At 41.9% G+C, this 72,089-nt stretch overlaps 1 protein-coding gene and 1 pseudogene across 2 annotated transcripts; one reads left to right on the forward strand and one right to left on the reverse strand.

The window, feature by feature from the left end:
* Positions 1–11,078: 11,078 nt before the first annotated feature.
* On the forward strand, positions 11,079–11,748 carry LOC147455582 (uncharacterized; annotated as a pseudogene).
* A 22,426-nt stretch (positions 11,749–34,174) lies between these two features.
* Positions 34,175–38,559, reverse strand: SK2 (shikimate kinase 2). Of its 2 annotated transcripts, none has more exons than XM_086514330.1 (9): positions 38,020–38,559; positions 37,206–37,264; positions 36,995–37,122; positions 35,991–36,078; positions 35,821–35,903; positions 35,587–35,722; positions 35,355–35,433; positions 35,194–35,255; positions 34,175–34,740 (listed from the first exon to the last, which is right to left on the reverse strand). In XM_086514330.1, the coding sequence occupies exons 1-9, from the start codon at positions 38,279–38,281 to the stop codon at positions 34,687–34,689; spliced, it is 951 nt and encodes a 316-aa protein (XP_086370456.1). In that variant the 5' UTR covers positions 38,282–38,559; the 3' UTR covers positions 34,175–34,686. The 2 variants fall into 2 exon arrangements, with proteins under 2 accessions (XP_086370456.1, XP_086370455.1); XM_086514329.1 differs by having other exon boundaries at positions 38,014–38,556.
* Between the last annotated feature and the right edge of the window lie 33,530 nt (positions 38,560–72,089).

Genomic DNA, 72,089 nt, shown 5'->3' on the forward strand with positions numbered 1-72,089 from the left:
TCCCGTGCTCAAGATCTTGCTTTTATGTCTTTTGAACTTTTTTGCATGCTTCCCATGCAATTGTAGGAAGTTGATGTGAGGGGTTTTGACGCATCTTTATCATGTACTCCACAACCCTTCCCATGCCCATAACCTCAATTGGAAGAGATCCCAACACAAGAAGTAGGAGCATATATGGTGTTTGTGTCTTAACTTGTAGAAAGTTTGTAAGAAAACTCTTTTGGACATTCTCAAACTCTTTCCAAGTAGACTTTGAGATGCTCCCACCCCACACTTCAACTCCGTAAAGAAGAACCGGTGTTACCAATGCATCAAAAAGGTACTTCTTGAGAACCCAACACTTGATGCTTTCCGTATTACACATGTTCTCAATTGCATAATATGCTCTCTTTCCTGCTTCCAAATGACGCTCTCAGGAGTTTTTTGGAGCAAGGGATTGCGCATATGTACATACACATGCATGGTACATCAAATAAAGAATTGCCCATTTTCCTTAGCCAGGTGGTTACGTGGGGCCCACATGTGTACAGGTAGGACAGCATGTACATAGCTCATCGATTTTCACTATCACCAGTACCAGTATGTTTTTTCTACAATAATGAGGAGTTGGTAGCGCGTAAAACTTCTCGAGGAAGCTATCCGCGGGCCGACGACGTGAGGTCAGCAGGTGCGTCAGATGGCATCTAGTGGCGTCAGGAGGGCGAACGAGGTCAATATTTGCACGCAGATGAGGACGGACACAACGTGGGTGTTTTCTAGTGAGAGTTATGCAGAAAGTTCATCATTAGGACCACTTTTTGGGGCCACTTCACGTGGTGGCGAGATGCATTAGTGGAAAAAAGCTGAGTGCCAGGTGTGCGTATGGATGCAAAAAGGTGACAACTATGCACTGCGAGGTCAGTTTTTGGCCTGTTCGGGGTCCGTTTGAGGTCATCTAAAAGGCCAAGGGTGCCCAACTAATAAAGCTAAGTGTGGGAACTGAAAAAACAGAGAAAAGACCAGAAAAAACGTGGAGAAGAGAGGAGGAACAGCCGCAGGTGTGTTTTTGCTCATTTTGGAGCCTGTTTTGGCCGTAAACTGCTCATCCGAGGTCGGATTTGAGCACTTTGACATTGTAGACTGGGGTTTTGGGCCGTTCCGGACGCGATGGCGCTGTCCATTTTGCCAAATTCCTCACTCTTTTCCTGCTGTTTTTCTGTGTAAGTTTCTCCTATGAGCGAAGTTTCTGCTCTAGTTTGTGATTGTATCTGGTATCTTTTACCCATATTATGTGAGCTGTTTGCCCCATTGGTGTTGGCCCAAGCTCATTTGTATCTAAACATCAGAAATTCTCCTCTTTTGAGCTGAGTTTTTTGGGTGTGTGTGTGTGTGTGTGTGTGTGTGTGTGTGTGGAGTGGGCAAGTGGATAGTCTTTTTCCTCTCACTCCAGAGGTGTGTTCCCTGTCTCGGCCAGGTGTGTTGTGTAAGCCGAGTGGTGCCCCATAGTGTGTGTGTGTATCTTCCCAAGAGTGTGTGTCGGGTCGTTATAGAGGCGCTGTGTGTGTTTTCATCCCGCTCACATTCTTTTGGCGCCCCCACGGAGGATCTTCTTCGAGTACCTTCTGCTTCGAGCTTCGAGCTTCGGGATTACAGGTTGCAGGTTGCAGGTTGCAGATTACAGATTACTGGTTACAGGTACAGGTACAGGTGATTCACACAGGTACAGGTAGCTGGAGTACAATGATATACTAGCAGTGATGTCACTTGCAGTTGTTGTGGGAATGCATCACTTGGCGCCTATTTGAGCGCATTGTCTGTTGGATTGTACGTTACTTGTGGAAACTGCCATTGTACGCATTTGTGGAGCCATACTTGGTTGTATTTGGCAGTCCCAGCCATTTCTGAGACTTGGTCTGGAAGATAGTCATTTCTGAGACTTGACTATACGCGATTTGCATTAGCCTTCGTGTGAGGGTCGATAGCGTGAGGTTTTTATGGAGCTCGGGGATTCTCAAATGTGGAGATCCTTTCGGTGATACAGGTAGCTGGAGCACCCTTTTTGTGACCTCGCCATAGGCTATGTATTAGTGAGTCCTACTTGATGCTCGGGTTCTATTGTTGACAGTTTATGCATACATAGACAGTCTATATTTTGGGTTCATACTACTCTACTTCTGGGGAAACTCTGTCGAAATTTTCCCAAGTTATGATGGCTGGTTTTTTGGTATTTTGAGCCATTTATGCTGTTATGCTGCTGAAATTTTGGCAAAATCAGAGGTTGAGTCAGGTGTGCCTTCTTGGGAGCTTCATGGTTGGCTTTAATGGATGATCAAAATGGCCCTCAATTCACTCCTTTTCATTTAACTCAAAGAATTCAGATTAATGTTCATGTGTCCAGGAAGATCTTTTTCCAGCAGCGCATAGTCTTTATGTTTGGGCCAAGAAGATTGAGAGAGATCCTGGAATGTCCTTTGCCTGTTGTCATTCCGATGATTAACTATGAAAACTCATTTGATGTGCATGTGTTTGTCCTTATCTAAAGTTGAGCTCCATTGAAGTTTCTGGGGATTGGGTAGTGAAAAGTTTTGGGTTCTTGCACGTGTGTTTGAAGGGGTTCTCTAGCCATGGCTTTCTCTTATCCGGAGTTTCATGGAAGAAGTGATGAAGTTGTGGAGGACTTTCTGGAAAAGATGGAGGTTGCCTGCATTAGCAACCAGATTCATGAACCGGGGCAAATGTTACGTCTTCTCCAAATTTGTTTGAAGAGTGATGCACGAGCTTGGTCCAAAGCATTTGAAGAGGAGTTGCGTATGGCTGATCCACCTATAAGATTGAGTTGGGACAATCTAAGGCATGGATTGGAAGTGGAGTTTGTGAAGATAGAAGACCCTGACAAAGTGTGGCAAGAAGTACAGGCTTTGGTGCAAAAGGAAGGTGAGCCAGTAGATGCGTACATACGTAAGTTTTCATTGGCATGGGAGCGAATGTGCAAGGCTTTAGCACCACAGGTACCCCCGCCTGACATGATGAAGAAGGACAGGTTCTTGGCTGGTCTTTGGGAGAATATACGTTGGAGAGTGGAGCTAAAGAAGCCTAGGACATATGAAGATGCACTAGAGGTGGCAAGGAACAAAGAGTGGAAGTTGAGGAAAATGAGCCAGTTAGGCGTGGAGTCTTTGCCAAAGAGGTCTGAATTTCAGCCTATGGACTCGTTACAAGGTCGCATGTCAGGGGTTCATCATGAACCAGTGGTTCCTGTTACTACTCAGGTTATGCCAGCAGTGGTCACTACAGCAGTGCAAGATGATGGCCTAAGGCAAGACATGAGGCAAGTGGTTGATTTGATGAAGAATCTCAGCCTAAACATGCTAGGTCAAGTGGGAAATAATCGAGGTCGAGGGCGGTTTGCAAATCAGCCAGGAGGTGAAGAAAGGCCTAGGAATGGTGTTGGACAAAGCAATGGTAGGTTTTGGAGGCAGACGCCCACATGTTATAATTGTGGAGAGTTGGGTCACATCAGCCCGGATGTGATAAGCCACCAAGGATGGGGGGAGACATGTATCCATTGCCAAGACAGGTGTTAACTAGGTCAAATGATTATGGCATCGAAATTAAGGGAGACGAAGGAACCAGTGGACTGACCCGGGAGGAAAAGGGAAAGACAAAAGTGCTAAGTGTAGTCACCTTGGAGAAGGCATCAAAGCTAGAGGATACATTAGTGATGCCTATTGGGAAGAGGACCACAGAGGATAAGGAAGGAAGAAGTGCCCCAGGTCCTAGTAAGAAGAAAGGAAAGAGCCATGAAGGCGAGGATGTCAAGGCCAAGAGGAAAAGGAGAGCTCGTCAAAAGTTTCATGTTTCAGATTTTCCACTAGGGGATGGGCAATTAAGCTATGACTTGAAGGAGGATCTGACGAGCAGGAAGGCAGAGGTTACTTTTGGGCAGCTTATAGAGATGGTGCCTAAGCTAAAGCGACAGTGGAAGAGGATGGTTAACCCAATGGAGAAAGAGCCAGAGAGAGGTTCAGTAAAGGTGTTGGCAATGGATGAGCTACCAGACATTTGTCCAATAGTAGATGTGTGGCATAAAAGGAAAAATTTGGGACAAGGTTATGTGGATGGCGGAGCCCAAATATGCGTCATAACACACTCATGCGTTGAGAAGATGGGTCTCACACTGGCTGGGGTGTCAGGTTTTCGGATCAGATTGGCAAACCATCAAAAAGTAAAATGCTTAGGTGTTGTAAAGAGCTTAGAAGTGGAGGCATATGATGCAAAGGCAGTGGTTGATTTTCATGTGATGCCAGCAGGGTTGGGAGCATATCCTATTATACTGGGAAGACCATGGTTACGTGCAGTGGGAGCTGTTCAAGATTGGCGACATGGTACGATTAGCCTCTATGGAAAGACAGGTACCAAGAAGCTTTATAATATGGACACAAGGAAAGGATTAGAGGAGCTTTATGAAGATGAGGATGAGTCTAGGGATGAAGACTCTTCCACGGTGACAGATGAGGACAGTGATAGCACTACCAGCAGTGATGAGGATGCTGATGTTGCATTTCTTTTGATGGACAAAGAAATCCAGGAGATTGGTTTAGTTGCATTTGCGAATGAGGTTGAAGATGAAAGTGAAGGGCCTTATGAAGTGATTGAAGGGCTGATGCAAATCAAGGTTGAGTTGTCAAAGAAGCAGGAATTGATGACACAAATGATCAGTGGAGACCTCTCAGCTATGGAGAAGGGAATATATTTGCACATGCCGGTCTATGCCAAAGTATTTGATGCTTTTCTTGATGCAAGATTGATATATGGAATCTCTACACGTTTTCCTTGGGAATCAGGTGGAACCTTGATTATGCTTTTCATGCAGGGAATGCAAAGTGTTTCTGTGTGGGATCCAGGTGGAATGAATATCTCTTTTTGTTGCTGCTGAGCATGAATGCTCTAGCAGGCTAGGGGATGGGCAAATTATGTCAGGAGTTTTTTTGAGCAAGGGATTGTGCATATGTACATATACATGCATGGTGCATCAAATAAAGGATTGCCCATTTTCCTTAGCCAGGTGGTTACGTGGGGCCCACATGTGTACAGGTAGGACAACATGTACATAGTGCAGCGATTTTCACTATTACCAGTACCAGTGTGTTTTTTATACAATAATGAGGAGTTGGTAGCGCGTAAAACTTCTCGAGGAAGCTATCCGCGGGCCGACGACGTGAGGTCAGCAGGTGCGTCAGATGGCATCTAGTGGCGTCATGAGGGCGAACGAGGTCAATATTTGCACGCGGATGAGGACGGACACAACGTGGGTGTTTTCTTGTGAGAGTTATGCAGAAAGGTCATCATTAGGACCACTTTTTGGGGCCACTTCACGTGGTGGCGAGATGCATTAGTGGAAAAAAGCTGAGTGCCAGGTGTGCGTATGGATGCAAAAAGGTGACAACTATGCACTGCGAGGTCAATTTTTGGCCTGTTCGGGGTCCGTTTGAGGTCATCTAAAAGGCCAAGGGTGCCCAACTAATAAAGCTAAGTGTGGGAACTGAAAAAACAGAGAAAAGACCAGAAAAAACGTGGAGAAGAGAGGAGGAACAGCCGCAGGTGTGTTTTTGCTCATTTTGGAGCCTGTTTTGGCCGTAAACTGCTCATCCGAGGTCGGATTTGAGCACTTTGACACTGTAGACTGGGGTTTTGGGCCGTTCCGGACGCGATGGCGCTGTCCATTTTGCCAAATTCCTCACTCTTTTCCTGCTGTTTTTCTGTGTAAGTTTCTCCTATGAGCGAAGTTTCTGCTCTAGTTTGTGATTGTATCTGGTATCTTTTACCCATATTATGTGAGCTGTTTGCCCCATTGGTGTTGGCCCAAGCTCATTTGTATCTAAACATCAGAAATTCTCCTCTTTTGAGCTGAGTTTTTTGGGTGTGTGTGTGTGTGTGTGTGTGTGTGTGGAGTGGGCAAGTGGATAGTCTTTTTCCTCTCACTCCAGAGGTGTGTTCCCTGTCTCGGCCAGGTGTGTTGTGTAAGCCGAGTGGTGCCCCATAGTGTGTGTGTGTGTATCTTCCCAAGAGTGTGTGTCGGGTCGTTATAGAGGCGCTGTGTGTGTTTTCATCCCGCTCACAACGCATAGCACATTCATGCCACTTATGATTGGAGAGGAACCTCAAGGCCAAGGTACTTAAAGCTCTCAACAACTTCAAGTGTCTCATTGTTGTCCACAATGCATGGATTCTTTTTATGGTTGGTTTTCACAAGCATAACCTTTGTTTTGGACTCATTCACAATCAGCCCACTATGCAAGCCAAAGTTCTCAAGGACAACCATCAGCTTTTGTGCATCTTCTAAAGTGTGTACTAGAAGCACTACATCATCCGCATACAACAAAAGCATGATTATCGCATTGCAAATAGTGACCTCTTCAATGCCTTCTTCTTGCATAAAGTCAAGTACCATTTGTTCCAATTGATCGATGCATAGACCAATTGTTTAACCCCAATAGTGCTTACAAATTTTTTTGAAATTCATCTTCCCATGTGCAATTGACAAATCGCCTTCTCATAGATTCGAGAAACCGCAAGTGTAAACTCACTTCTTAGAGTTCTTCCATTCTTCTCCATAAATTGTTACGTGGAATCATATCAAAGGATTTCTTAAAGTCCACCAAATAACAATACAATTGCTTGCTTGTCAACCTACTTTCCTCCATGAGAACATGAAGAGTGACAAGATGATCAATGGTGCTATGGCATCAACAAAAATCCGCTTGTCCTTTTGCACGCTTGTCATTCTCTTCAGCCTAATCACCCAAGTTCATCTCCATTATGTACTCAAACAACTTTTCCATAAGAGATCCAATCATTATAGTCCGGTAGTTGTTTACATTCTTTACATCCCCTCTTTTATGCAAAGGCTTAACCCAATTAGTCCTCCAATCATAAGGCATACCATGTTGAAGTGCAAGGTTGAACATATCACACATCCACTCATGGGTAAAATCTATTGTCCATTTGATTATCTCTGGCTTGATACCTTGAAGATCTCCCACTTTGCGAGTGGTGAAATTTTCAAGCCCACCGCATACATCCTCAATAGTAAAAAAAGAGGGCATACATGGGAGTGAACCCTAAAATGGCATTTTTTAGCATTTTTTTGCTCATATAATTGCCTACAATGTGTGTAAATATCCACAAGACTCAAGTTACCATCAGTCCATAGAGGGGAGTAAGCCCAAAGCTTTGTGGAAAGCTTCAAACTTCTCACAAGACAATGCCTTTGTGAAAAGATCTGCAAGGTTGTACTATGCTGACACATAAGCCAAGCTGATCTCTCCTGATGAGAGCCTCTGTCTAACATAGTGGTAATGCAACTCAATGTGCTTTATGCGAGCATGAAAAACTGGGTTCCTTGCAACTGCCAATGCACTCTGACTGTTAGTGTAGATGTTGTTGGTAGTGTCTTGTCTATTACCCAAATCATCCATAAGGCATCTGAGCCATACACACTCAACAGTAGCTATGAAGACTACCCTGTACTCAACCTCACAACTAGATGTGTGGCCAAAGTAGGTTGCTTCTTGCTCAATCATGAGATACATGAACTGTCGAGCATGAAACAAAAACCACTTGTGGACACTCTGTGTCAAAACAACCAGCCCAATCCGAGTCCAAAACATCCTATAAATCTGGTGGAGATGATCTCCCCTTGGGATAAACAAGCCAAGATGTAAAGTGCCACTCAAGTAGCAAAAAATCCTCTTGAGACTGCAAATTGAATATCCGGCATCGTGTTGCATACATAAATAATGCAGCCAATAGCAGTTTGGTAAAGAGTGACATCGGTAGGATCACCAGCATCATGAAGAGTTAATTTTAAACCTGTTTCCATGGGAGTCAATAGGTTTGCAATACTCCAGTCCAAACTTACATAGCAATGTCTCTATGTCACTTGTTTGACACAAGGCAAAACCACCACCACACTGCTTAAATTGTATGCCCAAGTAATAATGCAACTATCCCAAATCTTTCATTTTAAAAGTATCATTCAAATCAACCTTAAATTTAGTAATATTTCTCTTATTTGATCTAATGATCATCAAATTATCCACATAGAGAATGATAATGAGAAGTACATCACCCTCACGCTTTACATACAATGTGCTTTCTGTTGGACTGTTACAAAAGCCTTGTTTGACCAAATGAGTGTTAGCCTTCTCATACCAAGCACGAGGAGATTGCTTCAACCCATACAAAGCTTTTTTACATTTGCACACTTTATCCTCTTATCCTTTCTTGACAAAACAGTGAGGCTGTGTTACATAAACTTGCTCAAATATGTCACCATTCAAGAAAGTGATAACAATGTCTTGTTGATATACATCCCAACCAAAATGAGTTTCCAATGTACATAGAAAATGCACAGTTGATACGATAAGTGGAAAAAAAGTCTCTTCATAATCTATAATTTTTTGTTTTGCATAACCCTTCGCAACAAGTTAAGCATTATAGCAATCAATCTCACTATCCAGCTTGCGTTTCAACTTGTAAACCCTATTTGTATTAATGGACTTTTTTTTCCATGAGGCAAATCACATAAAGTCCATGTGTCATTTTGTATATGTGCATCATATTCTGATCGCATGGAAGCCATCCAATTTTTTGAATTTTGTGCTTCATCAAAAGACAGAGGTTCCTTAACATCACATAATCTAGTTGTGGAACAATTTGATGCATAAGATGCATGGTGAGAACTAGAACGAGTATGACTAGACAAAGGCGCATCCAATTTATTGTCACATAAAGTATGCACCAACCATGTTGGCATACCTCTAGCCTACTCATTCTCAGCCCTTTCCTCATCAAGTACATCATGTACATCTACATCAGTAATAGGTTGATTTGTAGCATTTTCAAAAAACCCCATAGGCTATACATTTTCCTCATTGGAATTTACATTCAAACTTCCACCACTAAAAAGAGGCAACAAAGTGTCATAAATGTCATGTGAACTTACATTACTATCTCTAGTACATGATAGCAAGGACTGAACAGAATCTTCACAAACACAACATCTCGTGAGACCAAGATACACTTTGTTTGTGGATGATACAACTTGTAACCTTTGCTTTCAGCACTATAACCAACAAAATGATGTTTTACAACCTTATCATCCAATTTTTTGTGCCGCGTTTGTGGCACAAAAGCATATGACAAACAACCAAAAACATGCATGTGCTCAATACAAGGCTTTCTATCATGCCATGCTTCAGATTGCAAAGCTTTTGTAAAAAACTTGTTAAGTACATAAGTGGAACACATGATGGCCTCAAGCTGCCCCCGAGGTGGTCACTTTTTAGAATGTGTATGATATTACGTGAGTTAACCGGAGAGGATTATTAAAAGACCAAAATAAATAAAAATGTATATATACAGAGGGGGGTGGGGGTTTTTTAAATAGTCTCACAGTGTAAGTATAGTATGTCTATTGGGGTATTATTAATTACCTCTTGAACGCACGTGATATAGGGGTCTTTTGATAAGTGACTACCCCGGGAAGCTGCCAAAACGAATGCAGCAAAGCTTGAATTTCGACCATACATCGTGCCATTTCCTTAATGACCTATTTTCCCTCTCAAGAACACCATTTTTCTAATGCATACATGGCACTGTACATTGGTGTTTTATCTCACAACTAGAAAAAAGTACAACAATTCATGAGACATATACTCTCCCCCTCGATCTGAACAAAGGCCCTGCCCATAGTACATTTTGAGACATTTTCAACCATAGCCAAAAACTGCTTGAAGCACATAAACACTTCGGGCTTAGCTTTAAGCTGATATACCCATGTATGCCTAGAGTAATCAATGAAAGTCACGAAGTATAGGTCATTGCCCAAGGATGGAGTTTTCATGGGCCCACAAATATCACTATGCACAAGCTGCAACCGGCATGTAGCCCTTTCTGAACCATCCTTTTGAAATTTTAAACACTGTATCTTAACCAAAATGCAGCCTTCACAAACATGTTTGATAGGTTCTTCGAGAGGCAGCAAAGAAGCAATCAAATCAGATTTCTCCAAATGCAGCAAACTGGAAAAATCTAGATGCCCAAAACGTGCATGCCAAAGTTTTGCATCTGCAATAGCCTTAGAATCCACAATTGCATTTGCAAAATTTTGCCCATACTTGTCATACAAAGTGAGGCTATAAAACCCATGACATAAAATACTTGATGCAACAATCTCATCACCAAAATTGAGATCGTGAACTGTATATCTGTCATCCACAAATTTCGCAACAAGACAAAGTCTAGCAAGTGCAGATACAGACAAAAGATTCTTCTTGATCTCAAGTACATACAATGCATCAACAACTCTGAAAGAAATGCCATTCGCAGTAGTAAGCACAATCTTTCCAACTCTCTTGACCAGATAAGAGGGATTATTGGCAGAAGTCTTGGAGGGGTCACTATGTATAAATTGTGTATATCGCGTGTGTTCAAGGATTATTTCTAATGTTACCATATACATGTGGTAGTGATGTGTGTGAGCACACTAGGACCGCCGGGGCTTTTTTTCCCTCTTTACGAGGTTTTTTCCCCCGAGCATTGTATATACGCCCATCACTCTAGGGCTATCTATCATTCCATTGCACACTAAGTAACACACTCTCTATTGTGTGCCTTGAGCTTCCTTCATCTTCTCCAAGCTGTGTGTGTTTCTCTGCAACCCTAATTCCAACAATTGGTATCAGAGCAGGTTGCATCCTCCCGGCCTTAGTCACCAACTGCTCCAGCACACGCCTGCTCACTTTCTTCAATTTCAGTGAGCTTTGGCGAGCGTTTGCAGGTCGACAAATATTTTGGGAGTACTCGTAGAGCTTAGTCTGCTCAGATTTTTTATTCGGGCTCATTTTGGCCTCCGTTTCCACTACAGGTAGTGCTGCACATGCTATTTTGTCATTTTGTGTAGAGTTTCTTTCAATGCCGTTTTTTGCATAACAGCTGCCTTACAGTCTTCTACGATTTGTGCTATATAGCACGTGTTGTTCCCGCTCCGTTTCTCCTACTTTTGGGCATTTTTCACATCAGGTGCAGCATTTACCATGTCTGACAACAATACTGATGTCTTCAAGCTGTTTGTTGCTGAGGAGAGGTTGGATGGGAACAATTACCCTATGTGGGCTTATATGATGCAACACGTTCTTGTTTCAAAGGGCGTCTGGAATATTGTGCAAGGCATTGATGTACATCCTGGTTCTGAGGATGTAGGCGGTGTTGAGGATGTTGTAGGTCTTGCTGCAAGGATTGCTGCTATTAGAGTTGTTTTGCCTACGACAGAACAAGCTCGTTGGGATGTAAAGGATCATGCATTGATTGCGTTGTCTGCGAAGCGCACCATTGTTCCTCACATCCATTTAGCAAAATCTGCAAAACAGGCTTGGGATATTTTGGTTGGTCTTTATGCAAGCTGCAATGAGGCTAAAATTGCTTTGTTGCGTAAAGAGTTGGAGTCGAAGATTATGCATGAGGAAGATGATATGGACACTTTCCTTGCTAGTGTCAAGGATATCAAAGAGCAACTTATTTCTGCATGTGAAGTCATTTTAGATAGTTCCCTTGTGCAGACTGTTCTTGATGCCTTACCAGATTCTTACTAGACGTTTGCTAGTACTTGGAGTCTTATGACCCAAGGAAATCCAGAAGTTGTCAAGTTTGATGCATTATGCACATTGCTGTTGCAAAAGACTTTCCAAAAAAAATAGGACTAGATAGCGTGCAGTTGAACAGGCTTTTATTACTTCTCAAAGAAAGGGTGGTAACAGCAATGCGGCCACTTCTTATGGTTCTGCTGCGAGTGGCAAACTTCTGTTCCTAATGCTTCTACTGGGAGCACTTCGTCTGGCAATTCTGGTGATAAGGGCAAAAAGAAGATGCATTGCCATTATTGTAAAGCTAATGATCACCTGATCGAGCCCTGTCCTAAATTGAAGGCCAAAGAGGCTAAGAAGAAAGAGGGTGGTTCCACTGCAAATGCTGGTTCCACTACAAATGCAGCCATTGTTGAGTCTTCTATGAAAGGAGACTGTGATGCTGATGTTGATGCAGAATGGGCTTTTAGCGTAGAGTGCACTTACAATCCTGCTGTCCATGATGCATGCTTGTCAGTTGCTGCAGATTCACATGTGTGGTATTTCGATAGTGGTGCTAAAAAGCACATTACCTGTCGTGAATTATTCACCTCTCTCGAGTCTGTCCCTCATGGGAATTTTGTCACTTGTGCCAACAATGCGTCTTATCCAGTTCAGGGAGTTGGAAAGATTGTGCTTACTATTGCTAATGGTAGTTTTTTCACACTTGTTGATGCACTTTATGTACCTGGGATCAAGAAGAATCTTTTGTCTATATCTACACTTGCTAGACTTGGACTTGTAGTCAAATTTCTGGACGACCGATGTACAGTTCATGATCTCAGTTTTGGTGATGGAATCGTTGCATCTGGGCTTTTGTGTCGTGGGTTGTATAAGCTCACTTTGTATGACAAGTGTGGATAAAATTTTGCAAATGCAGTTACAGATTCAATGGCTATTTCAGATGCAAAACTTTGGCATGCATGTTTTGGTCATTTCAGTTTTGTCAGTTTGCTGTGTTTGCAGAAATCTGATATGCTTGCTTCTTTGCCAACTCTTGAAGCACCTATCAAACATGTTTGTGAAGGCTTTATTTGGGTAAGATGTAGCGTTCTAAGTTTCCAAAGGATGGTTCAGTTCGGGCCACATGCAGGTTGCAGCTTGTGTATAGTGATGTTTGTGGGCCCATGCAAACTCCATCCTTGGGCAATTACCTTTACTTCGTGACTTTCATTGATGATTAATCTAGGCATGCATGGGTATTTCCGCTTAAAGCAAAGTCCGAACTTTTTATGTGCTTCAAACAATTTCTGGCTATGGCTGAAAATGTCTCAAAATGTAGTGTGGGCAGACTCCGCTCCGATCGAGGGGGGGAAGTATATGTCTCATGAATTCAATGCATTTCTGGCTAGTCGTTGGATAAAACACCAATGTAAAGTGCCTTATACACCTCAACAAAATGGTGTTGCTGAGAGGAAAAGTAGGTGACTTACGGAAATGGCATGATGTATGGTCAAAAGTCAAGCTTTGCCGCATTCTTTTTGGCTTGAGGCCATCATGTGTGCCACTTATGTGCTAAACAAGTGTCCTATGAAAGCTTTGCGGTGTATTACTCCATATGAAGCAGGGCATGATAGAAAGCCTTCTATTGAGCACATGCGTGTTTTTGCCACAAACACAGCACAGAAAATTGGATGATAAGGCTGTCAAATGTATTTTTGTTGGTTATAGTGCTGAAAGCAAAGGTTACAAGTTGTATCATCCGCAAACAAAACAAATTCTGGTTTCACGGGATGTAGTGTTTGTGGAAGATTCTGTTCACGCCTTGCTGTCATGTACTAGAGACAATAATGTAAGCTCACAGGACATTTATGACACTTTGTTGCCTCTTTTCAGTGGTGGAAATACGAATGTAAGTTCCAATGAGGCGATTACTGATGCAGATGTACATGATGTACTTGATGAGGAAAGGGCTGAAAATGAGCAGGCTAGAGGTATGCCAATATGGCTAGTGCACACTTTGCATGATAGTAAATTGGATGCACCTTTGTCTAGTCGTACTCGTTCAGGCTCTTGCCATGCATCTTATGCATCAGATTGTTATGCTTTGGCTGTGTCTAGCTTACATGATGTTGAGGAGCCTCTGTCTTTTGATGAAGCACTGAATTCAAAAAATTGGATGGCTGCCATGCAATCAGAATATGATGCACTAATAGAAAATGACACATGGACTTTATGTGATTTGCCTCTGGCAAAAAGGCCATTGGTACAAAGTGGGTTTACAAGTTGAAACGCAAGCCGGATGGTGAGATCGATCGCCATAAGGCTCCCACTTGTTGTATGACTACTCTATGTTTTCTATGTGCATTGGCAGCTCATTTTGGTTGGGATGTATATCAATCAAACATTGTTACTGCTTTCTTGAATGGTGACATATTTGAGGATGTTTATGTAACGTAGCCTCGCGGTTTTGTCATAAAAGGACAAGAGGACAAAGTGTGCAGATGTAAGAAGGCTTTGTATGGGTTAAGCAATCTCCTCGTGATTGGTATGAGAAAGTTGACAGTCATTTGGTCAAACGAGGCTTTCATAACAGTCCAACAGAAAGCACATTGTATGTAAAGCGTGAGGGTGATGTACTTCTCATTGTGGTTCTTTATGTCGATGATTTGCTAATCACTAGACCAAATGAGAGACATATTGCTGAATTTAAGGCTGATTTGAATGCTACTTTCCAGATGAAATATTTGGGGCTGTTGCATCATTACTTGGGTATACAGTTTAAGCAGTGTGATGGTGGTATTGCCTTGTGTCAAAAAAGTTACATAGAGACATTGCTATGTAAGTTTGGACTTCAGGATTGCAAACCTATTTCCACTCCCATGGAAACAAGTTTGAAGTTGAGTCTACATGATGCTGGTGATCCTACTGATGTCACTCTTTATCAAACTGTTGTTGGCTGCCTCATTTATGTATGCAACACGAGGCCGGATATTCAGTTTGTAGTCTCACAGGTCAGCAGATTTATGCATAGCCCAGGGTCTAAGCATTGGCAGACTGTCAAGAGGATTTTCCGCTACCTTAGTGGCACTTTACATCTTGGCTTGTTTTATCCCAAGGGGGGATCATTGCCGCCAGATTTACATGCTTTTTCGAACTCAGATTGGGCTGGTTGTTTTGACACGCGAGTCTCCACAAGTCGTTTTTGTTTCATGCTTGGTAGTTCATGTATATCATGGTTGAGCAAGAAGCAACCTACTGTGGCCACTTCGAGTTGTGAGGCTGAGTACAGGGCAGTCTTCACAGCTACGGTTCAGTGTGTATGGCTCAGACGCCTTATGGCTGATTTGGGTGTTGGACAGGACACCGCCAACACTATCTACATTGACAGTCAGAGCACATTAGTAGTTGTGAGGAACCCAGTTTTTCATGCTCGCACAAAGAACATTGAGGTGCATTACCACTATGTTAGGGAGAGGCTCTCAGTAGGAGAGACCAGCTTGGCCTATGTGCCAACACAGGACAACCTTGCAGATCTTTTCACAAAGGCATTGTCTCGTGAGAAGCTTGAAGCTTTTCGCAAAGCTTTGGGCTTACTCCCCTTTGTGGACTGATCATGTCCTCAGGGCATGGCACTTTCCTTTCCTGATGTGCTAGCTCTCGTTCACCGCATCACTCCAAGGGGGATTTGTTACCATATACATGTGGTAGTGATGTGTGTGAACACACTAGGACCGCCGGGGCATGTTTTCCCTCTTTAGGAGGTTTTTCCCCCTGAGCATTGTATATACGCCCATCACTCTAGGGCTATCTATCATTCCATTTCACACTAAGTAACACACTCTCTATTGTGTGCCTTGAGCTTCCTTCGTCTTCTCCAAGCTGTGTGCGTTTCTTTGCAACCCTAATTCCAACATCTAAAACTCCTTATTTGTGAATATTTTGCAAATAAAATAGACCCTTTGCCTTTTCAATCTAGAATTTTTTTTTTCAATTTATATTATCCTTTTATATGTGAAAATGTGAGAGAAAAAAATTTAATAGCCCCCTCTGTTGCACTCACGTGATAGTCACATAAATATTAAGTGACCCCCCCCGAGGCACAAGTGATTGAATGCCCATGAGGACACACTCAAGAAAGGTAAACAAATCATGATGCGAGGTGATGTGCTTTGTAGCACCACTATCAAAATACCACCCATGTGATATTGTAGCGACTGACATGCATACATCATGGACATCAAGACCATAAGTACACTCTGCACTAAAAGACCACTCTGCATCTACATCAACATCACAATCTCCTTTCACAGAAGACTCTACAATAGCTGCACTTGTATTATACCCTATAGTTGATCCAATCTCTTTCTTCTTAGCCTCTTTTGCCTTGAATTTTGGACACTGCTTGATCAACTGATCTCATTAGCTTTACAATAATGGCAACACGTCTTCTTTTTGCCCTTATCACCAAAATTCCCAGACAAAGTGCTACCAGAAGAAGCAATTGGAACAAAATATTTTCCACTCATAGAAGAACCATGAGAAGTGGTTACATTGCTGTTACCACCTTTTCTTTGAGAAGCAATAAAAGCATGTTCAATTGCATGCTATTTAGCCTTTTTTTGGGAAAGTGACTCTTGCAATAGCAATGTACATAATGCATCAAATTAGACAACTTCAGGATTTTTGTGGCTCATAAGTCTCCAAGTACGAGCAAAAGTCTAGTAGAAATCTAGCAAAGCATTCAAAACAGTCTACACAAAGGAGCTGTAAAAAATGACTCCACCTGCAAAAATAAGTTGCTCATTGATATTCTTCACACCAGCAAGGAAAGTGTCCATCTCATCTTCCTCTTTGACTCCAGCTCTTTACGCAGTAATGCAATTTTAGCCTCATTGCGACTTGCATAAAGACCAACCAGAATATCCCAACCTTGTTTTGTAAATTTTGTTGAACAAATATGAGGAGAAATAGTGCACTTCACAAGCAACACAATAAATGCATGAGCCTGCGCATCTTTTACATCCCAACTCAGCCATATGCAAAATAGCTTTGGCAGCAACAATCCTACCACCAAAACATGCAACATCCTCAACATCGCCTACATCCTTAGAACCAGGACGTACATCAATGCCCTGCACAATATTCCAAATTTCCTTTGACACAAGAACATGTTACATCCTATAATCCCACATAGGTAATTGTGCCCATCCAATCTATCCTCAGCAGCAGCAAACATCTCGAACACATTTGTGTTTGTTGTCAGCCATGGAAAATCTTTCACCTGATGTGAAAATTGTCCAAAAAGAGGAGAAAAAAAGTAGGAATAGCACGTGCTATATAGCACAAACCGTAGAAGACTTTAAGGGGACTGTTATGAAAAAAACGGCACTGACAAAAATTTTGCACAAAACGACAAAATAGCTTGCACAATACTTCGTGTAGTGGAAACGGAGGTCGAAATGAGCTCAGATCAAAGAAAGTCAGCAGACATGTGCTGGAGTTGCTGACGACTTAGCCTAGGAGGACGCAACCTACTGTGATACCAATTTAATGCAACCTGCTATCCATTGCTCTATTGTAGCCTAAAGAAAATCACAGATTTTGGAGCTCCATTAATGGAATCTTCGATGCTATGCACTATTGCATATACATGATGACATTTTCCTATGTGACAAACTGTAGTTTTTGACCCTCTTCTCCACCCCGCCCTTTGTAGTTCATGATCTCCCTCCTCGCAAGCCCTAGCTTCTTGAGCATGTGAGAACTTGCCAAGGATGTTTCAAGAATTCTTGGACCACTCAACATAAGAGACTCATAGCTACAACTTTCAAGTGGGGTGCATAGAGCACACAATAGACTAGGGGCATTGAGTGAACTTGTTCACACATCCTTGATTGAAACAAGATGGGTAGTAGATCAGTTAGAGTGCTCCTCAAGCTCTTGGAGGACTTACACACACACACAGGCAGGCATAAAGCTTGCTATTTTCAAGAAGTAACTTTTCATCCTTTTGATTATTTTGGATTCCTAGCCGGCTATATCATTTCATAAGGTTTCATCATATCACACCTCATCATTCCCTCAATAGTGCAGATCTCTCTCATAGAAATAACCTCACTCTTTTTAACCCACCAATAAGAATTTTTTGTTTTTGCATAAAATGATCTCCCCTTCTCTATTAGAAAAAAGGGGAGGCATCACTAAGGCCTTACCCCTTTGGGGCTGGCCGAAAAGGGCATTCTTAAAACTCTTTTGGTTTTGTTGTGATGTGCATGTTGGTGCCCACCCTCTGCCTTGCAAGCAGGGAAGTTCATAGGAGGATTTTGGTGGGGGCCTTCGTTCATGTGGACTCAAAAGTGGGTTGGATTGTAAGCATTGGTATTCGCGAAAGACGAGGACTTAGCCTGAGTGGGGTCTCCGGCTGTCTCACTGTGGTTTCCTCTTCCTTTTTGTTGTTGGCCCTTCTTGATGTAGAAGCAACGTTTGGTTTGAAGGGATTCCCATGTAACTCCGGTGTTTGAGGGTAACAAGCCTACACATGTGAGGTGCACGGATTCTTGGTGGCAACCGTTGACCTACTTTGTGATCTTAGTCTGGTTCGTGGTGCTCTTGGATTTGTAGGAGGTTGCTCTGGATTTCCCGGATCTTTGTGATCTCGGACTGGTTCGTGATGCTCGTGGTACGCAGATTGTTGTACTTACCAGGATCATGTCCCTTTTTGGTGAAGACTCCTTGGAAGTTGGTGATGGAGACACTGGGCTCCCCCCTTGCGGCTTATTGTTGTTAGGTATGGTCTGTTGTTGTAGCACCTCTGGTCTTGTTTTGGAGGGGTGTCCCTGTGGCAAACAACTTTCCTTGGGTGGCAGTTAGGCAAGACTGTGTTGATGGTTTCTTTGTCGAGGGTGGCTCCCTATTTAGCCAGTGACTACATTATAGAATTGTTGTTGTAGGGTTTTATGATCTAAATGATGCCCTAGCTTGTCTATGAGAAGGGCTCTATGTAATCCTTTTTGGATTTAATCTAATACACTCACTTAATGTGAGTTTTTCACAAAAAAACTCTTTCGATTTTAAGGACAAAATTTGTAGGATTTGTCGGATTTTTACACTAAATCTTGTAAAATTTTATCGATTTTCTTATGTGCATGCAACAAAGAAAACAAGAGGACAAAGCTCTCAAAGAAGGACATCTGATAATGAAGAAATGGAAACAAGGCAAACTTAGAACCTAACCTCCATAATGCTTAATGTCACCCATCATATGACAGGTTAGAATTGTTCGTTCTTGATGACTTTTATCAGTTCGAGTACATCTACATTTCGACTAGATCTACATTTCCTAAATTTAACAGTACAGATTTAAATATCCTAATTTCACTAAATAGAAACTACTCATAGAAAAAGAAAATAATCCATTTTAGCAACATCCCTCTGGCTTCTAAACAATTGTCGACAATTGTAGCGCTCGTACATATCCTTCCAAAATCTTGGGATAGGATGCTAATTCCTACACGGTCATCCATTGAGCATCTACAGTAGAATAATTCTTAAACTTTATTAAATACTTCCATGTAATCTTTTTGAACTTTAGTGGTTGCTCCTGATGATGAATAATCTGCTTCTATTGGAGTATTTCTTTTGTTTCCTCAACCTCAAGAGCATTCATGTGGTATTTCATGTAAGTCGTTTATGTAAACGCTTACGTAAGGATGATAATATTATTGATTAGTAGACTTTGGTTGATTTTATTGAACCTCCAATTGAGCCGCATGAAGCTCAACTATCATGATCTATGTACACATCACCATGAAATTATCAATCATTAGTCAAGTGGAAAGACAAACTTGAGGAAGGTGCCACTCAAGAAAACATTATTGCTCTTAAGAAGAATTTTTTTGATTTTGTTTTGGAGGATGAAAACACTTCTCCAAGGGGGAAGTATTGTCAAGCCAAGGGGGAGGGCCACTCAAGAAAACATTAGTGTTCTTAAGGAGAAATTTCCCAATTTAATTTTCTGAGGACAAAAATGCTTCTCTAAGGGGGGGAGTAGTGTCAAGCCAAGGGCCTAAAGGCCAAGGGTCAAGTCTGAACTTGGCTCTGGGGTTGCCTATATATATGGCAAGAGGCTAGGATGAGAGTATGAGTTCAATACCCTTGCCTCACAGGGGTGAGCCATTGAGACCCTTGAATGGAGTGAGGCCACCAGGTATTCCCAAAACTCCACAACGCACTGGTCCCCATAGCTATCTAAGGTGGACAAGGAATTATTGAATCTATTTGGAGAGAGATTTCTAGGAAGGTTAATAACAAAGGGCTTTGTCTAGCTAGCTCAATTTTGGGTTGGCAGCAATACGAGAGAAAGAAACAGACCAACTATATACCTAGTTTCACCTCAATGAAGCTGAAAGTTTGGTAACCAACAGAGCTATAGAAGATCTGGATAATGTTTGAGTGGAAAGCCAGGGAGTGGCCATTGAATAGAAATTTCTTTAAACTGCAAGCCAAGTTAATATTCTACAACTTGATGCTTTAAAAAATTTGGTTTTTCCCCCTCAATAAATAGTGGCACTAGAAATGGGCCAGAATCTAGATAGGGAATTATAGTCAAAAACATATGGGGACCTGCCTCCCCCCCCCCCCGATGAAGAATTTTCCTATGGAAGGTATTGTGGGGGGAGGGGGCGTTTGATCGAGACTAAGATTCACGCCAAAGAAATTGGTTCAGATACGTGCTCATGGGACAAAGTGCCAAGTAAAGATCCACGCTTATTCCAAGTCTGCCCAACTATAAGCGGCTTGGTTGGTGGAAAAATTTACAAATGGATTCAAAAGACATGGAGGATCCCGTTTTATAAAAAAGATCTCATGTTGGGAGGGAAGGTGCTATAAAGAACCAAGCTATTCTAATCTGCTGGTAAATTTTTTGCTTTTGCTTCCAAGAAAGTAGGGAAGTGATAATATTAATAGGAAAAATGACGAGCTCTACAGAGTGGAAACATGTAGTACAAGCCATCACTCTCAATTCTTGGTAAAGATACTACAATGGTAAGTTGCATCCTACCCAAGTCAGCTTGGATTTTTTGCCCTCTGAACCTCCATTGTAACTATCTTGGTAACCCTCTTGGTTTTAGATTGCAGTAGCCCCTCTTGGGACTAAGGTGCTTTGTGCTTGATGACTAAGGTGCTTAAGGTGATTGAGGTGCTTAATGATGACTAAGGTGCTAAGGTGATCCATGACTAAGGTGCTTGAGGGGTTAAGGTGTTCAAAAAGTCAAAGCACGTCCCTACTCATGAGGGGGCGAGCCCTCTTTGTAGGAGCTAGAGAGAGAACACACACACCCACACACAAGGAAACCTTGGTACAAAGAAAGCAACTAGGACACTTGTCAAGCTCCTCTTCATGTTGCCCTCATAGTGTGCCTAAAGCCTATTGGTTGGCCTCCCAAGGGGTCCAATGATAATTTAGTTAATTGAATTTATTTTTTATGCATTTATCAAGTCCTCTCTCTCAAAGGGGAAAGGGAGGCACTTGTCCCAAGGCTACCCTTGTTGCTTGATATTCACTAAGCATGTGATTGGCCAAAGCTTGAGAAGGCCCCATCAAGTGCAAGCTAGTGCTAGAAGAGGGGGTTCGACCAAACCAAGGAAGGTTGCTAGATTGGGGGGTATACTCTTCCACACACACACACACACACACTCACTCACACTCATTGTGTGAGTTGCAAAGTGCAAGAGCTTCATCTCCTTATCCAAGCTTGTAGAGAAGTTGAGAGCCTACACCAACACTCTTGGCTATGGAACGCAAATCCAACCAAGAGCCATGCTCCAATGCTTAAGCTTGTCATCTTCTCCATCTTCATTAATATGCTATTATGTATGCTAAGAAGACTGATGATAAGTGAGGAACTATTTCTTTCTCTTATGAATGTTTCTTCTTCCTCTTCCCTATCCTCATTCCCCGCTAGCTCTCTCCACCTTTGAAGGTGTTTGAGGCCTTGGGACTGAGGTCGGGGATGGTTAATGTTTTCTACAAAGTCTATGTTATTCTCGTGATGCATGAAGCTTTCCATCTCCATTGTATCACCTATGTCACAAGGAACACAAGGATTGTATTGTACCAAGTCTCTCTTGATGGAAGAATCTAAAATACAAAAGCCTATTGGAGGGGGGCCCGCCGGCTCCACATAAATCCTGTGCTCAACTGTTATCAAGTTCTTTAAACTCTCTCTCTTGCAAAAGTATTGTTTATGCCAAGTTAATTAAGACTATGGTTATGTTGCTACCGCTAATTAAGTTCGCCCTCTATGTTCTCAAAGTAATCTCACCAAAATTCTCACTCTAATTCTCCTAATTCTGCTATTCTCAAAGTTCATAGTCCATTTCCATTACATTGATATCAGATCTTTTGGATTCTCTTTTCTTTCTTAAGAAGAGAGGTCCTTAAGTTTTTCATGAGCATGTTTATTGTGCAATAGGGTAAGTGGGGCAGGGATCTATTATCTTGGTTGAAAAGGACTTAGTTCAAGGTACACCATTGAAAGCTATAGTCTTAATAATGGAGCCTCTCGGGACTTGCGTTTGGCTTAACCATTATTGAGCTATGAGCAAGCTCAACAAGAACCATAATCAATCAAGCAATGTTAGACCTCTCCAATAGTCTTTGCAATCAACAGTATCTAAACCACGGGTGTGGTTGCTTTAGAACTGATTTTCAAAGGTAAAGGAGAGTAGCGACTAAGGTTTTTGAGGGTACCAAAGCACAAAGTAATTTATACATAAGTTTAATTAGCATGGTTGACAATAACCAAGAGAGTAGAATGAACAATGATAACTTTGATTTTTCACATGAAGGTGCTAATGATGATGCCCCCATGTTTGTCAATTATCTTCTTACTAGGTTGCAGCAAGCTATGGACAACCTTGCTTTGCAAGACGAAGTTACTCAACAATTTCGTGCTTATGGGATTTCCCTTCCTCTCCAAGAGGAGAGAGAGTTTAGGAGGCCTCTTGATGAGACTCCCAAAAGAAGACTCTCTCCCATAAGAGAGGAGGAATCCAAAGAGCGAGAAAGAAGCAAATCCCTAACTTCCATTGAAGATGTGTCTCCATGAAGATGGAGGTCTAGACGATCTCTAACTCCTCCCAAGAGGAAACGGTTAACCCACAGTCCTTCTCCTCGTCACTCTGAAAGGGAAGAGAGGAAACAAAGGAAGAAAAGGGCAAGAAAGAGGTCATCCTCTTCTCCTTCTTCTTCACCTTCCTCCTCTTTTGACAAAAGCTACATCTATTCTCCTAGAGAATACAAGAGGGGAGGACATCACAAATCTTACCGTGCATGGTGAAGGTCCCAAAAGATCAATAAGTTCAAAAGAGGGAGGAAAGAGTATCTCTTTTCTCACCTATGATGGCACCTTTGGTGCCACCAACAAAGTATTGGTCTTCATCCAGCAGTTTGATGCGGCCTTTGGAGACGAGGGCTTCACGGAAGTCCACCAAGATATGCCATGTATCTATGCACTTCCAGAAGTTTGCTCATCAATGGTGGGCTAGCCTTTGTGGAAATAAAAAAGGCCAAAAGACATGGAAAACTCTACGTGTTTCCATCATGAAGCAATTCCTTGCAAGCGATGCAGAGGACAAAGTTCTTACCAAATGCCAGAGTTTGAATCTCCTCTCCCATGAGTCTATCCACAAATATGTGGACAAGTTTTGGGATTTACATCTCAAGGCTATGTTGTTGAGCAAAAGAAACAATTTTGTGTGGGAATATCTAAAGAGATGGCCGAGTACTTTAACTCCCAATGGCCTGGTTCTATCACCGAAGTAATCCACCACACTATGGTTACTTTGCACATCAATTTCCAACAAGGGGCTAGAAGGATTGTAAAGCCCATGGAAAGAAAATACAAAATTGAAGCGAAGCGGAAAACCAATGCCCAAAATTCTTCCCAATGCAATTCCAACAACAATTGGTCCAAGGAGAAGGGAGTTTACAAAGGTAAAAATAAACTCTCTCCTGAAGAGCTTGAATCTTTTTGCAAGGACCACAAGTGTTTTAAGTGTGGGGAGCAAGGACATGGCTATCATTCTTTCCCCAAGAGAAATGCCTGCAATAAGACTCCTAGAGCTTCCACTATTGAAGCTCCAAAAGAGGATGCTATTGCAAAGGATCGCCTCTCTCCTATGCTTCGAGAAAGGTAAGGGAGCATGATTCCTTCATCTTGTTTGACCCTGGCTCTACTCACAACTTCATATCAACGGAGTTGGCCACCAAGTTGGGCATTCAAGCTTTTGAGATGGGAGATATTGTAATTGTTGATACATCTTTCAAGGGACAGCAAGCCTCCATTACTCCCTTGATTATGAAGTTGAGACTTCGTGTCCAAAGCTACGTCACAACAAAGAAGACTTTTTCATCTCTCCTCTCCAACATGAGGATGTTAACCTAGGGACACCATGGTTCAACCGCATGGCTGCCAACATGAAGTTCCCTGAAAGGAGAATCTACTTCACCTACAGGAAAAAGAGCATGTATATATAGATGCTAGTGAGTTCGGTCGTACTATACCACTTGTAAATTCTTTTGCTTTTGACAAATCAATAAAAAAGCTCAGTTTTTGCGTACATGATTTTTGTCAAAGAGTCCTTGAAAGGTCCTAATGTTTCATCAAATGTAAATGGTAGGAATCAAGAAGAGTTAGACTTGTCTAATTTTCTAAAAGGATTCCAAGATGTGTTCATCAATGATATCCCTATGGACTTACCTCCAAAGCGAGGGGATGACCATCGAATTGAGCTCCTACCATGAAGCTCACCGCCGCCTAACAAGCCTCCTTATTGAGTTTCCCATGCTCAACAAGAGGAGATTATGAGGCAAGTACAAGAATTGGTAGACAAAGGGATGGTGAGGCCTAGCTCCTCTCCCTTTTGTTCTCAAGTCCTTTTAGTACAAAAGAAAGATGGTACATACCGCATGTGTGTGGACTACCGAGCACTAAACCATATCACTGTCAAAAACAGATATCTTGTACCTTGCATAGAAGATCTGTTTAATAAGCTACAAGATTCTACCTACTTCAGTAGGATTGACCTAAAAAGTGGCTATCATCAAATAAGGATAGTGAATGAATATATCCTAAAGACCGTGTTTTGTACAAGGTTTGGTCTTTTAGACCCTACTGCAAATTCACTGGAGTGTTCTTTGATGATATCATAACCTATTCCAAGTCCTTGGAGGAACACAAACAGCATCTCCATGTGATTTTTCAAGCATTGAGGGAAAAAAATATTTTTATCAATCAAAAGAAAAGCGAATTTTTCCTTCATTCAAGAGATTCAATGTTTAGGTCATATTATCTCTCAAGATGGTATCCGTATGGATCCATCAAAGTTGGAGGTAATAAAAGCATGGCCTAACCCAAGGAATCTATATGAGCTAAGAAGCTTTATTGGTATGTGTGGTACTATAGACGCTTCATAGCAAAATTCTCTCAAATGGCAGGACCATTACATGACTTAACAAAGAACAACGTTAAGTACTTATGGAATACTAAGCAGCAAAATTCTTTTGACAAGCTCAAAGAGAAGCTTACCTCCCAACTAGTCCTTATGCTTTTGGATCTCTCAAATCCATTTAAGGTTCAATGTGATGCTTGTGGTGATTGCCTTGGAGCATGTTGTCTTGCTTCAAGAAGGGCATGCCATAGCATATGACTACTAAAGAAGGGCATGCCATAGCTTGTCGTTCATCGGCATTGAGCCGAAGGCTCAATGCCAATGAACGAGTCTTGGACATATACAAAAAAGAGCTTTTAGTTGGTCTACATGCTTTTAGACACATGGAAGCACTATCTATTGCGAACTCCATTTATTTTTCGAATAGACCACCAAAGTCTCAAGTACTTCATGATGCAAACCAAGCTTTTCGACAAACAAATGAGGTGGGAAAAATTTCTTTCGCAATTTTATTTTCATATTGCTCACATTGCTGGTTAGCACAATCAAGTGACCGATGCATTTTCACGACGACCAAAAGTTAATGCAGTGTCTATAGCAACTCACAATGATCTATCTTCTATGATAGATGAGTATGCTACTGACCCTGATTTTAAAGACATAATGTCAACCCTTGCTTTGGGGAAGAAAGTATATGCTTCAATAGAGCATAGTTTGGACAAGTGGTAAACCTTATGGTCCTCTATGATTGAATGGAGCATAACTTGGACACATGGTGGAACTTATGGCTCTATATGTTTCAATAGAGCTTAGATCGGTGGACGTTGTGTCTCTCTATGATTGAATAGAGTAGATCTTGGACGAGTGGTGGAACTCATGTATCTCTATGCTTGAGTAAATCATAGATTGGACAAGTGGTGGTGACTATATGGTTCTCTATGCTTGAATGGATCATAGCTTGGAAAAGTGGAAGACCTTATGCTTGAATGATCCTCTATGATTTTCATCCCATCCCTGGTTCTTTTGGTTTTTTTTGTTTCGTTTCCTTTTCAATCTTTTGAGCTTGCTTCCTCGGGCCTCTAATACCCTCTTTTGTTTTTGCATCCTGTGTTTTGGTGAACTAACCTGAGATTTTATCTTCTACCTTTATAAGCATCAAAAAATGTGTTTTCCCTTTCACTCTTGGCATTAGATTTACTCTGGTGACATTTGAGGCTCTTTTCTTTGTGTAGCATTGCTGTCGTCCAGGTTTTTGATTTGGAAAATCATAAAACCTGACATTTTTTATGGTCACTTCTTGATCACTTGGGTTGTCAAAGAATTTGTCATCTGCGTCATTCTCATACTTGAAATGCTCCGGAGAGTCGTAAAACAACTCTTCCTCTCCATCCTTGTCTTGTTTTCCTATTTTGGGTTTATTTGAGGTTTGACCCTCACCCTCTTTTGCAACTACATTGACCATGTAATATGGGATCACTTCATAACCATCTTTGTCACAAAACTTTGTTGTGGGACCGTCAGCCACTATGCCCACATCTAAAGTTGCCAAAATGTGTTCCCATCCTAAAGGTTCTCTCTCTCTTGCAAAAGTATTGTTCATGTCAAGTTAATTAAGTATAATGGTTATGTTGCTACATTCACCTTGCAGGATGGTTATCTCCTCCATGGCAATAGGTTATGTGTTACCCACTCCCTTCATGAGAAAGTCATGTATGAATCCCATGCTCCTCCCTATGTGGGGCATAGAGGTATTCAACCTACTCTTCGAGGAGTAGAGACGTACTTCTATTGGCCTACCATGAAAGTAGACATACAAGAGTATGTTTCAAAATGTGTGGTATGCCAAAAGACTAAGTATGATAGAGGGAAACAATCTGGATTACGTCAGCCATTTCCAATCCCTAGTTCACCATGGGAGAGTATATCCATGGATTTTATCTTTGGATTACCAAAGTCTATCCATGGGAATTTGGGAATATGGACAATAGTCGACACGTTTAGCAAGCAAGCATATTTTTTTCCTGTCAAAAAGACTATTAAGGCACAGCAAATGGCAACTCTCTTCATATTCTAGATTTTCAAACGCCATGAATTGCCAACATCTCTCGTGTCAGATAGAGATTCTAGAATGACCAATAAGATCTCTTTGAAAAGCTAGGTACAAGATTGAATTTCTCTTCAGCCTATCACCCACAAATGGATGGCCAAAGTGAGATAGCCAATCTTACGATTCTCGATCTACTGAAGACTTATGTTACAGAATTAGATGAACGCTCACAATGGGAAAAATACTTGCCCCTTGTATAGTATGTGTACAATAATATTGTCCATACTTCTACGGGAAAAGCACCTTTTGAAATCATTGAGGGAGGACCTAAAAGTCCCTTGCTACTTAAAGTATATGGGAAGATTTTCGTTGCCGATGAGTGTAGCCGTGACCCATAATAATCTTTTCAAAAGATTAAGGAGGCTATATCCATCTCTCTACAATGGCAAAAAGTTGATTCTACGAGAAAAGCACATTTTGAAATCATTGAGGAAAGACCTAAAAGTCCCTTGCTTCTTAAAGTATATGGGAAGATCTTTGCTGCCGATGAGTATAGCGGTGACCTACAATAATCTTTTCAAAAGGTTAAGGAGGCTATATCCATCTCTCAACAAAGGCAAAAAGTTTTTGCTGATAAGCACAGAAGGGCCTTAATATTTAAAGAAAATGGTTGGATCTTACTAAAGTTTCCCAAGGCTCGATTGAGGCAAACGACGGGCAAAAATCCTACAGGCCATCAAAAGTATTATGCTAAACTAGCAAAAAGATACTATGGTCCTTTTCAAACTTTGAAGCCAATGAATAAGATGGTTTATCAACTCAAGCTGCCCAGCCATTGGCTCATACACAATGATTTTTATGTGCCTACTTAAGCCCTCAAAGAAGAGCCACCAAGTGAACCAATTATTGAAGACCCTCCCAAAATCAAAGACCAAGAAGAGGTGCTACAACCCAAAGCTATCCTCGGCATGAAGACAAGGTACTACAACGTGGTAAGATTATCTGGCGATATCTTATTAAGTTAAAAAATTATCCTTTTGAAGATGCTAGATAGATGCAAGGAATACAGCTTTAAGGATAGTATGAATGTTGTCAATGCTTATAATGCTACATTAAAGTAAGCAAATGTACATATTTCTTTTGTATGATCAATTTTTTTGTCTTATAAAACTAATTCTCTTTTTACTGTGCACAAATTTAAGTCGTATGCATGCTTAGAATCATGTCCGTGATGACAACGTCTCTCAAACACCAAGTAGAGTTTGTCACTCTACTTGGGAGAATGAAATGGACTAAAGAGCAGACATGCTTGTGGAAACTACGTCTCCCAAGCACCAAATGGATTAGTCATCTATCTTGGGATGATGTCGTAGGGTCAAAAGGGATCCTCTACCTGCTAAGAAACATTGATTAATGACTAAGGCTTTATCTCTTCTACCTCATAGTCGAGAACGACTATGATTTCAATAGAGAGGTGATGTCATAAAATCTAATATCTAACCTATCCAAATGATTTTCTCATATTAAATTGATCATTTAATATGGGAGAATAAACGGGAACCAAGGCTAGAATATAGACATGTGCTTACAGATCTATCTCAACACTGGGCCAATGGTAAAGGGGTCGAAATGAAAGATGACATGTCAAAGAGCAATGCTAGCTAATGGAGCTTAAAGACCTTAGGGTTAGCTTCATTAAAGACTTCCAAAGGTTAGTGTTAAATTTCCTTTGACCTTAGGCAACAAGATAAGGTTGAGCTTGAGGTGCAAACCCGGCCCAAGCTTGAGGTGCTTGTCGTGCTTGCCGACTAAGGTGCTTGAGGTTCTTTTTGTGCTTGCTGACTAAGGTGTTTGAGGTGCTTGTTGAATAAGGTGCTTGCCGTGCTTGTCGTGCTTGTTGACTAAGGTGCTTAAGGTGCTTGAGGTGCTTAATGACTAAGGTGTTAAGGTGCTCCATGACTAAGTTGCTTGAGGGGTTAAGGTATTTGAAGTCAAAGCACATCTCTACTCATGAGGGGGTGAGCTCTCTTTGTAGGAGCTAGAGAGAGAACACACATGCCCTCACACAAGGCAACCTTGGTACAAAGAAAGCAACTAGGACACTTATCAAGCTCCTCTTCATGTTGCCCTCATAGTGTTCCTAAAGCCTATTGGTTGGCCTCCCAAGGGGTCCAATGATAATTGAGTTAATTTAATTTATTGTTTATGCATTTATCAAGTCCTCTCTCTCAAATGGGAAAGGGGGACACTTGTCCCAAGGCTACCCTTGTTGCTTGATATGCACTAAGCATGTGATTGACCAAGCTTGAGGAGGTCCAATTAAGTCCAAGCTAGTGCTAGAAGAGGGGGTCGACCAAAGCACACACACACACACTCTCATTGTGTTAGTTGCAAAGTGCAAGAGCTCCATCTCCTTCTCCAAGCTTGTAGAGAAGTTGAGAGCCTACACCAACACTCTTAGCTATGGAATGCAAATTGATGATAAGTGAGGAACTATTTCTTTCTCCTATGAATGTTTCTTCTTCCTCTTCTCTATCCTCATTCCCCGCTAGCTCTCTCCACCTTTAAAGGTGTTTGAGGCCTTGGGACTGAGGTCCGGGATGGTTAATGCTTTTTACAAAGTCTATCTTATGCTCGTGTTGCATGAAGCTTTCCATATTCATTGCATCACTTAGGTCACAAGAAACACAAAGATTGTATTGTACCAAGTCTCTCTTGATGGGAGAATCTATAATACAACAACCTATTGAAGGGGGGACCGGCTCCACATAAATCCGGTCCTCAACTGTTTTCGAGTTCTCTAAACTCTCTCTCTTGCAAAAGTATTCTTCATGCCAAGTTAATTAAGTACTATGTTTATGTTGCTACCCCTAATTAAGTTCACCCTCTATGTTCTCAAAGTAGTCTCACAAAAATGTTCACTCTAATTCTCCTAATTCTGCTATTCTCAAAGTTCATAAGAATCATTGAGAATTTGCCCATCGGATTTTCAAAAAGCACCTGCAATGAAATTCTTGCCAAAAAAAAAAATTGTTCTTTGGCAAAGGGTTCAAATGGAACCAAAATATGGATTTGGATCAGGTTTTTCCTCTCATTGGTCAAAAGGACTACTTTATTGACAACTCTTACTTTGTTTCCAAAGAGGATGTGTGGTTTTAAATTACGTTTATAGTTTTTCAAGTGTGGATATTAATATGAAAAATTAAAGGTATTCTTAATGGCTTCAAAAAAATTAAAAAGCTATTCTTTATTCAAAGATTCCCTCAACAACAACAAAAATGATGCGCTAGTGTATAGCAAGTAGCAACGGACAATGACGAAGCACGTAGATTTGCAACAATATTAGATGGGAAAGATGAATACAATATTGTGTGTGTGTGTGTGTGTGTGTGTGTGTGTGTGTGTGTGTGTGAGAGAGAGAGAGAGAGAGAGAGAGAGAGAGAGAGAGAGGACACTTTAAAGAGAAGAAAACGTTAAAGAAAAAATAAAAGAGAAGAGAAACACCTCTAAATATGGACACAAAAGGTCTTTGATTTTCTACCTTCATATGTCTTTTAACTTTCCACCTTTATATGTCTTTCAACTTTCCACCTTCATATATCTTTTCATTTCCTAAAGTCACCCTTCACTTATGCACTTAATATATTTTGAAAGAATTTTTATTTTTCTGAAATTGGGGAGACCTAATGGATGGGGATTTGAAACATAGTAGAAGATGACCGTCTCATTGTCTTAAACCTTTTGTAAAGGTCAATAGAGTTAACGCGTTTATACTCTTGGATAATACAAAGGATAAGTAGTTAACTGAATTTTCTTATTATCTTTCCCAAGAAAGTAAAATCTTCATTCTGAACCACCCATCATCCCTTAAAATTGACTTTTGCGGGGCTAATTATGTAACATAAGTATCCAATTCATTGACCTCTAAACTTGCCTTTTGAAGAACTAATTTATGTAGTCTTGCAAGGATAGTGCTTCTTTGTTATTCACCACCATTGTCTTGTACCTTTGAAGTAGGATGTGCAAACTCGTTATTTACCACCTTTGTCTTGTACTTTTGAAGCAGGATGTGCAAACTCGATAATCTAGCTTTTGTATCTGGGTATGCTTCTTTTGGTGGGAATTGTATCCAAGCATGTATGGGGTGCCATGGCTCGGTCCAAAAATGGCTAGTCTATGTAATTTTTTTGGTTTTGCTAATATATCTTATTCACGATGCAAACTCGATAATCTAGCCATACAATATCTTGAGTGTTCCTCAAAGCTAGTTTTCCTTCATGTTTAAAAAAGTGTTGTCCAATGGTATAAAGAATATGGCATAAGCATTGAGGCCAAAAATTAGTTATTGCAACAGAGATTATTGGAGACATGCAATTTAATCCTTTCTCCCCATTATTTCAATGAAACTAGTCATGAACACTAGTTCTGAACAAAATCATGAATCACATCTTGATTCTACCATCCCTCCTCTCACTTCCCCACTCTAACCCTTCCCTTACATCCTTAATCTGGTAGGATGCAAAACTTCAACCCTAACTTTCTTATCAAAGCATGGTAGATTCATTTTTTCCAGGATAACCAATCCTTCAAGCTCTTTGTATTTTTGTTTGCCTCCGAGAGAGGTGAAGGCTAAAGCTATCTGTGAGGATAAGAATATGGATAGTGAAAGTGATGTTGGATTGAATGTGCCGAGCAGTGGCGACCCACCTTCCTTAGCTTCCCACCATGCACGAGGAATAATTTTTTAAAGTCGGTGATATCAAAACAATACAATCTATGAACTCTATCAGCAAAACACAAAGAGAGGCAGCCAAAATAAGGGATGTTCAATGGAAGTTGCTTGAAAGGCTAGTAAAGATAAGAGTGGAAAAGCAAAAGGACTTTGAATGTAAAAAAGTTCATATGAAAAAGTTGAAGTTTCTCTTTTTTGTTTAACTGAAACTTTAAATTTTAATCAAAATAGCATTTGTTTCAAAGTGTAGGGATTATCTAGAATGTGCCTTCCTTTGCATGATACCTTTAATCAATTTAAAAATTATCTTCCTTTTTTTAGTGATTCTTAGCCAAAATAGAGTAGTAGTTGATCAAAAGGTCAATAAAAAGCTTGGCTTTTAGTGGTTTTGGCGGCCCTAGTGCACCAACTTCATTCACTCATGCATACATGATTTTGCTTATGTCTATGAGTGTGTTTACAAGATGGACCCCTCAACACCACTTGGCCATACTACCAGCTCTCCTCCATACTACATGCGTTGGCCATTAGCAGATTCGCTCACAACACCTGTGTTCAAGCCACTACATACTATAGCACTCTTGCCCAAGGACAGCCATTTTGGCAACCCATGCAAACAACAATACAAACATGTCAATGCGTGGCATTGCAAAGAAACAAAGCACATGTCCTATTTAGTGCCCTTAATCTTGAAAAAATGAAAAGCCTTTCAAAACAGCAAGTGCATAAATGAAGGGTGAATTTAGAAAATGGAAAGTCAAAAGACTTGTGTCCATATAAAGAGATGGTCGATGCACATTAAATGACGACTCTTAACCGTCATAAAAAGTAGAAACTAAAGGAGGTCAAGGAGTTACTTTATTGACTTTGCTCATGAAAAGGGATGTAGCCACATTCTTGCACCAATTCAAGAGCCTCGGTCGTCCCTAGGGTTGAGCAAAAGTGTCCTTTCATTCCCAACAATTGCAACACTCTTACAAAGAGCCTCTATTATGCCCTAGCATCCCTCCAAAGCACAGCACATGCCACACCGGACGACTTCTACTCCTTTTACCACATCGATAGTTGAGTGGGGCATGCAAAGAACCTCTATCATGCCCTAGCAACCATCTAAAGTAAAGCCCCAGAGTCACACTGGACCACATCTACTCGTTTCATCGCGCATTGATCCCACACCTGCAACATGGACATTCAACCAACCACCAAGGTTTATGTGAATTTGAGCAACCGACACCGGAGCTCCACAGCTGCACAAATACTCACTAAAGACGGAAGCAAAGGCTGTACTAGAGGAGTATTTATACAAGAGAGGCCTCACTTTGATTTTTGCAAACCAAGCTGGATGGATGGAGTCCACTATAGGCACTAATGGCGTGGTGCAAAATTCCTAAAATTGTGCCTACGAGCATTGAAGTTGCAAAAGAGCAATGCCATTCATGCAAAATTCTCGAGCAAGGCTCCGTGTACGGGCTGTGTGCAAGGTATGGTAACCACCGCTTCCAAGGCGAGGCTTCAGAGCAAAGCAATGGGTAGGTTCATCTTCTCGGAACCATGGTTCCCTTGGGCAAAGGTGAAGACAAAGGCAATGGCAAATCCAAACAAGAAGCGTGAAGCAAGGCTCCACCTTCAACCACTCCAGGGGGTAGAGCACAAGGAGTGGTTAGGCTGGTGGAGGCCCCTCTTTTACAGAGTTTGTGCTACCATCATTCCAAGCTGTCAACACACCAATCAGAGGCAAGGGAGCGCAGATCATGATACAAGTGACCCAGCGCTTCAATATGGCCTAGACATGCACCTACCACCCTTTCAATATTACCTCCAATCCCCAGCAATCCACCTCACGTAGTGAAAGTCACATCAATCTACCTCACAAAGTGAAAAGAATCAGGTTCTCAGACAATGACAATGAGGCATAGATCACATTTAAACAGCCTCTGCTGATGAAGATGTGCTATGAGAGTCGCTGCATGATTTGATTTTCTAGGAGGATGGATTGGTCCGATAGATGGTTATATATACAAGCCCACAAAGCACAATGCCTGTATTCCTGGAGTAGAGAGGAATTGCACCAATAGGTAGAGTGAGGAGCTTGAGAGCATCCAGAACACCATTGTCCTTTGTGAACTTGAGACACAAACATCAAGTCACTCGTCCAAATCAGGGCAACAATCACACCTTGACATTTTTTTCCAGAGAATTACCATCCCATCCCAATATCCAAAGAGGGGCCACACACCAGCAGACAGGTTGTTTGGTTCTGCATACAAGGGATACCCTACAACCCCGATGAGATGGGAGCAAGAGAATGCATGCATACCATGATTGCACTGGATATCAAGATCCTATTCCCTGAGCCTGACAATTTTTTATTCTTCGACGAAACATCAAGTAAATCAACTGGGCCGATTTCGGCCATTCGTAGGAGCCACTACAACTCTTGCCTAAAGCAGGGTACTGCTGCAAAGACACTAGGCCCTTCCAGAGAGTATGCATTAGTCAGTACAAGTTATCCTCCTTATAAATAGTTGCATATCTTTTGCTCCACAAAGTGCCGATTAAGATTATAGCAATTCTCGTCAGCACCGAAGCTTAAGCTTTAGTACAAGAGTGTGTATGTTGTGTATGTGTAAGCACTAGCACCGACATGAAGACAATAGCAGCTGCTCTATGTACACTGCACGTGATGGGTTTTGCTTCGTAATGCACAAAACAAATCGCAGCTGTGATTTTTGACAAACAATGATTGTGATAGCAAAGCCAATGACAAGCTACCCCGAAACTGGATGGCCACTTATTGATTTTCACTGCGCACTAATCAAAGTGAGACTTTGCTTGGGGGCATCCAGTCATTTTTCTCTCTGCTTTCGGTGTATGAGTAGCTCCTTTATCTCCTCAAGGGTCTGCAAAGGTCATGTCAAAAGCTTCAATTTTGGCAATTTTCCAATAAATCTCCTTCAAATTACAATGTAAATGTCACATGAGCACTTGCAAATCAAATACAAGCACAATATGCCATGGAAAAAATGTGACGATGGTGCAACACGGGGGCAATCATGCCACAGACTCTATCGCAATGAAAACTTGCAAGAAAAGGGGAATTGGTGCGTTCTCGACCCCTACAAATTTTGTGGTGATCCAGCAACTCAATGGTTCTGTGCCGCCCCATAGCCAAATTTCTACTGTAGACCTCCAAGAAAGGTCTATGGGAAAAATCATGGCTTTTGTGCAGGCACGGGACCGCTGAGTTAGAATTGGATTGCTACAAAATTTTGCAAGGGCAAGGCATTCGTTGCCCTTGTAGCTTGTAAAGTTTTATTGTGATATGACAAGGAATGAGGACAAATGCATCATACCTGCATGGCAATAAGTGTTGGCGTAAGATCTCCCACTTGATATCCAAGGCTAGTGGCCAGCTCTGCAGCACAAGTGAAACAGAAACATTAGCTACTACTACATGAGATGCAGCAACCCTCACCCAAGAAAACCACATTGCATTGACAGAATTTCTACATACTTTGTAAGGAGACTTTGGCATCTGCATTCGCATAACAAGATGCTCTGTTCTCATAAATAGTGCTCAGCCTTTCCAGCGCCTACAAGATAGTAAATGTGTCAGATATTATGCATCCTTAAGAATACCATTCTGAAAGCTCATTCTCAAGGCATGTAGTAAATCAAGTGATACGACAGCATCTAAAAATAACCATGAATTCACCCAAAGATACATTCCATACAAACCCACTTGCCTGAGTGTACGCAGATGTACCCCTCGTTTCTCCACCAAGCAAAGGCCGAGAATGAGTTCCAGCGGCAACCACTCTCTCTGCTAAGGACTCGAGAGGCACATCCAAATACACCGACACACCATACCTCATGTAGCTCCTGCAAAAAATAGGCAAATCACATGCATGTTCAGGACATGAATCCAACCATCACGGCATACATTATATAAACAGGAAGAATCGGCACAAAAATCGCACCAATTTTCAGGTCGGATGACAATACCGCCTCCTGTCGCTACAACTAAGTGTACACTGCATGAGAGCTGCTTCAACGCCTGTGTCTGTTCAAAGATTGCATTTTGAATGAACATTGGGGACTTGAACCAAGGTAAGCACGACTTGGCAAAAAAATTCATTATGTCATGTACCTCAGCGCACCGGAAACTCATTTCGTCTTGTTGCTTGAAGAGTTCAGCTACAGACACTCCACCGGCAGCCTCTTCAATAACCTTATCACTGCAAGAACCAGTGGAAAACTAGTTTAATGGTCGCTTTGGGTCAGTAACAACCAATGCAAAGCAAGCCATAGAGCTTTCCAAATTCCAATCCAAGGGAAAAAAGTCTTTTTGTTCTATTGCTTCTGCATCCACTCTCCGCATCAGAATTTCAGAAGTGAACAAGTTTGTTAATTTTGTTTCGTCCTCCTCTACTACTTTGCCACTCTTGCTGTGAAACCTTTGCTCCATAACATCTCGTTGCACATAAAAGTTTTCCACATCCCAATTCCACCTACCACATGACACACTCGCAACCATAAATTTTTTTCTTAAGCACTTACACATCTGAGTAAGCCTTACATGTTCCTACAAGCAATTTACGATTGCTTAATTGGTATGTCCATCTGCTGCGTGCATGATCAATGGGCCAATTGAATTTCTCTGAGGCAATGAGGATGCATATTATAGGTAGGTTTAATGCATTAGTGCTGAAAAGGTGAAAATCCACAAAGAGAAACAGTCCATGCCCAAAGTGGGAAAAGACAACAAAATCTTGACCTAAAATTTTGCCCAATTCCATGCCTTGCCCACCAACATTTGAGAACATTTTAAGCCACAAGACATTCCGGTTGCAAGCTCTAAATGAAGAAAACAAGACCTCCATGGTGCCCAGTTTAATCACATGGATGTAAATTTAGGCGAAAGGCATCTCAGAAAGTAAGCACAATGTACACGCAAACACAAACAGAGAGCAATTTGCGGCATATACTAAAATTCTAGGCCCACCCTGGATTTAGACACGAGCCATTTTCTTTAAACTTTCAAGTATCACGCTTCTGGCATGAAAACACTAGCAAACAATAGGGAAAAAGACGTATCCAAATCGCTACTAAACCAAGCAGAAAGCAAGCTATTCACTGTGAAGAATGTATTACCTATCGACAAATTGGTATTCCAAAGCATCTGCCAAGACCTTGCCAACTGTCGACTTCCCACTCCCCATCATGCCAACAAGGTAAATGCATGTGCCTCTAAGGTCTGACACCAAATCAGCACCTCTTTTCTACAACACAAGCACAGAAATTAGCTTTAAAACTTGGATTAATCAAATGAGCCTTCCAGACAATGAAAGCAGAAAGCAAGCACCTTCAAAAGCAGCATATCCTCAGCGTGGACCTTGTAGCTCCCGCTCGTCGAGCATGTCGCTGATGAACATGTGCAACGAACAATGATGTGAATAACTGGCTGCATGGATCACTATAATGCAAAACGTAAACACTCTTGAATCCTAGTGTAAAACAGGTAACCAGGTGAATTTCTTTCCAGAAAAGCATCAGTAGGCAAGAGTGGTATAGATCAACAAAATCGAGCACAATTCATGGAAAACGTTTTCTGTGACAATGTGCATTGACGCTCTGTGTAACCTTATGGAGGCTTACAGAACCACAGAATGTCCAATCTTGCCAAAGTAAACATGAACTCAAGGCCAACAATCACCGACTCCCTCCCAAATGTGGTAGATTGGCTATACCAGTTCCCTGGAGTTGAGTTCAAGGCTCCTCAGATAGACCTCTGAGGTCTCTTGGGATTGCTCTTACGACACTAAAATTTCTCTTCTTCTTCCTTCCCCCAATTTTGTCCCCACAGCTGCGAACGAGAACCATGCTTAAGCAATAACCCGATCCCTGACACAAGCTCATATAAAAGTCCAATCATAAGTCATCAGCTTTCATTTTTTGTGTGCTTCTACTCCGAAGCACACATCTAATGCACAGAGTGAGTCGACCATAACACAATCATTCGTTCCACAAAGCAACTTGCAATACAAAGAGGAGACAGGAAGCAAAAAAGGGTGCAAAATGAAGTATGCGCAGAATAAAAAAATTCAGAGAGAAATGAAAACCTCCCTCTCTCTCTCTCTCTCTCTCTCTCTCTCTCTCACATGAGAACAGACCAAAACCTGGTAGGCATCCATTGAGAGGGGGATGAGCAGGGGCAGCACAACAGCGAATTCTGTGGGTGGAAACAGAAGCATCTTTGGACAAGAGAAGGTGGTTGTTTTGGTTGTTAGAGAGCAAAATGTTGCGTCCTGATCCTTGTAGCTTGGAAACTGATGCAAGAGAGAGAGAGTTCTTGCTAGAGGAGAGCTGCTGCCAGTCAGTGCGCGAGCCCCTGAAGTGTGCGGAGGGTATCTGCACATTCTTCACTTGCAAGGTCTCCATTTCCGAGCCGAGGAAGGCAGGCAGACGGACAGAGAGAACTCCTGAGGAAAAAGTGCGTGGTTTTTGTTTGCGTGTGGGAGGGGGGGGAGAGAGAGAGAGAGAGAGAGAGAGAGAGAGAGAGTCTCTTTAGAGACGCAAGGTCTGATTGGAAGCGCAGCGACTGATCAATGAGAAAGAAACCACAATCTGTGTATATGTGCGAGTATATCTAGAGAGAGAGTGCGTGTGAGAGAGGGGGGGCGTTGCCCTTAGGGGCAAGACAGGCAACCTGCAGCCCAGGCAGCCCATGCGCTTTAGCATTTGGAAAGAGTCGTTTTTAAGACCAGTCGTCTAAACGTGCTTTGAACCTCCTGCGCCTTCAATCCGTGAGCCCATCCACGTCATCTACAAGCTAATGGATTATGGGATTGATGAAGGTGCCCTACATGAAGGTTTATCATTTTTCAAAAAGTATGCATCTATAAAAAAAAAGTTTGAAATATAAAATGATTGATGATGTGTTTTACATGAAAAGAAGTGATTAATTTTGTCTTGTGTGCCATGGAAAGAGAAAATTTACAAGATCTTAAATCATGAGGGATCTTGTGGAGGCTATTTTTTCATGAAGATTATGTTGCATAAAATTTTGCAAGAAGGCTATGTATGGTCAAGCATTCATCGGGATGTTAACCATTGGTGCAAGTCATGTTTGCCTTGCCAAAAAATGAAAAAGAGAATCTAAAAGCTCGAATTTTGACAAACATCACTCAGCAATTGCTAAGGGCTTCTTTTTTTGTCCTACCCGCATTTTTTAATACTTATAGATCAGCCAAATGCCCATGTGTGCAATCTACTCTCTCTCTCTCTCTCTCTCTCCATATATATATACTAGCTCGCGCGTCCCGTCTATCGGCGAGTCTCGCTCGTTCTTGCCACTCACTCTGTATGTGTTTGTGTGTGTGTGTGTGTGTGTGCATCTTTATACATTTCTCCATGACACACACACGATCGACACTTTCTGTCTTTGGTCACTTTAAACTACTCCTGGTAAATTTAACCCCTTTTGCAGAGAGAGAGAGAGAGAGAGAGAGAGAGAGAGAGATTACATAAAAGCAAATGACTAAGGAGACATAGTTTTTTAAAAAAAACAGTTTACATTATTGCCAAAAAGGCTCAGGAACATATCTGCATAGCACTCTAGGTCGTGCTATTTCAACAGGATCAAGATATTGCACCGAAGCTCTACAAACTTCTCTTAAATCTAACTTTTGAACCCAGCTCAAGTAAATCTTGTAATGATGAATCAACCCAAGCTCATGCTTTAAGAGCATGAGCTTAATGTTGGAAAAGAAATAGGGATCAAGCAACTTGATGTAAATGGTGTCCAACTCTTCATCTACATATGACCCCCAAATAGTGTAGTTTTTCTCAATCACTTCCCATGTCCATTGCCATCCCCGTTCAGCGGGTAACAAATTTTCTTCAAAGGCATCAACAATAAAAAAATTTACACTTGGAAAAATATTCACAATTTCGTGAGCCATTTAATTGGCTGCAAGAAAAGAAGACAACATTAGTACTCAAAGCTTAAAATGAGAGAGAGAGAGAGAGAGAGAGAGAGAGAGACGATCAACATGGCCACTTAAACACTTTAAAAAAGTATAAGTGTAATACGAATACTTCAATTACTAATTGTCATGCCAAAAAGTGTCAAGAGGTTCATTAGGTCAAAGTCTTTACAACAGCCTCAAATTTTTTGTTTACAACGACTCATATTCTACTCTATAATTGAACGGATGAGGATCACTCCAATATACCGCATTGATAACCTTCACAATTAGTTTCAAAATTTTAAACTCTTCATCCGAAATGTAAGATTTGTGATTGTGATATATCTTTCGCAACTGAATATCACAACCACAAACATTGACATAATAAATATCAACCGTATGTAGTTCTTGTAGGACTCTCATCAATTTTATTTCGCTCAATATTTGTGACACTTTGCATAGTATAATGCTTAACCGTCCACAATTTCCATACTACCCATCAGCATATGAATACACCCAATGATGCCACCAACACCATGTACCATATCCTTGACAAATGTTCTCTTCCTTAACTTTCAAATATATAATCATCTTTATATGTATTGGAAGAATAGCCAATACATCATGACCCATGTTAACCTTCTTTAGCAATTCGCAAATCTCTCTCTCTCTCTCTCTCTCTCTCTCTCTCTCTCTCTCTCTCTCTCTCTCTCTCTCTCACACACACACACACACACACACACGCACGCACACATTAACCTATGTAGTAGATAAAAATCCACTTGATTAAGCCAACAGTAACTAAAAAAATATGGTACTTAGAATGCATAAACAATGGATCAAAGTGTTCGAACATCTAGAGAAGTTGAGACTACGACACACTCTACTTGGAACTCTCAAGATCCAAGGTCCGACACGTCGAACACTGCGACCGAGGCGTCGAGGTGATTCACCCAAAGAATAGATTCTAAACATCCATTCATTCACTCCATAGGGACCGTATGAAAAGTTGCAATTGAGAGGGCGTTGCATACCTAACTCTCGTACAGTGATTCGCATATCATCTATATCAAACTCTATGTGATAATAACCTACAACACTTCTAAAATATCGTGCTTCATATAATGCCAAGACAGAATATCTGCAATAATATTGAAGCCTGCAACGAAAATAACAACCAACCATTCAGACATAAAAAGTAACAACACATTTAACGTCATATGGATTCAAGTTCAAGCTATACGCACCGAAGGATCTCAAAATCCTCAACAATACGAACAATATCCTCAGTATGTGCAGGATCCCTCCACAATGGAGTCTAGAAAAAATGTTACACGTGTAAACATACCAAATAAAGGCGAAAAAGTTCTCATTCGTGGTAAAAGTAAGTAACAAAGATAAGATTTTACATTTACATACCTCTAATATAAGTAGGTACATCATTGAGGGTGTACGAAACCATGATGTGTCGTGCCATTCTTTATATGCTCTAACAGTATAGATCTGGAAGTTTAAGAGGAACAAATATGAAATAGAATAAACAAAACTTTGACGATCATGCCGTAGAGAATCATGTCCTTCTTTCTTTTGTTTTAGTGAAGGATTTGAGAGAGAGAGAGAGAGAGAGAGGAATGAAAGCAAATCAAAAAACTTTGAAATTTCACAACTTCACAAAGAGACAATACAAAATAGTTATTCAAAGTGTAGCCTTCGAGAGACTACATTAGGGATTCTATAAGTCCAAGGACCTATGTTATATACATTTTGCAAGATATGGGGTGGTGTTTCAACTTGAGTAAATATCCTCAATCGATATGGTGTAGTGCGGTCTCCAGCAACCCCCACCTGTTGTGCATTGACTGGCCTCTCGTCACTCACAAACCAAATATTAACTTGAATTTGACGATGCTCGTGGTTTGAAGAAAAGGCATGGTAGTATCCAAGAACTTCCATGGACATATCTCTACCTAAGTATAGCATTTCATAAACACCTACGATGATAAAACCTCTATGGGAGTGATCTGTGCAAAGGCATCCATGAATTATGTAGAGCAATAAAAGCTTAAAACTACAAATATACCATATATAAAAACTCTTCCAATATAATATGAGTTTGATCAAATAAAATCACCAAAAACATAGCATGAACTCTTCCCCTCCATTGCGGTGGATCTTCAACAGATTAAGTCAATGTATAAGCCAATCTTCTCAAGAAAATAATAGGTCAAGTTAATAAACTAATTTAAAAAAGAAGATAAATACCTCGAATGAATTCAGTGATGTGACCCTCTACATAGGAAGCACTGTGTCGAGGGTCCATCTGTGGGAAATACTTTGATTTAAGAGATATGAATAAAATTTAACATCAAGTGTGTCTGACTTTAAGTGAGAGCCACAATGTCAATTTGAACTTATTGTTATGAGCTCGCTAGTTGTAATACTTCCTTGAATACAATGTTTGGAGTGTAGTAACACTCCGCTTGAGTGTTTTCAGTATTGACAACAATCCTTATAGAAGCTGCACTTCGTACACGTGACATTGCAACATACAACTGTCCATGAGAGAAGATCGATGACTCAAGATATAGACCAAGAATTCCAAGTGTTTGCCCTTGTGCTTTGTTGATAGTCATCCCAAAAGCAAGCCTGATTGGAAATTGACGACGCTTCATTTGAAATGGAAGCCCCTGATGGCTTCCAATAATAAAGTCAATCCTTGGAAGAAAAACTCTCTCTCCAATATTTGATCCTGTAACTATCCCTGCTTCAATTACCTTATGATGAAATTGCTTGCATATTAATCTAGTTCCGTTGCATAATCCACGTCTTGGATCCAAATTGCGCAGCAACATGATAGGAGCATTTTCTTTCAAGACTAAAGCATGAGGTGGAAAACCACCACCAAGAGTAAGGCTATTCAGATATTCAATTGTGTACAAATGTGTGTTTTCCTCTGACATACAAATTGAATCTGCACTCAGATACTCTTTGCAATCTTCATGCATTCTTTGCAATGCATAGTCATTAATTAAATCCACCTCTTTATTCCGTGGAGCAAGTATTGCTCGATCTTTGAAAAAAGTTACATGATCTTGCAAATGACACAAATCTCCATATATAAAGCTTAGAAGTCTGCCAAACTATTTCCTGGAAGCATCATGTAAGAAGGTATTTTGACTCTGTCTAAGTCTCCTCCATCATCCATAATCCCATTGCCAATATCAAGCACCCAACGGGAAAAACTTTGTTGTCGTTTACATTTGTAGACGTAGAAAATGTTTGTGGAAACTTGAATCTACACTTACCATCAACCATACATGGAGAACGTGAGTTCAAAGGACCACATGGCCCATGAACATTACAACGACTCACTACATCAAATAATTCTGGAAACACATTTTTGTTAGGGAGCTCTGCACAAACCAACTTGTCATAGTGTAATGTATCTGTGGGTTTATATTCGGATGCAAGTATCAACAATATATGTGCATGAGGAAGACCTCTTTTCTGAAACTCAATCACTGAAACATGTCCAATCACCTCCCCAAATACAGCTTGCTTGATAAGTAAATGCATCATATCTTGGAAGTTCTGATAAAATACTCGTACAGTCAGATCAAGACGATCAACGGCACTTTGTCCAGGTAGTAATGCATCATCTATTTCCTTCCATCGTGGATTACATGTGAATGTGATGAAGAGATCCGGTTTTCCCCTACTACGAACAATTGCCATTGCACCTTGAAATAGTTGGCACATATATCTTGGACCTCCAACAAAAGATGAAGGCAAAACAATTCTACGGCCAACATTTTGACCTTCAGCCCTCTCTAAGCCATCTCTAGCCTCAACCATGTCAACCAATCCTTGGTACACTTCACCACGAAGTGTTTTTTGGTTATTTCGCATCCACAAAAGCCATGACTCCTCTAGAGTACTATAAGCATCCACGACATACTGTTGTAATAGCCTTCCTCCTCGAAGAAGACACTCCACAGTATCATCTCTTACTTGTAAGCGAAAGACATAATATTGCTTTTGACTCAAATTTTTTCCATCTGTAGTCTGTAAATAAAGATGCCACCCATCCTCTCCACTTGGAAATAATAAAACATACAATAAGGACATGTAAGCTCAAAGCATGCTGGAGATTCTTTTCAAACCCCCGTGTCGAAAATTTAGTACGATGTCACGATAGCCAATATTTCTATCATCCCCTTGTCCTGGTATAATTGCAGCAACTTCAAAATCCTTTGGAGCAAGATATTGCCAACCATCACAACGATGCTCCGCAATAACCATCCTCATATCAATAGCATCTCCAGACAAAGAAGCAGCAGATCGTAGAGCATTTGCATAAGGATTTACTCTATGCATCATCACTTGTAAACACTCTAGAATACTACGATCTAAATTTGAAACATGATGCAATCTGTTGCTCAACTCATGTTCGGTATCAAAAAAATATAATTGTGCAAAGCGTGGGACTTCATTTTGTCCTTCGGCCAACGCTAAAGAACCAATGCTATGATAGACAGAGTCGTGAACCTTAAAAGTGTATACACCTCTCCCACCATAATTAATAGTCTCATCGATATGGGCACCAAGAGATGCAAATGCCAATGCATTATTATATCCTCGAATGTTTTGTAAGAACTGTCTACTTCTTGTTGTGGTTGAGCTCATCAAATCTTTCAATTCATTTGGTGGCTCATTCAAAGGAAGTAATTGGACTTTTCCATCAGAGCAACAATATTTACCCACAAATGTTTGGATAGTCTTTCCTTCGTCCTTCCAGGCCTTTGCTCCACATTTGGAGCAAACATAATCTAAGCTTCCTAAATTGTGCAACACACACTTTTTGGATAGAACTGGTGCCATAGACTTGTGATGTAAAAGGAGAGACGTTGGATATTCATTGCGGATGGACAAACAATGCTTTTCTACTTTAGAATAGTTTCCCTCTACTAAGTTCATTGTTGTCCTAACATTCATGGCTTCAGAGTTTCCTTCATGTACATCATGCATGCTTTGCCTTTCATTGCACTCCAATAAAGTTCCAATAGTACTTTGTAGTGAATGCCTTGTTCTCTCTCGTGCTATTTGGCGCCTCGTCTTTCGCGAATCATCACATAGTCGACTATGTCGTGCATGACCAGGTGATAATATACGTGGTACAGATACCATCTATGAAATCAAGTGCAAATAGATCTCATATAAATACAATATACCTGATATAATTTGGATCTGTCACTAAAAGAACATTCTTATGCATAATAAAACCTTGGCGTGCGGTCCGATACGGCGTTGACGTTCGTGGAAAACTTGATTTTTGATTTTTTGCGGATTCGTGATGAGAACAGCTCCTTGCGGTGCTAAGGTTCAACATTATCAAAACTTTTTTTTAAAAAAATATCTCTCCCCCTCCCAAAAGAGCGATTATTAACACTCTCTCTCATCCCCCTCTCTCTCTTCTCTCACTCTCTCTCCTCCCCACTCCCAGTGATGATTAACTCTCTCTCTCATCCCCCTCTCACTCTCACTCTCTCTCCCCCACTGATAAGGATTATTTATGCTCTCTCTCTAACCTCTAACTTTCTCTCTCACCTCGTGGGATAGTTTCCTAAGACTTTAAAATACCCTTCTCCTTCGTCTCTCTCCTCGTTGTCTCTTGCTGACATCTCTCTCTCCTGTGTGACCCACCTCTCTCCCCCTCCTTGTCCTATTCTGTCTCTCACACACACACACCCTCCCCCTCCCCTCTGTCGTGTACCCTCCTCTGCCCTGTTGTCTCGCCACCCATGCAGCCGTCACGCCACCTGTGGCACGCGGTATGATAGAGGAAGACGGAGGCACGCACTGGCTCTTTCTCTCTCTACTCTGCTGTGCTAGTCTCGTACAGTCTCCTCTGCCCCGTGCTGCACACCGTCAAGGCAACCTACTTTCTCTCCCTCTCTCTCTCTCCTCGTGCCCCGCGCGCCAGACCTTGTCTTCCACCTCATGCTACGCGATGCTGTCACCCAAAAGTCAACGTTGCTGCCAGCCCGCCACAGGTAAGAAGGTAATATATTTATTTATTTTATTTATTTTGCATCATTTTATTTAATCACAAAAAAACCATAAAAATCACAAAAACAATAAATAGCCAAAATTCACAAAATAAAAAGAAAAAAGGTTTTTTTAAAGATTTTAAGAAAAATAATATAAAAACTCATCAAAAAGTTAAAAAACAAAATCAAAACCTCACAAAAGAATCAAAAATATTTCACAGATAAATCACATAAATTATAAAAAATTCATAAAAACTCAAAAAAAATCCATAAAATATCAAAATATGATCTAATAAATCACAAAAAATCGTAAAATTCTTAAAAGCTCAAATAAAAATCCATATAAAATCAAAAAATGATCTCATAAATCACAAAAAAATTATGAAATTATAAAAACTCATAAAAATTCATTAAAAATAAAAAATTGATCAAAAAATCACAATAAATCAAAGAAAATTTATTAAACCTTCAAAAATTCCATAAAATTCTTAAAATCCCAAAAACTTTTGTGAATTCAGAGAAATTTCCTAAAAAATAAAAAGTTTTCCAAAAAAATAATAAAAATGACAAAAATTTAGAAAATTCAAAATTTTACCCAAAAAAAAATGTCGTCGAAAGAGCCAAAAAGAGACAGAAAAGCACAAAACACACCGTCGGGAGAATCACACATGGCAATGCAAACTAGATCAGCAAAAGAACAGCTGCAAACGACCAACTCAAAGCCGTTTGAGGGACAGACAAATTTCAAAATTTTGCATGCTAGAAATGGACAAGTGCAAGTAATTGCACTAAAAATTAGCTTCCAATTGGATGAACATGAGCCACTCACATGTGATTGCAGATAAGGCTAGTACTAGCAGTATAAATTTTGCTAATCGATACCAAAATCTGCTAGGTTACATTTTTTACAGAACACTCAATATGGACTGAAATCGAGCCGAGAATTCAAGTACAACAGAGCAAGCTAGTAGCAGTGGCAATACATGCACAAGTATAACAGAGCATATTTTACAGCTATATGGAGACAATGGAGATAAAGTCTTATATGCAGATTCAAAGGCCATAGATACTTAATGAGCAACAAAAGCAGCACATGAGTCAAGATCCTATTGATCAGAGTAAAGCCATATTCAAAAAACTCCCAGATATTCACAGACTTCAGTGGAGCCAGGTATTGCAAGCTCAAAGATGAAGTGCAGATATAAGTTCAGAAAGTCAACCCAAGTGTCTATCTAGAAATCTTCACAAGTTATTGTACATGGATTACAATGGTTAGATTTATAATTGAGAACCAAAATTGCAAGATCCAATAGATCAGTCCAATAGAAGTCAGTTTAATTGGACAACCAAGCCAAAGACGGTACAAAGGTCAAGATGGGGCCTTCTACAACTTGATGCTTAGTGTTCAAAAAGAAGAAGCCGACAACTTGGCAAGTACAAAAGTTGAAACTCCTCAGCAAGAGCTTGACATGACAAAACCAAATGAAATACCACCAATCATGGCGTGTTTCACTATGAAAATCTCCAAGTGTTTACCGTGCTGTTTTATCGTGTTTTGTAGAGAGAAGGTGTAAATTCAATGAGAGAAACAAGAGAGAGGAGGGCGGGGTTTTTTTTTTGTTTAAAGTATTACCATGACTTTATCCGCTATTATTACCACTGTTATTACCACTGTTATTACCATGCTCATTACCGTCGTTATATCTGCTGCCCAAATTTAGCGCCTAAACTTTCAAATTCTGGATTAACTCCCCCCCCCCCCCCCCCCCCCCAATTCATATTTTGGTGTTTCCCTCCTCTCAATAAAAATGAAAGAATATTGTATATAATTTTCAAATATAAAAAAGAAGAGAAAGAGAGAGAGAGAGAGGGGGGGGGGGGGGGAGGGGGGGGGAGAAGGAGTCGGGGAATATAAGGCCCGGTTCAGATGCTGCGGCGGAAATGCTTCCCAAAGGGGCGTCTAAGCTGGGTGGCAAAAGCCTATTTGCTGTAGCAGTAGATATCATCTTCCCCCGGGCCCGCCATTTTTCTTCTGGCACACCCTGAAGAGCTGCTGGCCTCTCTCCACCTCTCTCAGTTTTTCGCTCTTCTTCCTCCAACACCGTTCAGACGAGGTGGCAGCAGACCTGCAGAAAGCCTTTCTTCCTCCAGCCTCGTCTGAACCCAACCTAAGATTACCCTTGGTTACAACTAAAGTAATCATTGTCAATTGATTAACATAATTGAGCATATTCTCAAATCTAAAGAGAGGAAGAGGAGGGAGAGAGAGGTGAAGGGATTACACGACCAAAAAACTTCATAACTGAAAAATGTTTATGAATCATCTTCCGAAAGATCTCTACATGAAGCATCATCCAATTCTAAGCCCATGGCTCCTAAATCAATAAAGAGAGAAACGGAATTGTCGTTTGTGGATGATTGCCAGCTTCATCATCTTCGAGTTCGTCATCCTCCATCTCATCATCTTCATCATCATGACAATCCTCCTCGCTAAGACTTGTTGCCGCTGGACTTGATTCATCGACCTCCCTCTCCTCTGTTTCCACCTCATCCAAAGTCGGAGGTGGAAGAGGGTCGAAGATAGTCTCCACTTCATTAGTGGAAAAAATGGTTCTCCCACGAGGTGTTACGGGAATTACAAACCAAAGTTTTGGTTGGTGGATTGCTGGGATATAGATGACCTATAAAATAGAAGCTCAAAGTGAGTAACATTGGTATAACTAATGCTACAACAAGTAAATAAGAATAAAAAAGGTACATGTCACTCACCTACTCACAATTGCGCGGTAAAACCAAATTGTCATACCTCCCTGTTTGATGCACACTAGAATCCACCATGTAGAGGCCATTCTCATGTCGTCTAAACACATTTGCAAACCACTTGCACTCGAAGATGAAGCTATGAAAGGTTCTAAAATTAACCTTTAGTATCCTTTCAATAGTTCTGGAGTACTTGGCTTCATCACCGTCTGTGTCAAAGTTGCCCATGATGGCACAATCCATGGTGGTTCTACGCTCGTCAATGTGGCGCGTATGAAAGTGACGACCCTTTGACCACATAGAGTTAAAGGAAAGGCACTACAAAATAGAAAAATATATTAATTTATCAAATACATATCAAAGATAATTTCAAGAAATAGCAAGACAATATGGTTTAGGTATATGAGTACTCTACCTTTGGTACGTAGCCTCGTGCATACTCCCATTCTTTGTTGGTGATGCTTCTCTGCACGCTTTTGCCTTGGTCATTCTCTCATGAATCCACTCTGCACTAATGAGATCTGGAAAACATGCAAGGTGTCTAGGCACTGGGGGTGCCCTCCTTCCTCCACGTGCTTGTTTTCATGCTTCTCTCTCTTGCAAACGCCTGGCCTTTGCCACTGTCCACAAGTCCACCCACTTGGTCATAATCTTCGCATTGAGAATGCAAAAGTTATCGACCACTCGGGATAGATTCATATCCATGTTAAGTAGTTTTCCCTTTCCACTTGTCAAGTGTGAAGTCATCCTTGAATCTTCCTCATTTGACCACATGCGAGGCATTGAAGGATCAACTTGTGCCAAATCCTCTGATATGTAAACAAATGCCTCTTGAATAATCCACCCTTCAGCCATACATGCCTCTGGTTGAGACCGTAGCCGCACAAAATCTTTGAGAGTCTTTAAAAACCTCTCTAAGAAGAACATCCATCGTGCGTGCACTAATCCACAATAGCTATCTCCTCCATCACGTGAACCAAAAGGTGAATTTGACTAAGAAGGACCGATCGAGGAAATGCATCTTCAATGGCACACACAGTTTCTGTTGCAAGTGTTTGAGTAGCAGGGACAACATCTATTTCGATTTCCTTGGAGCTCACAAATCTACAAGAAAACACACAAGGATACACTAAGTGCTAGTTGAAATTATTGTGTACATAAAAAAGGTGTAGTTGAGTGGATTTTTGTGGTGTATCTTACTAGCTCTCCTAATTTGAAAATAGCGTCCTTGGCTTTCTTGTCCCGACATATACACATACTCACCGGCAAAATGAACTACAATGTAAATAAGGGAAAGGGAATGTGAGTGATAGTCATATACACAAACTATAGATAGAATAGGGAGTATGAAGATTACCTGAAGCATCTTGTGCCAATCGTGAGACTTCAACCCATACAATTGAACGCTTCCACCCTTCTTCGCTTTTGTGAAAGCTCCCTTTAGTGACCTCATGTATCATGTTGGTGTGCGAATAGAGGCAATGGTACCCTTCACCTTGTCTAATTCTTCTTTTGCTAGCATCCATGGTGCTTTAGGAAGCACAATCTTTCCATTTGGGGCACGCCGTGGAGTGGCAGAGGCGGGGAGACATTTTAAAGCCTCAAATCCTCCCTCGCACCCAAAGAGTCCTTCTTGCCAATAATGTGGTCCCATAGTGTTTGGGCTACATTCTTGAATATGTGCATGGGATCCAAGAGGTGTTGTATTTTTAAGTCCTTCCAATATGGAAGCCTTAAAAATATGGAATACCTTAACATACCTTTTGGTGAAGGACACGGAGCTGGATTGTTGTTGTGGTGTTCCTCCCAAATGGTTGCCCAATCTGCCATTGTGAGCTTTAGAGGAGCCTTCCCCTTTGTTGGAGCCTTGTGCTTGTTATGCCCTTGGGGTAAGAAATGACGGTTGTTTGGATAGGTTACTTTGCAGGAGCCTTGCACAAGGAATCTAGCCTCTCTGTCACCAACGATGGCCCGCAAGTAGGACATGGATTATGGCCCGATGTGGACAACCCTGCATACATATCATATGGTTATAGAGATGAGTGAACTAAAGTGAGCTAAAGGGAGAGAGGGAATGAGGGAAAGAGAGATAGAGGACAGGGGGTTACCAGAAATCTCTCCAAGCCCAGGATAGTCGTGCATAGTCCACATAAGGATTCCCCTCACTTGAGCCTCTCTTCCCGCCTTTGCAAGTGAGACATCGACAACAGGAATGCCTCTCCATAACTCCTCCAACTCCTTGATGAGGGGCTCGAGGTAAATGTTAATATTTGACACTTTGTACTTCCCTTTCACAAGCAAGAAAAGAACTATATTGCCCTTCTTGGTTGTCTCGCATGGTGGAATATTGTAGTTGACGATCACCACAGGCCAAGTGCTCCATGAAGTAGACTTAGTGCCAAAGGGGTTGACACCATCACTTGCTAACCCAAGCCTCAAGTGTCGAGGCTCCAACCCAAACTCTGGCCATTGAGTTTCGATGTGCCTCCATGATGGTGAATCGGCAAGGACGCACATCATTCCATCATTTGAGCGATGGTTTGCGTGCCATGTAAGAAGCTCCACAATAGACCTGCTTTTAAACATGTGTTGGATGCGAGGAATTAATGGAACATGTCTTAATACCTCGTAGGGTAGGTGTTCCCCGCTCACACCTGTCTTGTATCGTGCCTCCCCGCACACAGGACATGAGGTAGCATGTGCATGCTCATTGCGGTATAGCATGCAATCGTTGACGTACGCATGGATGCGCTCATACTTCATTCCAAGTACAGTGACATACGATCTCGCTCGTCGACAATCTGGAGGCATGTGGTGATCTTCTGGCAACATTTTTCCCATCAAACTACAACAAACATGCTTATTAGTATAATTCCTAGAAGACGACACCATAAAGAGAGAGGGAGAGAGTATAAAAGCCACATTCCATACTTACAAAAGTAGTGAATCAACACTTGCATTACTCCAACCGAATTTGCAAGTTGAGTACTTCCAATGATGCTCGGAGCACCGAGTATCGTGCACCGTCGTGCAGAGGTGTTTGGGCACTCGTCATCAATCTATCCTCCATTTTGACAGCCCAGTGCAGGGCTGACAATCCTCTTCACACACGTTGTGATCATGAGATAGTAACTCATCACACATGTCGAACATGTACTCATCCTCTAATTCAAAGTGCGACGAAGACGCCGTAGGAGCTGCCGACGTAGAGCCAACGGCAGGATCACCATGCAGTGCACCCAAATCCCCCAGTTGCTCTTGCCTCTGCCATTTGGCCTTGCACGTCGGTGCACCACCACCGAACATAGACCAATGGGGCACCTCCTCAAGCGAGGGTGAGTCGCGCTATCATCTCTTCGAGCGCTTTTTCGAGGATGCCAAATCCCTTCGTTCTCCACGTGCTCCAAAGCAATGCGCCTCAAGCGAGGAATTGCCCTTTTGCACTTGGCGCAAGGACAAGGTAGTTTTTCCTTGAGCCAACGATCTCGCTCTGGGCCTCCAAGAGGACCACGATCATCCTAGTCGATGTCCTACACACACGAAAGGTTGTTTATTTAGTCACGTGTCCTAAAAAATAAATAATTAGAAAAACACTTAATTCAATTAGAAAAATTACATATAGCTAAAGTCAAAGGAAATAAATGACAATGATTGTTAAAATTATTTTTTAACTAAAAGAGATTTTAAAAAAATCAATAAATAAACATTTAAAAGTACTACAAAATAAAGTATCCATAAAAAATTAAAAATTTTCATTAAAAAACTCAAAAGATTAAAAAATGATATAATGTATAGCTAAAAGTAGGGGGGGGGGGGGGGGGGGGGGGGGTGGTCTGTACCCCCTCAACCCCCCTACAACCTCGGATTCACATGTATTCGTTTGAAATGACTGGCCGCAGTAATATGGGCGGTAATAAGCGCTGTAATAGGCGCGATAATAGCCACAGTAATATCCGTGGTAATAACTGGCACCTAGAAAAGGAAAGAAGGCAGAGTATGCCGTGTTTTTGCAGCATACCTTGCGTTCTTGCTCTCCGCCATCACTCCCAAGCTTCCCCCCTCTCCCCTCCCACACCCCCCATCTCCCTACCCTCTCTCTCCTTCAACAAGCCTCCCCCCCCCCCCCCCCCCCCCACCTCTCCCTTCCCCCTCTCTCCTTCTCCAAGCTACTCAAGTTTTGTCGAAGAGGGTTTCGTCAAGTTTCGGCAAGGGGGTATTCCGCCATCTTCTTTGGACGCTCAACCTATCTGAAGCTCAACCGTGCTACAAAGAAGAGGTAAACACAAAAGCACATCCTCCCTCTTTCCCTTTTGTTTTCTACTACATACACACACACACACGCATAAATGAAAAAAATAGAGAAAATAGAGAATCCATTATAACATACCTCGTTCATTAGGAAATGGTTGTTTTGCACGGCTTGTTTGAAATGGTTACTTTGCTAAGCACGTTTGAAAATGGTTGCTTTGCTAGGCACGTTTGGAAATGATTGATTTGTCACGCACGTTTTGAAAATGATTGTTTGGATAGTATTAGAAAAGAGAGAGAGAGAGAGAGTGAGAAAGGGAAAGAAATGTTAGATAAAAGAGGTAAATGTTAGATAGAGAGAGAGAAATAGATAAAGAGGGAGAGAAATGTTAGATAGAGAGAGAGAAATAGATAAAGAGAGTGAGAGAGTGAGAGAGAAAGAGGGATAGAGGTAGATAAATAGAGAGAGAGAGAGAGAGAGAGAGAGAGAGAGGGAGAGATAAAGAGTTCGGGGGGTTCACTATGTGCAAAACTATCATATCACGTGTGTTCAAAACATGTTTGTAAAACCCCTTATCTATGAATTTTGTTAAAAATATAATGTACCCTTTTCTTTAAAATCTGTAAGTTTTTTTCAAATTTCAAAAAAATAATGCGCTTATGTATATATATTTCTGTAAGTTTTGAGAACTTTAAATACCCTTCTGTTGAACTCACGTGATAGGTTACATTTTTATTAGGTGACCTCCCCGAAAGAGAGAGAGAGAGAGAGAGAGAGAAAGAGAGAGAAAGAGAGATAAAAAGAGATAGGGAGAGATAGAGATAGAGAGAGATAGGGAAAGAGGGAGAGATAGAAAGAGATAGAGATAGATAGGGAAAGAGGGAGAGATAGAAATAGGGAGAGAAAGAGAGAGAGAGATAGAAATAGGGAGGGAAAGAGAGATAGAAATAGAGAGAGAGAGAGAGAGAGAGAGAGAGAGAGAGAGAGAGAGAGAGACATAGGGATAGGGATAGAGAGAGAGAGAGAGAGAGAGAGAGAGAGAGAGAGAGAGAGAGAGATAAATAGGGAGAGAAAGAGAGAGAGATAGAAAGAGAGGGAAAGAGAGAAAGATAGAAATAGGGAGAGGGGGAGGGGGAGAGAGAGAGAGAGAGAGAGAGAGAGAGAGAGAGGGAAAGAGATAGGGATAGGGATAGAGGGAGAGAAATAGGGAGAGAAAGAGAGAGAGATAGAAAGAGAGGGAAAGAGGGAGAGAAAGAGAGAGATAGAGGGAAATAGGGATAGGGAAAGAGAGAGATAGAGGGGAAGAGGGAGAGAAAGAGAGGTAGAGAAAGAAAGAGAGAGAGAGATAGAGGGAGAGAGGGAAAGAGGGAGAGAAAGAGAGAGATAGAGGGAAATAGGGATAGGGAAAGAGAGGAATAGAGATAGAGAGAAAGAGAGGGAGAGAAAGAAAGAGAGAGAGGGAAAGAGGGAGAGAAAGAGAGAGATAGAGAGAAAGAGAGGTAGAGAAAGAAAGAAAGAGAGAAACAGTGAAAGATAGAGGGAAAGAGGGAGAGATAGAGTGAGAGAGGAAAAGAGGGAGAGAAAGAGAGAGATAGAGGGAGAGATAGAGATAGAGAGAAATAGGGATAGGGAAAGAGAGAGAGTAGATAGAGAGGGAGAGAGGGAAAGAGAGAGAGAGAGAGAAAGAGAGAGATAGAGGGAAATAGGCATAGGGAAAGAGAGAGAGTAGATAGATAGGGAGAGAGGGAACGAGAGAGAGAGGGAGAGAAAGAGAGAGATAGAGGAAAAGAGGGAGAGAAAGAGAGGTAAAGAAATAAAGAGAGAGATAGAGTGAGAGAGGGAGAGAAAGAGGGATAGGGAAAGAGAGAGAGTAGATAGAGAGGGAAAGAAAGAGAGGAATAGAGATAGAGAGATAGAGAGAAAGAGAGGGAGAGAAAGAAAGAGAGGGAAAGAGGGAGAGAAAGAGAGAGATAGAGGGAAAGAGGTAGAGAAAGAGAGAGAGAAAGACAAAGAAAGCGAAGGGCAGCCCATCCCCAAGCTTGGAGGGTGTAGGTAGAAGACAATGGGTTCCACTTGTAAAACATGCTGATCTATGTTTTGCAATAACGGGATGAAGCAATTGCCTCAATTTGTGAGGCCAATTTAGGACATGGTGGATGTCCCTGGGTTCGCTCTTGTGGACGTATGCGAAGCCCGAAAAAGTGGTGCCCAAGTCCAAAGCCACCATGACCTTAGCCTAGACCTCCATGGTTCAGCAGAAGATGTCGTCCATGTTTGGCTTCTCATCTCTGAGAGAGTTTGCTTTACATGGAGGCGCAGACATGACTCTAGGATAGAGAGAGAGAGACTCAGTGAGAGAAATAGAATTACTTATTGCATTATATTAAAATTGTAATGTTATGATCAATTGATCACTTGGATGTTGAATTTAGGTACAACCAACACAAAACGATGGCTACATTTACAACCTTAACATATATATGTGTGTACATATATATCTGTTTATGCATGTATGTAGGCACTAAGTACGGGAGCATAGCATCCGAAGGATAGACACATCCTCTTGGGAATAGTCCTTTTTTAATCGTGGCGTTGCGGTCATTGATCCACTCATGCATGGATTACCGCAATGTACCTTGGTTTTACCACGGTTGAGACTGCGATGATATCCAAAGAGGTGTTGGGGTTAAGGCCTATGTGCCTTGACCGGTCGCCCAGGTCATGGGTGCCCGCCCACTGTTACCCTATACTTATAGTGAGTATACTGTATAGGGGGAGCTGCCACTCTTTGAGTCTCCCCACCCATATCTGTGTCGTGTGTCTCCTTCTCTCTCTCTCACTCTCCGTCTGTGGTGCTCCCCGATCCCCTTCAATTGGTATCAGAGCTATGGTGATCGCGGAGAGCACGACGGCTTTGAGGCTTCGAGGCGATAGCTCGCTTGCTCTCGACGGTGGAGTTCGATCGCGGAGTTTCACGGAGAGCGATTTTAGCTTGAGGAGCATTGTCTTTGGAGCTTAGGAGCTTGGTGTGGTCAAGCTTGGTCGAGGAGGCGGTTGCGGCTTCCTTGTTGAGAGGAGCTTTTGACCTCAGTGGAGCTCGTTAGAGAAGTGCTCGGCGGAGGAGAGCTTGACATTCGAGTGCTTGGATGCTGTTGTGGCAGAGCTCTTGCGTTGGAGCTTGCATTGAGAGGACATTGCATCACACAGAGTGGAGCAGGAGCAGGTTCAAAACTGTGTGTAGCTCGTTTTTGCCATTTTCGAGCTCTAAAACGCAGTTTTTTGCGTAGCTCCGTCATACAGAGTCAGATCTACATGATCCAGGAGTTTAGGTCAAGGTTTTGGCACGCTCCGGACGGGATGGTGATGTCTATTTGCTGAAATTATGCTTTGAATTACAGCAGGTACAACAGCAGGTTTATGTGTGCACTTTCGGGTCCCAAAAACACTGTTTTTGGTATATGTCACACACACGGAGTATTTTCTGCAGCAACCAGCAAATTCATAGGTGTACACAGGTTTTTGGATATGCATTTGTCCAGAGAGCCACTCATGCGAGAGTGAGCTTTTTTGCCATGGTCTTGGCGGTTTATGTATGCCATATATGGATTTGTGTATTTGTTTATGGCTGAGATTATTTGAGATTTGGCTCAATTTATAGAAGAAACTCTGTTGGATTTTATCCAGTTCTCGCCATAGCTTCTACGTATCCGTAGGTTGCTCTTTGACAGTTTAGTGGTTGAGTTTACTCCCACTTTGACAAGTGATTTTCAGTCATCATTTGGTTGGAGTTTGGAGTCACTTGTGTATGCCCTTGTGTGCCGTATTTCGTATTGCGCATAGCGACAGATCTTGCAAGGTTTTGCGAAAGGTTGCTGTAGTTATCTGGCAGACATTTGCTCATCGATTGAAAGGTATTTTGGCAGCAATCATCACTCACATGTATGTCATTTGCGGTGTCGTTGAGTGGTACTCCGGCAAGAGCGGGTATGCTCATATGTATGACTTTGTAAGGTGATTCCGGTCGAGTTTATTCCCGGATTGGCCATCGTGGCATATATTATTGTCTCTTTGAGGTTTACTGTTGAGATTTTGCTCCAGTTACAAAGGAGACTCTGCCAAAATTTTGTCAGATATTTATGCGCGATTGAGTCATATTGACTTGTGATTTTGTGCAAGGCTTTGCACGGTTATTGGTGCAACTTTGCATCAGATTTTACAGCCATATTTGTAGACTTTTGTTGATGCGATTCGAGCCAGTTTAGGGCTGAGAATTTTGTAATTTTGGGCTGAATTTCAAGGCTGATTCGGTGAAGATTATGCACAAGGTTATGGTCGTCATGAATGCGTCTTGTAAGTAGTGCGTTTGATTGCAGTGTGATACTAGAGCAGGCGAGGCTTGTATTGACATTGCGGGAGCTCTATTTTGGAGTGTGTCTCACAGGTTTTACATTGTGTTTCTGGCCATATTGGTAGACAGTTTCCAGGTGTTGTTGGTGAGGTGGTTTTGCTTTCTAGTTTGCTACATTGTGCTCATGGCAGAGACAGGTGATCGCTCAGGTTATGATCTCTCCGAAATGTGCATGTTTGATGGGTCAGACTTTGCAGCATGGAGAGAGTGTATGCTTGATGCATTGACACAGCGAGGGTTGCATCGACCATTGAGTGGTGATGCACGTAGACCTTCAAACATGTCTGACGATCAGTGGCAGGAGCTAGAGGAGATGGCACTATCTACGCTCTCTTTGCACCTTGCGGAATATGTATATGCTCTTGTTATGTATGAGACTACTTCGAGAGCACTTTGGCGCAGATTACATGATATGTATGATAGATCTGAGTCATCACGGACTCGTGTGAGACATGTACATTCACGAGCACGCCGACAGGTGACATGTTGGTATTGTGGTCATTCTGGACACGTTAGACGGCGTTGTTTTCGTCGTATGCGACATCGTAGGAGACATGGCAGTCTCAGAGATGTATGTAGTGATGCCATGGACTCAGTTGCTTTGACAGTTGAGGCACATGTAGTGTCGGAGTATACTAGTGACGGGGATGTCACTTTTACCTCGAGCTATGCACGAGATGCTATACATGTGGATAGTGCACTCCCTTCGCAGTGGTTGCTAGACGCAGATGCTATGTTTCATGTCACGCCACATCGTGAATGGTTTTGTAGCTATTCTAGCGGGATGCTTGGCAGTGTACATTTGACCGATGGATCGGTGCATGCGATAGCAGGTGAAGGAGATGTGAGACTATCATTACCGAGTGGTGCATCTTACTTGTTACGACATGTGCGCTATGTACCAGATTTGACTGTGAGTTTGATCTCGATTGGTCAGCTTAGAGATTGTGGATGCCAGATTTCGCTACGAGAGTGAGATTTTGTGATGCATTTGGGTTCGCTAGTGATTGCGAGAGGTGCCAGGAGTGGTACAGGTTACCCATTGCATGTGGATCACGCGAGAGACAGTGTTGTCTCTGTGATCATGCAGCCAGGTAGACAGCGAGAGAGCAGGCGAGTCTCTTTTGCTTGTGGGTTGCAGGATGCTTTGCATGGAATGCAGAGTAGTGAGCTCGTTGTGCACACAGTTGGGGCATGACTTGAGCAGTCACACAGAGAGGTGACAGAGTCAGACATGCATGCTTTGCTAGTGACTGAGAAAATCAGAGAGTCAGTTGTGCGAGATACTTCTATGCAAGATAGACAGGTAGAGCGGTCTTGCTCTAGTGAGTCACGACAGGAGGATGTTGTGCAAGAGTCTATGCATACGGAGTTAGAGCATGAGAGCTCTAGTGAGTCACAGCAAATTGAGTGGTCATGTTTGCAGTGGATGATTGCAGAGGAAACTGAGATGTCAGCGATTACGCAGTCATTCCTTTCTATGCTCGACAGTGACATGGGGATATAGTTGTGCAGGATATGTCTTCCAGCAGACACCTAGAGCAGCTGGTTTGCTCTGAGGTTGCACGACAAGTTGATGCGTCTTTTGCGGACAGTCAGGAGATGCATGTGGCTGACACGCCTTGTCAGTCAGAGATGCCTATTGCCAGGGATATATATGTTGATGCATGCTCCGTAGAGCTAGCAGGGCCCACTAGCATTGCATCGGCATTCGGTGGTCTCATGTATGAGATGTTGATCTTGAGACCGGATATCGCAGCTGCAGTGGGAGCATTTGCAGTTGGGGTTGTCAGTCGTTTGTTGACTGATGATGGCATAGTGCACGAGGGAGATATGCAGGTATTGCGTACATACTTGCAGTACGTGTGCGGTACGTCTGGTGGTGTATGGACTTACACGGGAGCAGGACAGCCGGATGCACACGATCACAGCCAGCCAGTGGGCATAGGTTGAGAGAATCTCTCACCTTCTATTAGTTGTACACTAGTAGATCTTGCTTAAAGGCACATTGGCCTTTAAGTGGGAGGTTGTTGGGGTTAAGGCCTATGTGCCTTGACCGGTCGCCCAGGTCATGGGCGCCCGCCCACTGTTACCCTATACTTATAGTGAGTATACTATATAGGGGGAGCTGCCACTCTTTGAGTCTCCCGACCCATATCTGTGTCGTGTGTCTCCTTCTCTCTCTCTCACTCTCCGTCTGTGGTGCTCCCCGATAACCTTCAAGAGGTGAAGTTGACCTTTGGCACTACTAGCCTCTACTTAGGTCTAATAGTATGTGTATGTATCTACGTGTTTGTGTGCTAATATATATATTCTCTGGGAGAAAATTGTAATGTTACAATCAATTGATCACTTAGATGTTGAATTTAGGTGCATTTAACACAAAATGATGGCTACATTTACAACCTTAACATATATATGTGTGAACATATATATCTGTTTATGCATGTATGTAGGCACTAAGTACGGGAGCATAGCATCCAAAGGTTAGATGCTTCCTCTTGGGTATAGTCCTTTTTTAATCGTGGCGTTGCGGTCATTGATCCATTCATGCATGGATTACCACAACGTACCTTTGGTTTTACCACGGTTGAGACTGCGATGATATCTAAAGAGGTGCAGTTGACCTTTGGCACTACTAGCCTCTACTTAGGTCTGCTAGTATGTATATGTATCTACGTGTTTGTGTGGTAATATACTTGTGTATGTACTTATAGATGAGTGAGTAGGGTGGAAAGCTTAATCTTATATTGCTCTTTGTAATGTAGATGTCAGATGACAGACCAACTGGTGAGGAGCATCCAGTTGGCTCTTCTTTTGGTTGGTTCACATCTCAGGTGGGCTCTCACCCGGGGTGGACATCGCCTCCAGTGGACTCGAGTCTTGAGCCGATGAGAACAAGCAAAGAAATAAATAATGCTTCTACGTAGTTAACCATAAACCATGAGTGTCATAGGTTTTTTTTTTGTTATTTGCAGGCATGGCCATCCTACACCTACCCTTCTTAGATTCCTCCACCGGTCGTAGATCCTGACTTACAATGGACTATCTCTTTACGAGAGCAATACCTCCGTTCAATGGAGGATTTTTTTGGCCACTACACTCCGCAGCAGCTTGCGACCTATGGCATTTCTCCGCAAACTACGCCATGGGGGAGTCAGGGAGGGACTCCTTACCTACAGAGCCTAGCACCGACGACACCTCCCTCTACTCTCCCTTCCTATCGTCCTACTCCTATTCCATTGCAGGGTCCTACTCCCCTTGCATCGCAAGATCCTACTCCCATGGCATCACAGGGTCCTGCACCATTCCATTCCACTCCGGCTTTGCCAGAACATCGTTGACGGACTTCCTCTGGTAGCACACGTCGATGCTTGTCTCAGGGCAGCGAGCGCCGTGAGAGACAAAGCGGCGGCGGATCTTGTGGTTTTGCATGTTTTGATAGTGGCGAGGGAATAGAGTCCCCACTTTCAGAGTGTGCCTCCCCTGACGCAAGGGACGAGGATACTGACGAACGGACAAATTCAATAGTGTTCAAACAATTACATGTGATCAAGCTCACATATGCATATCGAGATGCAGATGGCAATGAATAGCAGCAAGATCATGACCTTGTACAAACCCATACAAATGGCCTGACTGAAGTCAAAGACTATCTGAAGATTATGCAAAGCCTCAAGCTGCCAAAACAAGTGACAAAAAAGTCAAAGTCAATAGAAGCTAAAGTCTTGAAAGCTACACAAAGGTCACCACCAAAATCTTCTTTGAAGAGACAGATTCTACCAGAAAGTACCCAGATGCAAGCGAACAATGCTCAACAATTGCAAAAAGGTACAATATTACAGCCAATGGACTCAATATCAATTGAAGCAGGGATCAAAGCAAAGAAAATGCAGATAAAGCTCAACCAAAGGACACTACCACAACAAAGGTAGTCAATAAAGAAAGAAATCCTAAGATAATCCATTGCAACATTGTCGATGAAAATGAAGAAAAGCTATCAAGAGAAATAAAACTAGATTTTCAACTAGACAAGAACCGTATGTCCTTTCGCACTTGGAAAAGATGTGGCCAACCATAACTGGATGATGCTCCTGATTTGTAAGCACATTAGGAGACAAACGAGCAGAAGGCCAGGGAATCATCTCCACCACCATTGAAGTAAGTATACAGAACATTATAGCCCAGTTCCACGTTATCACAACAAACGATATGTCAGACGACATCATAATGGGAATGCCAATGGCCCAAAGATGTTAGAGATACAGAATGCAAACAATATGCAGTCTTCAGAGACAAAAATGAATGGAGTTCAAAAGTGGTCACCCGCGGACGACAGCACAAAGTCCTCAAGCACAATTCAAATGGAAGATCCTATTGAAGATGGTTCATCTCCATTGAACAAAACTTGAGAAGAGCTTGAAGCAAATCAGGCAATAGCAAGTGCAGATCAAATAGAACAAAGAACAACCACAAAAGCTATTGAGAAAAAAATGCCACCAAAACCAGAAGTTAAGAAGAACAGGGTTGCAACAAAAAGTCAAGAAGCAATAGGAAGTCCAAAGATCTAGACATTGCTAGCTGAATCAGCCGATGCAAGTCAGGAGATTACTCAAGGCAAGCCAGATAATAGAGAATCATGGGTAAGGCTACCCTTAGCATCCAAAATCATGAAGATCAAGTAAAATTTCAGGTGAATCCATCAAAGTCATCCTTGGACATCATTGGTTAGACCAACACGAGGCCTACAAAGAAGATAAAATGCTAATACTCTCTTTTCAAGAGGTAGTAAGCAACATTTACAGGTATCATTAATGCTAGATTCAGAGTTGCAGAAGTCACAAGAATAGAAGACAAATCTTGCAGACAAAGGTAAAGCTAAAGTGGACCTCCCACTGACTAGCAAAGAAGGTGTGACAGCATATGCCTCTATATCAAAGAACCCTCATGGATCAACTTCTTTAAGCAAGTCAAGCTTTCAAAACTTCAAGGCAATTGTTGACCCAACTAGAAACTCTAAGGAGACACCCAAAAGGTCAAGGTATATCAACCAAAGTACTCAAGAAAGCAAAGGAAAATCAAGCAAGTGTTTGTTCTGAGCAGTTTAGAGTCAAAGTCAATGATCCGGTTTGGATTAAAGACAGGAAATCAACACAGAAAGACAAACACATGGGATGGAAAGCATCACAATGGAGCTTAAAAGAATAGGAGTACTATGGAGGTAACAGACAGAAATGGGTACCAAAACGACAGGTTAGAGCATATGAAGTAGCGACAAGACCCTCCCAAGAAAGAAGGCCACTAGGTATCAACCTCGACAATATCCTAGGATACCTAAGAAGCAGGTATACAACAGAACAACATCGAAAGATGCTAAAGTCAACCACAACTCTCAAGAGGATACAGAAAGAAGACGGATCTCAAAGAATCTTCCTCTCAGACAAGGATTCTACACAGGTTATAACTTATACAAAGATTTGGCTACCGGTCAACCACAAGCCAGCTGCAACTACACCAGACCTGCATGAAGATCTCAAGAGCTCAACAAGACCTAGAGCTCAACAAAGTCAACAAAGGAGATACAAAGGTCTTCAAGAGATTTAGATTCCTAAGTCTTTCAATGTTCCTAGTCAAAAGCCAAATGCTAAAAGTGAACAGAGGCCTACAACAAAATCAAAGACTCCTATCAACAAGCCTAATTGGAGAATCAAATAGATAATCACTACAACAAAAGAAGGTGTTATCGACGCACATATCGACGCTTCCCGTCGCTATACGCTTCGCTGTGAAACCAGTCGCTATTAGCGACGCATATAGCGACGACCATAGCAGAAATTTTTTTCTTGGGCAGAGGGCAGGTAGCCTGGACTGTGCCCAGTTAAAAGATGGACACAGCCACAACCAGACTTCCTGCCCTCTGCCCAAGAAAGCGAGCAGCATCAAAATATCAACCATGCTCCCGCGCGCAGAAATTTTGGCAGAGTTCCCTTTGTTTTTACATAAACTTAAAAAAAAAAAACCATATCATGTATACGCCTCCTACATGCTATCCATGTAGGATCTCACATGAGATTTAAGGCCAATGAAAGACAACCGTACCAACTGAAAAGCATAGCCATAACTTAAAAGCATAACCATAACTTAAACGCATAACCATAACGAACCATAACCATAACTTAAAACCATAACCGGCTATAATCACTTTGATCAAAACCATAATGCAGATAACCATAACCATAAACAAAATTAACAATAACCATAAGCATAACCAGAAAGAGAAACAATAACTGTCTATACAATGACAATGACAATAATCATAACCATAAGGGAAACAATAACTGTCTGAACACTAACTGTTTGTACAAAAAAGAGACACAGAAGCGTGTCTGTGTCTCACAAAGCATATAGATGAAATCTGGTCCACTAATGACTAGGCGTCGCAACCTGCACATAGGACAACTCACAAAATTAGTATTGATATTACTTCACATATACTGACTTAATTAAATCAACTCACACATATTAACGTCTCACCTCAAGCGATCAGCGAGACTGTAAGGCCTCCCAGTCTACAGGCTCTCCTGAAGCTTCAAGATCATTCAGTACTTCATAGATACCTCTGCGATATCCATCTGACTCCTCCTCGCGTGATGGAGCTCGATGCATCACAAGATTCTGCGTTTATACAAAAATCAAAGTAATAAGAATACATGATTCATCGTGTTTTAAAAAACGCCATAGTTAAGATTGGATTAGAAACTCAAAAACTCATAGCGAAAGGGGTCGAAGCCTCTGCTGCCAAGATGAGATGTCCCCCTAGTCATCTGTTGTACCTGCGCGGCCTCACGCTGCTGTCTGAACCGCGTGGCCACTGTCCTCTCATCCTCCCTGATCTGCAGCCACGTCTTGTGTGGGATGCCCAAAGGCTTCGGCGAGCCGGTCCTGAAAGCCTTCCGAGCTACATCTCGTCGATGTTTGATGGTGTCCCGTGCAACACCCTTGATCCACCGCACCGAAACAACGAAAGAACCCGGAGCAGGCTGGTACTCTCTCAGGATGGTCTCCACTATGTAAGTGACTTTTTCCTTTTCTTGCTGATCCCAAGACGTCAGAATGCTGGTCGAAAACTGCAGCTCCACGAGCTGGCAAATCCGCTGTCGCATCTCAGTCCCGACTCTATCCATGTCAATAGAACCATCTCCCCGTACAGTATAGAGCTTGGAGGCACTAGGATCGTGTGCCCCCCAAGGTGTCCGAGGTGTGCCAAGAGGTGTGTCGAGAGGTGTGCCTGGGTAAGACGGGGGTCGTGAGAGAGGAGGGGTCGAAGCATCTGTGGACCCTCCTCCACAGCAACCACCACCTCCACTTGACGATCGCCGAGATCGGCGAGTGCGCTTGTGCTGCGGAGATGAGGATGTACCCGCCTTTGCCCCACCCCTAGGTGTTGAAGCGGTCGTGATGGGAGAAGAAGGTGTCGTACCCATAGGCGTCCTGAACCCCGTAGCCGTCCCCCCCCCTAGGTGTCGGTCCCTCGGGTGTGAAGCCCGGAGGCGTAGTACCCGTGCCTCTGGCTACCCAGTACTGAGAAGCCTCTGCCATCTGAGCAGGCATCATCCGTGTAACGAAGCCCATGAATGTATCTGCACTCATGGAAGCGGGATCTGGAATCTCGTCTGCCATACTAAAGTCCTGCACAAAGAAAGTAAAATAAAGCGTCAGAACACAGTTGTTTAAATTAACTTTAAGCTTAATTTTAAATCAAAGTCTTCACACAAACACTTACAGGCCTAGGCCTTGACGAGTGAGGCATCATCGATAAGATCTTGCACCGTATCATCGTCTATCTCTAATTGCAAACATAACTCTGCCCCAACTCGTTCTGGCAGATTGTCTTCATCCATTGCATCTTCATCTACAAGTGTCAATTCTGGCTCGTCTGCGTCATCCCTCGTATATCTGTCAGCTTCCTTGTATATCCCTCGTATATCTGCCAATCATGCATAGTCCACATAAGAAGTCCATGGATCCTTGCATGCTGTTGTCCTACTGGTTCAACCGCATCTGCTATGTCGATCCCATGCCATAACTCCTGGAGCTCGTCAACTAGTGGAGCTAGATAAACATCCATGTTTTTTGCCTTGAACTTACCAGGTACAATCAAGCTTAAAATCAAATGACCCTTCTTGATAGCAAGCCACGGCGGGAGGTTGTAATTGATAAGGCACACAGGCCAAGTGCTCCATGACGAGATTCTCAAGCCAAATGGATTGACTCCATCCATTGCCATGCCCAAACGCAAATTGCGTGGTTCACTCTTAAAATGTGGCCAGGTATCTTCAATGTGCCTCCAAGCCTTCGAATCAGCGGGCACCCTAAATGTTGCGTCAATGGATCTATTCGTAGAAGCCACCACATCAACTTTGCAATGGAACCACAACGAAACATGCTTTTTATCCTAGGAATAATAGGGAAATGCCGCAACACTTTAGCTGGCACTGTCTCGCCAACTGCATCTTGTTTGTAGCGCATTGCTCCGCACTTAGGACACGACAGACAATCTGCGAATTCATTGCGAAAAAGAATGCAATCATTTGGACATGCATGAATCTTGTTGTAGTCCAAACCAACTGAGGTCAGAAGTTGCTTTGTGTCTGGCCTGGAGCGGGGCATTTCATTGCCAGCCGGGAGAAGTTGCTCCTGCAATAACCTGTTTAAGCCACATTAAATTAAAAAGCTCTCCGAGCACATCACCGTTGCAATCGAAAAATCTCTTTTGTAAATTACGTACCTAAACAAAGCAGTGACGCTTGCATTTGACCACCCGTACACTGACTGAAGATTCAAAAACGCCAGACAAGTACGAAGCTCATATATTTTGGCGCCTTCATAGATTGGTTGACGTGCCAACTTCCTCAACATGTCTTCAGGAGATAGGCGCACGGCTTCTAGTGCTGCTTCGTTCGCGTTCTCCTCGCTTGTCTGGAAGAAGGCATCCAGCATCTCCTCCATGCCGTCGTCTTCTGTCTGTAAGCCCTTTTTTGCTTCCATCCGTGGATCTATATTGGTCGGACCTTCATGCATAATCTTTTTTCTCTCTCGCTCAGATGTAGGTGCTATGTCGCGGAAATCAATGCCCGTTCCGTAGGAGTCGTATCGCAGATTCTGTACGGTTTCTCTGGCAAACTCTCCGTACTTGTGCACATGCTCATTACATATCCTACGCTTGCGCAGGATTTGATACTTGCAGAGCGTGCACGAGCATGCAATCTTTTCCTCCATGTTAGTTGATGACGTTGCCATCTACAATGATTATGAATGTTGTTTTAATATATATATATATATATATACTCCTCACAATGTAAACTACCTCGCATTCTCTAGTCTTGCCCAATCTCCGTACACCTCGGTCCAGAGGTGTACGGAGATAAGGACCACCGGGTCAAAATCTTGTCTTTATTGGTCAAATCCTATATGGGTAGACACATACGTGCACTCCCAGGTGTACATGGCAATGCATGTAGCAGACAAAACCCCTTTGCCTCTTTTAGTTCCATAGTTTCTTCTCTATCTACGAACCCACCTGCCTCCATTCCGAGGTAGCCTATCAGAGAAAGCTTTCCAATGCCGCACTTGATGAATCATATATTAAAGCATGACCATTTTTGTCATTTTTGTAATGTTCCGTTTGTTTGCAATTTTTTGCACAGGTTTTTCCAAGGATATTATGCCCATCTTGGTGTTTTTTTCACCACATGCACAAGCCATGGAAGTTCTCAGCCCAATGAAAGTTTTCTACCTGATTGTAAACCGGACGGCGCCTCCATGTCTAAGCCAGAAGATAATGTGGAGATGGATGAGTAACTTGAGAAAGATTTAGAAGCCTTGCATGGTTCTTGCTTAAAAAAGCGATCTCGATCTCTCTTTCTCTCTCGATCTCACTCTCGCTATCTCTCTTTCTCTCTCTCACTCTCTCTCTCTCTCTCTCTCTCTCTCTATCTCGCTCTCGCTATCTCTCTTTCTCTCTCTATTTCCTTATTTTCCTATCTCTCTCTCTGTCTCGCTCTTCACTTCCCTACCTCTCTCTCTCTCTCTCTCTCTATATATATATATATATATATATATATATATATATATATTTATTTATATATAACTCTCTTTCTCTATCTCTCTAGCTATTTCCTATCTCTCTCTCTCTCTCTAGCTATTTCCTATCTCTCTCTCTCTCTACTTACCTCTCTCTCTCTCTCTCTCTCTCTCTCTCTCTCTCTCTCTCTCTCTCTCTCTCTCTCTCTCTCTCTCTCGCTCTCTACTTCCCTATCTCTCTACTGATCGAACGAGCGACTGAGCTAGGGAGATCTAGACGTCCATGACTGCGGAGGACTACACAACATCGACAGAGGCTGCATCAGAGGATCTAGCTAGGTCACTTTGGCTCGACATGCATAACGCCCGATCAGACTACTGACCATGGAGGAGATTGATGAGATCCGCCAGCGACAGCTGCTAGATCTCTTATGATCTACCTATCCCAGCTAGCTGGTTTAGCCGTTTAGTCCATACCCAGCAGTTTAGGATTCCATAATATTTTATTTTGTCATCTTCTTACTCTGACTTTGTATCAGATCCATCACATTGTAGCTTTCTTGTCTCATGTCTCATAGGTCACTTTGGCCTTTCGAAGACATTAATATAACATTTCATTTCATTTCTCTCTTTAATTATTTTTCTTTAATTTTAATTTCCTAAGCATACATTAATTCTCTATCTCTCTCTCTCTCTCTCTCTCTCTCTTTGATTACCTACACACACACACACACATTTCTCTCTCTCTCTCTCTCTCTCTCTCTCTCTCTCTTTCCTACACATACACATACACTTCTCTCTCTCTCTCTCTCTCTCTCTCTCTCTCTCTCTCTCTCTCTCTTTCCTACACACACACACACACACACCTCTCTCTCTCTCTCTCTCTTTCCTACACACACACACACCGCTCTCTCTCTCTCTCTCTCTCTCTCTCTCTCTCTCTCTCTCTCTCTCTCTCTTTCCTACACACACACACACACACCTCTCTCTCTCTCTCTCTTTCCTACACACACACACACCACTCTCTTTCTCTCTCTCTCTCTCTCTCTCTCTCTCTCTCTCTTTCCTACACACACACACACACACCGCTCTCTCTCTCTCTCTCTCTCTCTCTCTTTCCTACACACACACACACGATGTAGAGAGAGAGAGAGAGAGAGAGAGAGAGAGAGAGAGAGAGAGAGAGAGAGAGAGAGAGAGGGGTGGGGGGGGGGGCGGGGGGGGGGGACATAATACCTGCGCAGCAGGTGGAGGCCAAGATTTGAGCAGTGCGCAGGCGAAAATGGCCCCTGCTGCTCGCGGGTTTCGCTTTTTTCCCCCAAAATTTTTTGCGTCGCTATACACGTCGATATACGTGTGGGAAATAAAGCCTTTCCACGTGTATATCGACGCACATTGCGATGCGTATATCGACGCCCGCTAATTTCGTCGATATACGCGCGTCGATATCTCCATGTTGTGTTGTAGTGAATGGAGTCTTCACAATCAAAGAAGGACCACCCAACCAACGTGAATGCAGATTCAAAGAAGATAAAACAGTTATGGCAAAAAAAACCTCCAATGCCAACTTGTTCCTTCACTAATCCTCTTTTTGAGGATTCACGCTTACTTTTACCTAAAAAAATGTTTGTAGTAAGCACAAGAATGTAAAATGTCAAGTCGCTAGGGTGCAAAAAACACTCTTTGGCATAGTCAGAGTTGGGCTGCTCAGCCATAAAACGAGCAAAGCATTAGTCCCAAAGCTTCAAGTCATAATAAGCTCTATGCTAAGAGTCGTAGTTATTAGGCTTACACTCAAGCTGGAAGAGTTGAGCATATTTAAAGTCATGTCGCTCATGATGGATGAGATGAGAAAAAGAGTCAAAGTCTATTAATTTACAATTGGTGGAGTGTCGTAGAGTCCAACACTCATGCACAATGCACAATGAGATGAGAGCACATATCCTCGATGAAGAAAACCATTCTTAAAGGGGTGCCAACTTGCAAATCCATGACATATGCTTTTATAGCTATACCTTCTTTCTGAAGAACCCCTCAAAATATTTCTTGCACAGCATATTGTTTCCCATACATTTTTATGTATGCATAAATAGGATGTCCCATTATTGGACATATGCATTAGACACTCTTTTTGCTACCACCTATGCACCTTGAGTGGACTACAACAGGCAAACCAATGTCATGCTAATCGACAAGTCATGCAGTGGAGTCAATAATGGGCGAATAGGAAGCTTTGGTGACTGTCCAACACTCCCCATTGCTTCGTGTTGACCTTGGGGTTAAAATCATTACATAAAATAGTGGAGTCAGCACCGAGCGCAAAGGAGGCTTGGTGACTACCCAACGCTCTCCATTTCTTGATGCTGACCTTGGAAAATGGGCGTCGGCCCAGTAAACATCTACGGATATCACATTGTTTAATTCGATATCTATCAGCAAATAATCCCTTGAGTACTTTATTCATATTTTCCATGCTAATGAGTACTCCAATAATGCGTGTATCCCAAAGGCACCTTTTTCCCACATGATTTTTTCCCTTTGGTCATCCAGGTATTATAAACTAATTTACAACCTTATCATTCTACTTCCCTTGTACATACTTTTCATAAATAAAGAGCAACCTCATCATTATACTATTACAACGGACAAATGCAACATCATCTCTCACATCAAACACATTCGAACCAATAAAGAGGCTGCAGTAAATTGAACCTCATCAATAAATTGAATGACAAGTGAAGACAATCAGCCCATCAACAACCAATCAAAACCTTCCACAGCCTCCACAAACACTTTTCAACAGTGCCCGAGGACGGGCACTAAATCAAAAGGGGGGAATGTTAAGTGAGTCAACGTCAGTTAACAAAAGTTGCTAAAGGCCCAAGCCTTACGGATGCACATCGAAGATCAACATAAAGAAGCATTAAAGATTGGAGTTACACATTTTTCATTTTTCCAAAATGTTCATGTATTGTAAATTCCCGATTTATTTCAAGCCATTGTAATATTTTAATGTGTTACGGGCTCAATGGGAGTTCCAAATTGTAAAGAACACATCAATTAGTGTGCCTAGGTTGCAGATTTAGTAAGTGGTGGAGCCCTAAATGCCTTGGGCGCTTAGACAATGCATATTTTTACCCTAGGTATATAAGGCAGTGTGTAAAAGAAATTAGGATTCTCAAGATCATTTGTTGAGAGCACTCTTGGGTGAGAGCTCTTGAGGTGTGTGGATATGGAGTCCTTGAGCTTCTCCTTGCTCATGTGACTTGATTAACAGTAATCAATGCTTAATTCTCTTTCACTATGCCTCTCTCATGCTTCTTGTGATTTCTAATGACGCTTTGATTAGCTAGATTGTAACTAATTAGTGGTTAATCCCTCTCTAATCTTCTGTGATTGACCTCTTTTGCTTGTGTATGCATGTAGGTTTGATTGGAGTGTGGTGCTCGATAGATCTATGTGTGTATGCTTGCGATTAGCATCTTGCATGATATGATTAGTGTTATGTGCATCTTGCAATTGTTAGTGTGTGTGATTGGGTTGATTGGAGGTGAAGGAAAGTGGATGTGGAGATTGCCCATCATTGTGGCTTAGCTCCTCCATAGGCCGAGAAGCTCACCTCGTAGAGTCACCATTCATGTTGCCATGATTAGCTCACTAATTGTGTGAGTGTTTTCATGCCCTAGCCGGGTAGCTCATCCCTCGGATTGATAATTTTGTTGGTCATTGGAGCTATGCAACGATGGAAACCCCCCAAAAATCCATTGTAATTAGAGAAAAATTTCTTAATCTAATCTCTACTTTCTTCATTAGTTTTAATTCTTCTATATTCCATTATGTCATGAAGTAGTTTCACCTTCTCATTATTCTAGATTTGAGTGTGTGTGATGACTTCTTGCTTATAACAAAGCCTTTTATGCAAAGAGACTTCATTCTTGATTATCCACCCTTGAGAGCTCTCTCTTGAGTGTTCACTTTATGGATAGCCTAGCCTTAAGCTTAATGCCCATGCTTAGAAGGCTAGTGCTAATCCATTGTAATTAGAGAAGCATTTCTTAATCTAATTTTTACTTTCTTCATTAGTCTTAATTTTTCTTTCCATTATGTCATGAAGTAGTTTCACCTTCTCATTATTCTAGATTTGAGTATGTGTAATGACTTCTTGCTTATTGACCACTCATATCCTTCTATGAGCACTCAGTTTGTGATATTTAACATCTCTAATTAGGTTGATTAAGTTGGTTCTTAATCTTGTGATTAGTGTATATACCCTATTGTTTGCTCGTGTGTGGATGGGTTTAATGATGTCAAGCACCATTCACCTTGTGTGTGTCGCTTTTGATGAAGTACCTTGATCGGCATGTGGTGATTGGACAGGCCAACACCAATGCAATGAGTGTGTGCTTGTCAAAAGTGTGTGCTTTGAGATTCTAGTCTATGGCAAGTCGGACTTTGGTGGGCTTAATGTGCGTAGGTGATGCTTGATTGATGATTATTGTGTGATTAGAGTTAGTGATTCATGGCTAATCTCTATTGCATTGGAAGAGCATTCTCTTGAATCATCTCATTTGATACATCCAATGATGCTCATGCTTTCATGCCCTATCCGAGTTGCCGATCCTAGGATTGATAATTTTGTTGGTCTTGGGTTGATAAGGCTATGCTACGATTACCCCCAACATTTGGTGCCGTTATCGGGGATCAATAACCTAAGCTAGTGTGTAGAGGA

The sequence above is a fragment of the Adiantum capillus-veneris genome, chromosome 6, assembly GCF_014529385.1.
Source record: "Adiantum capillus-veneris isolate H3 chromosome 6, ASM1452938v2, whole genome shotgun sequence".
NCBI classification, from domain to species: Eukaryota; Viridiplantae; Streptophyta; class Polypodiopsida; order Polypodiales; family Pteridaceae; genus Adiantum; species Adiantum capillus-veneris.

Excerpts from the sequence above, each read along its gene's own strand:
- SK2 (XM_086514329.1), bottom strand. The coding sequence starts at position 38,281 with ATGGAGACCTTGCAAGTGAAGAATGTGCAGATACCCTCCGCACACTTC. Across the intron at positions 35,904-35,990 it reads TGAGTTTCCGGTGCGCTGAG|ACACAGGCGTTGAAGCAGCT; the intron begins GTACATGACATA and ends ATCTTTGAACAG. Across the intron at positions 34,741-35,193 it reads CAACACTTATTGCCATGCAG|ACCCTTGAGGAGATAAAGGA; the intron begins GTATGATGCATT and ends TGACCTTTGCAG.